At 48.1% G+C, this 71,296-nt stretch overlaps 5 protein-coding genes across 5 annotated transcripts; 1 reads left to right on the top strand and 4 right to left on the bottom strand.

The window, feature by feature from the left end:
- Positions 1 to 1,815: 1,815 nt before the first annotated feature.
- LOC149526002 (olfactory receptor 52K2-like) lies at positions 1,816 to 2,822 on the bottom strand. The gene has a single exon (XM_089776615.1). It carries the CDS (start codon positions 2,820 to 2,822, stop codon positions 1,860 to 1,862), a length of 963 nt encoding a protein of 320 aa, XP_089632741.1. The 3' UTR covers positions 1,816 to 1,859.
- Positions 2,823 to 16,762: 13,940 nt separating this feature from the next.
- Positions 16,763 to 17,788, bottom strand: LOC149526001 (olfactory receptor 52K2-like). The gene has a single exon (XM_089776613.1). It carries the CDS (start codon positions 17,767 to 17,769, stop codon positions 16,807 to 16,809), a length of 963 nt encoding a protein of 320 aa, XP_089632739.1. The 5' UTR covers positions 17,770 to 17,788; the 3' UTR covers positions 16,763 to 16,806.
- Positions 17,789 to 31,018: 13,230 nt separating this feature from the next.
- Positions 31,019 to 31,981, bottom strand: LOC142827207 (olfactory receptor 52K2-like). The gene has a single exon (XM_075921460.2). The coding sequence runs from the start codon at positions 31,979 to 31,981 to the stop codon at positions 31,019 to 31,021; it is 963 nt and encodes a 320-aa protein (XP_075777575.1).
- A 12,493-nt stretch (positions 31,982 to 44,474) lies between these two features.
- LOC142827192 (olfactory receptor 52K2-like) lies at positions 44,475 to 45,437 on the bottom strand. Its single transcript, XM_075921394.2, has one exon. The coding sequence runs from the start codon at positions 45,435 to 45,437 to the stop codon at positions 44,475 to 44,477; it is 963 nt and encodes a 320-aa protein (XP_075777509.1).
- A 23,500-nt stretch (positions 45,438 to 68,937) lies between these two features.
- LOC102462995 (olfactory receptor 52M1-like) lies at positions 68,938 to 69,888 on the top strand. Its single transcript, XM_006121654.3, has one exon. It carries the CDS (start codon positions 68,938 to 68,940, stop codon positions 69,886 to 69,888), a length of 951 nt encoding a protein of 316 aa, XP_006121716.3.
- Positions 69,889 to 71,296: the final 1,408 nt, after the last annotated feature.

Raw genomic sequence — 71,296 nt, 5'->3', positions numbered from 1 at the left:
CGTACCCTTCAGTGGTGCATTTGAAAATTCACCAGGGGCCAAATCTTAACAAGTCAAAATGGTCCCGAGTCTTTGATTTTTCAAATAATATTGAAAAAAAAAGTCCAAATTCTGGAAACCAGAAAAAATGTTGACAAGGAAATCGGGCTATTATGCAACCAGCCCCCGAGTGGGCTAAAATTTCACAAGAACATTTTCAAAAGAACCTCATCCATCTTCCCAACAGCTGCATTGAATATTTTTTAAATCATCATTTGAAAAAAAAATTCCCCAAGATCGTGTCCAAATCTGTCACTGACCTTCGAAAGCAGCCCCTCAGCGGAGCCAGCCCTGGGAGAAAGTCCCCTCAAATGTTAAAAATGTTGCAAAAATATGTCCAGACTTTTTGGACAGCTCTGCTGAGAAGCCAGATGCAGAGTGTGTTGCACCACCCCCGCTGGGGTGAGCTCACGTGCACCGTGAGTGTGATGCCACATGGGTCAGAGTGGTAACCTCTGCTGCTAAATGTCATCCTCCATGCGCCATGATCTCCCGTGCACCGTGCATGTGAGGTCACGCAGCTGGGAACGGGGACGGGCAAGGAAAATGCAGACGACTGTGGTGAGTTCAGTCGCTGAGCCCTCCTTCGGCTGAATTATCACTGGGCCCGTCTCCCCCACCCTCCTGGGCTCCCCTCGACTCTGTGCTGCTGAGCCAGGCCTGCAGGCCTCCTCCAGCACTGACAGACAGAGGGTCACAGCCCTCTGCAGTGAAATACAGACACTGGGATCCACTCAGCTCTGGGAAGGCTCGGCTACAGGGACCTGCCTCAGCACCCAAATGCACAACCTTTTAATCCACGAAAGAGACTATTTACCTCCCTCTCAAAGTTGTTCTGACAATCTTTCACACACAGGCAGCCTTTCAGTCTAGGCCCCCAGCTCAGTCTACAATGTTACCAGCAGTCCTCTTGGGTGGGTAGCCAGGGAGACCTGATCTCCTACATTACCTCACTCATAAGGAGGAAGTCCTTGGTTTTAGTCTGACACCCCACCTAGCTACACATGGAACAGTCCATGGTTGAAGATGGATTCCAGCATCCGGCGACACGGTCACATGTCTCTGCAAGAGCTCGTCTCCATACTTCATGGGCTGACCCACGTGTCCGCAGGCAGGCTAAGCTTCATTGTCTCTTTGCTAATGGGGCCTGAAGTACCATTAGTGGCTCTCACAATGTTAATAACACAGGAGTCTACTCCACATGCCCAAGCAGGGACGTAGCGAGGGCGGGCAGTTGCTTCTGGGCGCCACGCTAGGGGGGCACCAATTTAGTCCCATTCCACTCCCCCTGTCATCCCTCAGCTCACCTGCTCCTCTTCTGCCCACTGCTGCTGGCTGGAGCCTCCTCCGCCCATCTCCTCGCCCAGCCCGACTCTCCTCCATCTCCGCCAGTGGGTTAGTGCATATTTCAGATGCATATTTACATAATGCATGTGGCCTAGTCCCAAAATGGAGGGGGCAGTAGAAGACGTGGTACAAGCTCCCCCCCCCCCCCCTCGCAAGGTCGAGCTCTGCCAAACACCAAATTTGGGGCTCCGCCGCACGGTGGCGGAGGAGGGGAGGCGCAAATTTGGCCTTTGCCCCCAGGCGCATAACACCCTCACCATGCCTCTGTGTCTAAAGTGAGCTACAAAGACGATACATACGTATAAATGGGAAAATCATATTCACTAGATTACAACTTTTCCAGTGATATTTTGCATGAGGTATTTCTCATAAAGCACAGATGCAGTCATATTCAGATGCATATTTCCATAATGCATATGGGATGCCCCGACACAGGGATTTTCCTGTATCCTGGGGCTCCTTCAGTGGCCCTCCTAGATAGTGACCTCTGCAAAGAGCTTTCTTGGGCAAAAGAGCTTCAAGATCTGTTTCCGGATCTGCTTGGTCTTCATGCCGTAGATGACTGGGTTTAGCATGGGGGTCAGGACGAAGTACAGGTCGTCAAACAAGACATAGATGTGGCGAGGAATGCTGATGCCAAGCATGTGCTCGTACATTCCAATGATCCCTCCCAAATAGAAGAGCAGGATGACACCGATGTGGGAGCTGCAGGTACTGAAGGCCTTGTGACGCGCCTCGTGGGATGGAAGCCGCAAGAGGGAGTGGAGGATCATGCCGTAAGAGAAAGCGATGCAGATGGCGTCTGCCCCCACCAGGCCCGTGGCCACAACGATGCTGTACAGGCCGCTGACTGATGTGTCGGTGGTGGCCAGCTCCACCACGGTCACATGGTCACAATAGGAATGAGGGATGACATTTGTTCTACAGTAGGAAAGACTGGTTAGAAGGCAGGTTAAGGGTGGCACGACCGTCACCCCCCTCGCAAGGGACAGCAGCCCCATCAAGGCAATCTTTGGGTTGGTTAAGATGGCCCTATATCTCAGGGGCTTGCAGATAGCCACGTATCGGTCTATGGCCATGGCCAGGAGCACTCCCGACTCCATGGCGGTGAGGAAAAGGATGAAGAACATCTGGAGGAAGCAGGACTCGTAGCTGATCTCTCTGGCATCCAGCCAGAAGACGCTCAGCATTTTAGGGACAACAGCCGTGGAGAAGACCAGATCAATGACAGCCAGCATGGAGAGGAAATAGTACATGGGCTCATGGAGGGTCACATCCTGCTTTACCACGAAGAGAACAGCACCGTTTCCTAGCAGAGTAATTATGTACATGATGCAGAGCGGGATGGCGATCCAGATGTGCTGAGATTCCAGGCCAGGGACGCCGGTCAGCAGGAACTTAGAGGGGTTAGAGCAGGACTGATTGGAGAATGACATGACCTACGGCATATGCCAGTCAGTCGATTTGCAGAAGTTTTTTCCCTGCCATGCAATATTAGATATGGTGCTCCTGTCAAATAATAATATCTGATTCCTACATGAAGAAAAAGATAAATATTAGACCCACGCGGCTCTAATGTGAATATATTCTCACATCTTGTGTCAAAAAGACCAAAAGGCATAGCCATGTTTGTCTGTAACTTTAAATACGAATGGTCCTCTGGCACTTTAGAAACTAACCAAAATGTATAGAATCATGAGCTCTTGTGGGCAAAACCCACTTCATCAGATGAGCTGGAGAGGAATAACAGAAGGCTGGAATTTTATAACAGAAAAAGAAGGGTGGAGGGGGGAGGTACCTGTCAATTGTAGGACTGGTGCTAATGTTGGAAGTGTCCCATACTTGGCTTTTGATGTACAAAGAGGTGTTAAATTCAGGGAAGGCTGGATTTGTCTTTGGACACTGATTAGGTATAAAACTATTCTTACTTGTTCACTAACTCTTGAATCCCACAACTGTAGAGAAATCTATATGATTTTCTATCGCTTTTTTTGCTGTTCATCAATCATCATCATCATCATCATCATCATCAACTACAACCATAGGCTCAAAGCCCCCTGGTGTCCGATGCCTCCTTCGCTATTTCCTTCCATCATTTCCTGTCCACTGCAGAGTGCCTTAGTTTCTGTAGACTAGCTCCGCACCAATCTACTACATCATCTCCCCATTCTCTGTGGGGTCTGCCTCTCCTATTCGGACCATCCATTATATTAAATACCAAGGTCTTGACTTTTCACTCGTAGTTCAGGATCTTTCTATAACAACTCCTCTCAAATGCCAATATCCTTCTCTTCAAATCTTTCGTTAGCACCCATGTCTCACATCCGTACAACATGCTGATAAATATGCACGTTTTCAAGACACTCAGCTTCATTCCCAAGCTAATCTCTTTACTTTTCCAGATCTTATCCATCGCCTTCAAACTCACTCTTGCTTTCGCTATTCTAGTCGCTATTTCCTTCTTACATTCTAGATCATATGTCATGCTGCTCCCCAAATCCGTGAACTTCTCTACATTCTCTAGTTCCAGCCCTTCTACACTGATCTTCCTTCCTATTTCCTTATCTCCAAATACCTTTGTCTTCATTTTATCGATATTCATAATCAATCTGTACCGCTTCCCTTCCTCATTTAGCACCTACACCGTTCCCACTAGCTTCTCTTCATCTTCCTCGATGATAACTACATCACACACAACCTCAAGTTGTTAATTTTCATCCCATGCACCAATATCCCTTCTACCTATTCCTTGATCTTTTCCATCACTCTCTCTAGGTGCGCGATGAAGATGCTCTTGGGATAAATCATTTCACTTTTGGAAACATCTACATTGGGCAAGGCCCTGTGAATTTACACTGCACCTGCCTGGGCCTCTGGGGGTATTACCCCCTTACAAACAATAAACTATATAATTATATTAAACGGACATGAAACTGACACTTTCAAATCACTTTTATGGTATTGCCAACCTAAATGGTCATAGGACTGGAAGGGACTCAAGAGGTCATCGAGTCCAGACCCCCGCCCTCAAGGCAGGACCAACCTCCTTCTACACCATCCCTGACAGATGTCTATCTAACCTGTTCTTAAATATCTCCAGAGAGGGAGATTCCACCACCTCCCTTGGCAATTTATTCCAATAATTGACCACCCTGACAGTTAGGAATTTTTTCCTAATGTCCAATCTAAACCTCCCCTGCTGCACTTTAAGCCCATTACTCCTTGTCCTGTCCTCAGAAACCAAGAGGAACAAATTTTCTCCTTCCTCCTTGTGACACCCTTTTAGATATTTGAAAACCGCTATCATGTCCCCCCTTAATCTTCTTTTTTCCAAACTAAACAAGCCCAGTTCACGAAGCCTGGCTTCATAGGTCATGTTCTCTAAACCTTTAATCATTCTTGTCACTCTTCTCTGTACCCTTTCCAATTTCTCCACATCTTTCTTGAAATGTGGCGCCCAGAACTGGACACAGTACTCCAGCTGAGGCCTAACTAGTGCAGAGTAGAGCGGCAGAATGACTTCACGAGTTTTGCTTACAACACACCTGTTGATACAACCTAGAATCATATTTGCTTTTTTTGCAACAGCGTCACACTGTTGACTCATATTCAACTTGTGGTCCACTATGACCCCTAGATCCCTTTCTGCCATGCTCCTTCCTAGACAGTCGCTTCCCATCTTGTATGTATGGAACTGATTGTTCCTTCCTAAGTGGAGCACTTTGCATTTCTCTTTATTAAACCTCATCCTGTTTACCTCTGACCATTTCTCTAACTTGCTAAGGTCATTTTGAATTATGTCCCTATCCTCCAAAGAAGTCGCAACCCCATCCAGTTTGGTATCATCTGCAAACTTAATAAGCATACTCTCTAGCCCAATATCTAAGTCATTGATGAAGATATTGAACAGTACGGGTCCCAAAACAGACCCTTGCGGAACTCCACTTGTTATCCCTTTCCAGCAGGATTTAGAACCGTTATCAACAACTCTCTGACTATGGTTATCCAGCCAATTATGCACCCACCTTATCGTGGCCCTATCTAAGTTATATTTGCCTAGTTTATCAATAAGAATATCATGCGAGACCGTATCAAATGCCTTACTAAAGTCTAGTAAGTAACTCCAGACGTTAAACTGACCGGTCTGTAGTTTCCTGGGTTGTTCTTATTCCCCTTTTTATAGATGGGCACAATATTTGCCCTTTTCCAGTCTTCTGGAATCTCCCCTGTCTTCCATGATTTTTCAAAGATCATAGCTAAAGGCTCAGATACCTCCTCTATCAGCTCCTTGAGTATCCTGGGATGCATTTCATCAGGACCTGGTGACTTGCTGACATCTAACTTTCCTAAGTGATTTTTAACTTGTTCTTTGTGTATCCTATCTTCTAAACTTACCCTCTCTCTGCTTGTATTCACTACGTTAGGCACACCTCCAGACTTCTCGGTGAAGACCGAAACAAAGAAGTCATTGAGCATCTCCGCCATTTCCAAGTTTCCTGTTACTGCTTCTCCCTCCTCACTGAGCAGTGGGCCTACCCTGTCCTTGGTCTTCCTCTTGCTTTTAATGTATTTATAAAAGGTCTTCTTGTTTCCCTTTATGCCTGTAGCTAGTTTGATCTCATTTTGTGCCTTTGCCTTTCTAATCTTGCCCCTGCATTCCCGTGTTGCTTGCCTATATTCATCCTTTGTTAGTTGTCCTAGTTTCCATTTTTTATATGACTCCTTTTTTATTTTGAGATCGTGCAAGATCTCCTTGTTAAGCCAAGCTGGTCTTTTGCCATATTTTCTATCTTTCCTACACAGCGGAATTGTTTGCTTTTGGGCCCTTAACAACGTCCCTTTGAAATACTTCCAACTCTCCTCAGTTGTTTTTCCCTTCAGTCTTGCTTCCCATGGGACCTTACCTACAAGTTCTCTGAGCTTATCAAAATCTGCCTTCCTGAAATCCATTACCTCAATTGTGCTGGTCTCCCTTCTACCTTTCCTTAAGATCATGCACTCTTTTATTTCGTGATCACTGTCCCCTATACTGTCTTCCACTTTCAAGTTCTCAACTAGTTCCTCCCTATTTGTTAAAACCAAAACCAGAACAGCTTCTCCTCTGGTAGCTTTTTCAACCTTCTGAAACAGAAAGTTGTCTCCAATGCAGTCCAGAAACTTATTGGATAGCCTGTGCCTCGCTGTGTTAGTTTCCCAACATATGTCTGGATAGTTGAAGTCCCCCATCACCACCAAATCTTGGGCTTTGGATAGTTTTGTTAATTGTGGCCTGTAGTAGACTCCTAGCATGATATCACCCTCATTTTTTACCCCTTTTAGCTTAACCCAGAGACTCTCTACACAGCTATCTCCTACGTTCATCTCCACTTCAGTCCAAATGTGTACATTTTTAATATACAAGGCAACCCCTCCTCCCTTTTTTCCCTGTCTGGCCTTCCTGAGCAAGCCGTACCCTTCCATACCAACATTCCAATCATGCGTCCCATCCCACCAGGTTTCTGTAATACCAATGATATCATAGTTGTATTTATTGGTTAGCAATTCCAGTTCTTCCTGCTTATTACCCATACTTCTCGCATTTGTATATAGGCATCTAAGATACTGATTTGATCTTGCCTCCCTGTTGTGCCCTGACCCTCCTTTCTCCTTGCCATTATAGGCCGTAGTCCCCCCCATTTCCAACCCATCTCCCAGTCCCGCACATGCAGCACTTACCTGTGGGCTTTGCTCACCTGCCCCCAACAAACCTAGTTTAAAGACCTCCTCACAAGGTTAGCCAGTCTGTGTCCTAACAAGGCCTTCCCGCTCCTGGAAAAGTGAACTCCATCTCCGCCAAGCAGTCCTTCCCGGAAGAGCACCCCGTGATCAAGGAAGCCGAATCCCTCCTGGTGACACCATCGTCGCAGCCAGGCATTCACCTCCAGGATGCACCTCTCTCTGCCCAGGCCCCTACCTTTGACAGGAAGGATAGAAGAGAATACCACCTGCCTCCAAACTCCCTCACCCGTACTCCCAAAGCCCTGTAGTCACACTTGATCCGCTCAGTGTCACACCTGGCAGTATCATTTGTGCCCACGTGGATGAGTAGCATGGGGTAGTAGTCAGAGGGCCGGATAACCCTCGACAATGCCTCCGTAACATCTCGGATACGGGCCCCTGGCAGACAGCATACCTCTCGAGATGAGCTGTCAGGGCGACAGATGGGCGCCTCCGTTCCCCTCAGAAGAGAGTCTCCAACCACCACTACCCTACGTTTCCTCCTCGCAGTGGTGGCAGGAGACTGCTCAACCTTGGTGGTGCAAGGCCTGGTCTCCTCCACTGTGGGGGGTGACTCCTTGTCTCCTGCTGAAAGTAAAGTGTAACGGTTATGTAACAACACAGTGGGAGGGTTAGGAGCAGGGGTGGAACACTGCCTGCTGCCGGAAGTAACCAGCTGCCAGTGCTCACCCTACACCACTGCCTCCTCCATAAGTGGCTGGTCAACAGTCCCACATCCTAGGACAGTGACCTCAGTGGACTCCACAGGAATACTGTCCAGGAATTCCTCATGGCTTCGAATGCTCCTCAGCCTGGCCACCTCCTCCTGTAGCTCTCCCACCTGCTGCCTGAGAGATTCCACTAGCAGGCACCTTTCACAACGGTTGTCTCCCCCAGCCTGGAGATCACTCAGTGGGAATTGCAAGCCACAAATACAGCAAGACCACACCAGGACCTTTAACATGAGATGGCCTTTAACATTGCATCATGAGATTGCCTTTAACATAAAGAAATGATGTAAAAAGAAGAGTTTTGCTGAGGGTGGGTCATTTACATTATGCTTCGTTAAGATGCACTGAAGTCACGTTTTCCCCACAACCACGAGAGCTAGGAACTTCATTTATCTTTAAGAATGATGGCTGAATTCAACCCATGCCACTTGACTCCTAGCGCTGGCACTTGAAGGAAAACAGTAATTAACATGAGACTCGGCACAAAATTATGGGGGTTGGACACCTTGCTTTCACTCCTATTTAAAGGCTGGCTATTTTCCAGAAGGATCTTAAACACAACACAGCACTGATGCACTTGAATTTTCACAGGAGACTATTTTAACTCAAACACCAAGAAAATTCCATGAGGTATCTCCGGGCCACTGCACGCAGGAAAGAAAAATAAACAGGCCAAGGAGCTCTGGGCAGCTCGTCCTCTTCAAAGAAAGTTGGAGGGTCAAATTTTCTAGTGCTTAATTGAAGAAAACTTCTATTACCATCAGCCCCTCCCTTCAAAGGCACCACATCGCAGTGAACATGTGATGACCCATGTGGGAAGTAACTATACTCTTCGTACTGGAATATCTGAGCCAGTTTATCTAGAGTCACACCCCCTCTATGACTGGCTCAGGGGTTACATTTTCTGGCATCTGACACCCTTTCGACACTTTCCCATTCTTTCCTTTCCTCAAACTCGGATCAAAACAAACCGGCCCCAGTTACAATCTGAACAAGCTCAGCAGGCATTGCCGTACAACTCCACCTGGGGCCGAGCCTGCCACCCCGTAGGGTTACCTGCTCTTCTCTTACCTGCCTGAGCCTGATAAAGTAAAACCTGTGTTATACTGCACGCTTGGGGATTAGGGCATTCCGGTTATCTAAAAATTCCACTTATCTGAAGGACCCATCAACCTAGGAAATACCAATTGACAATAACAGTAAAGCTCAAGTTTCTAATATTGGTAGTTTTTAAGTGTGAAGTAGTTGGTCTCACATTTCTATTTTGAGTTAAAGATGATTAGTACTTCTGAAATAAAAAATTGTTAAGCCAATCATGGTAAACCAAGCCAGGCCTGTGAGCCTGAAGTTGTGACAGTACTGTGGCTGGGGGCAATGCTGGTTAACAAAGTTTTCTGGTTAACAGAGTGCCAAGTAACCAAGGTTTCACTGTATATATATTTTTGTTAGTTTCTAAGGTGCCACAGGACCTCTCATTTTTGTAAACTTATTTTTAAGTTACAGACTAAGACAGAAACCCCTCTGGGACTTCTAGCCTGAGCAAAATGAACCAGAGAGAATTGCAACAGTTTGAGCATTGCAAATTATAGCCAATATCTCCAGAAAGATCTGTCTATGATTCAGACTGGCCTCCTCTCTAACCGTGTTTCTCATCTTTTTTTTTTTTATAAAGTACCCCTTTTTCCAAAAAAAAATTATAAGTACCCCCAGTACCTACAGTTTTCAGACACACAAAAATTTTTTTCTGCTGTTGCAAAATATTTGTTTAAACAACACAATCGTAGCCGAGCAGGCGATGAAAATTTGGGGTGTAAAAAATGCTGTAAAATTTAAAAAACAAATTCAAGTTTCTCCATATTTCAGTTGTGTTGACGTACCCCCCCAGACTTCTCCCGAGTACACCAAGGGGGGACATACCACTGGTTGAGAAACGCTACTCTAGAACACAGGGCATACCCAAGTCGAGCTCTTTAAGATTCTCAGTTCCAGTGTCAGTCTCCCGAAGCCATTCACGGCAGTATCCCCTCCTGGACTTTATTAGGGAGCACATTTGTCCTTAAGTACACATGACCCTGTGGTCCTGAGTAATTAGCAACTCCACACACAGGGAGTAGGGGCTTTTCCGTCATGGTCCACCCACCTCCTTTACTTTCCAAACAGGTTGTTCAGTCTTCTGAACATACCTATCATGCAAACAGTCCCACCAGATTTCAGTGATGTCAGTTACATCACAAAAGACAGGACTACGTAGCACTTTAAAGATTAACAAGATGGTTTATTAGGTGACGAGTTTTCGTGGGCCAGACCCACTTCCTCAGATCAATTTGTGGAAGAAAATTGATCTGAGGAAGTGGGTCTGGCCCACGAAAGCTCATCACCTAATAAACCATCTTGTTAGTCTTTAAAGTGCTACATAGTTCTGTCTTTTATTTCAGCTAGGCCAGACTAACACGGCTGCATCTCTATCACTAGTTACATCACAGGTCTTCTCATCAATAAGAAATCCCAGGCTTTTGCCAGTTACAGAGACTCCTATCATTGGTGTGTAAGCAACAAAAGCTTCTCCATTCCTCCACCTCGCCCGGGCCTTTGTAATTAATCCAGGAATCACAGAACATGTGCATAGGTCAAATCACCTAGAGGAGTGTTTCTCAAGCAGTGGCACGAGTCCCCTTGGGGTACTCGAGAAAAGTCTGGGGAGACAACTGAATTTGGAGAAAACTGAATTTTGGTTTTAAGTTTTACAGCGCTTTATTATTTTTATAATTTTTACACACGAAAATTTCATCACCTGCCCTGCTACGATTAAGTTGTTTAAACAAATGTGTTGCAATAGTAGAAAACATTTTGTGTGTCTGAAAAGTTTAGGTCCTGGGGGATACTTTATAAAAAGAGTTTGAGAAACACTGACCTAGATAGTTAATAGCCAAAACTTCAAGGGATTAGAAACACTGATCCTCCTTCCTTTCTTTCTTTCTTTCTTTCCTTCTGTCTGGGGTTCAGAAGCTCTGTCTGAGGCAGGGATTTTATTGTGCTTTCTAACCTTACTAACCTGCTCCATTTAACTTTACAAACTGGGATCCATGCGTTAGCTTTCAGGGTGAAAGCTTTGCCATTCTTGATGTCACATCTTATATGGGTACCTTTTTTTAAATTGTATAAATTCTGGAATTCTGCCCAGTGCACAATGTTCTTTCCCGATGCACTGGGAGCAGAGCAGATCAACATTTTGGTTCCAATACTTTCTGCAGTGCAAAGTCATTTTTCAAGGCAGATGAAATTTTGGCAGAAAATTTTCATTGTGCTCTAAACTTCCCGGGTTTGGAGATGAAATCTTTGCCCTCCCCCACTCTCTCACCTAAAACAGAAACTCCCCAAAAACTTCTGTAAAAATATTTTTGGGTAAAAATCTTTGACTCTTATCTGTAATTTATTTTTACTGAACACAAAGATTATAAGTGAAAACAGATTTTAAAGGGGAATATTTCCTGCTTTGGGGGTTGATTTTTCATCAACTCAAGAGAAACATTTTCAATATAAATGTGAGGGGAGGGAAATGAAAAAACAAACTAAAAGTATCCTGCAAAAAATAATTGGTTTTGTGGGGAGGTTGTTTATTTGTTTTGTTGCCTAGCTCTAATTGTGAGATCACACGCACTGCAAACGCTGAACCACCCCCAGTTTGCAAAGCCTGTGACAAACACTGCAGTTTAACTTAGTGATAGAGATGCAGCCGTGTTAGTTTGGAGTAGCTGAAACAAAAGACAGAACTATGTAGCACTTTAAAGACTAACAAGACGGTTTATTAGGTGATGATCTCTCGTGGGCCAGACCCACTTCCTCAGATCAAGGTGTGTGAATCAACGCACACAAAACAGATATAAGACTCTCTCACAGAGAGAAAGCTGTTGCTTGCCATTTCAGCCAGACTGACCGTTCCCTCAATGACCTGAAAACATGCACATTGCATAAAGAGACTTTAACTCCAGACTTCAACGAGAAGCTTCAGAATCGTCATTCATGCTTAAATTTGACACATTATGTACGGGTTTAAACAAAGACTCTAATTTTCTCACCCATTACAAGATAGCTTCCCCAATTATCACCCCTATGTCATTACCTCACAGACACCAAACTTCCCCCCTCACTCCCACTCTGTTCTAAAATTTGATTTGTCAATTTCACACGTGTTCATTTTTTTTGATTGGATCACTTTGGTATATATGGTTCTGCCGATTTTCTTCCACATATTGCTCTGAGGAAGTGGGTCTGGCCCACGAAAGCTCATCACCTAATAAACCACCTTGTTAGTCTTTAAAGTGCTACATAGTTGCAGTTTAACTTAGCTCCCTTTCAGTCAGCCTCATGCCGAGGATTTTCCAAAGAGCAGCTCTTTCCCTGCTGCCACCCCATGCGTTCAAACAGCCCAACATGGTCACCTACCTCCTGGTAGGTCTCCAGCCTGCCCCTCCTCATCTCACGGTCTTGCTGTGCCCGTGTGTGTCTGTGTGTGTCTGAGTGCGAAATGTCCAGGCAACATTGCAGGGACTTTATAATTCATCTCAGCTAAGCCCTTTGGGAGCTGTGCACCAGAGGGCCGTCTCTGGGGACTGTGGCCTCTAATTGTGCTAGTCCAAGGCCCTGAAGGAGCAAGGAGATTGGCCCTAGATTGCTTCTCACTGGCCTGCTCTGCTTTGCCAGCCCCAGGGTATGGAGCCAGGAGGGTGTCGTGCAACCTAGCTGTGCACATTAGGGCTAGTGGGGTTGGTTCCCTCTTTCTGTGTAGCTTCCCCAGGGGAAAATCCTCTCGTCTAAGAATTTCTGTCAGGTCGGAGCCACACCCTAGAGCAGGGCCTGACGGAGCTCCCTGCCCAGCAGCCGGCTCTGAAAGGATGCCCTGCCTGTAACCACAGATGAACCTCAACCTTGGATCTCCTGGCAATGCTCTATTGTTTAAGCCAGAAAGCCACCTCCCCCGTGGCCTGGCTCCATCACACTCACACTCACACTCACACACACACACACACACACACACACACACACACTAGCTTTCTTCCCCACCATCAGTCTCTCCTGTGATGCTGGCCTTTCCAGCAGGGCTGCTCTGGCAGCACCAAGGACACAAAAAGCCAGTGGATTGGATTCCCCAGGTGCGAGCTGGTGTGGCCAGGTCCTACTCTTTGCCTCTTACCCAGTCCTTGGCAGGGCTATGTTGGGGGCCAGACAGGAGCAAAGGAGCAGGGTCAGAATGTCACTGGGCCCCACAATCCCCAGCAGGAGTCCTGGGCCTTGGGGATGTATCGTGCAAGTGTTGTTTAGAGCAGCCCTGAGGCTGCTCCGACCTTTACAGGCCATGGGTCTGAGGCGATACCACTGGCTTCCTTGCCCGGCTCTGTTCCAGTCTGTTCCATTCAGGACTTCATACCACGCGCCTCACCGCAGTGTGTGAGCTCCTTCCGGTAGCGCCTCACGTTACCGCCTGTCACGTGCTGCCTCTCCTGCCCTGTCCGGGGGAAATGTGTGGGGCAGAGCGGTGTGAGAGGAGGCCAGTGGGAGACATGCCCTGTGCCTGTGGAGCGGAGCACACAGAGGTTTGGGAGGGCTCCTGGCTCTGGGAAGTCTGTTTCACAGTCTCAGGTCAGACCACAAGTGAGCTCTGTCTCCTGCACTGACGCTCTTCGCCCTTCATGCCGAGCCTGCCCCAGGGCCTGGCATCTAAGCTGTTGACCATGGTCATCAGCCCAGACTTTCTGAAATGCTGAGTCTATTCCATTAAACAGGGACCAAGCCTTGAACTTGAAGTGCTCCCGTCCCCTCACTGTGCCCGGGCGGGCCCGGCCCATAACATTTTGGCACCTGAGGCGGGGCGCTCAAATGACGCCCCCATGTCCCCTCGCTTGGGCCAAAACTTTGAAAGGTCTCAATTCTGCCGTCTTCCTGTTCTTTTTGCTCCCCTTCCTCCAGCACAGCACTCCACCATCTCCAAGCAGGGAGAATACATCTGCACCAGCAGCAGACACAATTTTCTACACTCTGGGTCCTAGTGGCTCCCCCCTACAGTCTGGCACCTGAAGCAGCCGCCTCAATACGCCTCATGGGAAGGCCAGCCCTGTGCCCAGGGCATGTTGGGAGCTGCTCAGAATTAAGGCCAATGTCCGTAGCTTGGAAAATAGTTGAAGAAAGGAATAAATTATCTCTCCAGGGGGTGTGGCACAACTCCCTGCAGTTCACTTTGGCTACGTCTACATGGCATGCCTTTTTCGACAGAGGCTTTGTCAACAGCCGCGGGCAGGTAGTTCAAACTACCGGGCATTTAAAAATGGCAGTGCCCGGGAACATGCAAATAAAGTCCAGGATATTTTAATCCCGGGCTTCATTGGCACGTTCGAATGCCTACATTAGCCACTCAAGGGTGGTGAACCCGTGTCGAATAGAATAGAAGTCAATACAGACCAAGGATGGTGGTGCAACACAAGACTGATTTTTGGAACTCTTCGGATGGAGCTCCAGGGGGCAGGGAGAACTGATCACAAGATCCTTTTCCCACAACAATGGCCTTGTCATCAATTTTGCGCCCCAGACTTCCCGGCAAGAGGGTATTTGCAGCTTATTGTGACCCATTCAAAAGAGCACACACTGCTTACCCAGTCGTTATTTTGTGGGTGCCGTCAGTGCTCTGCATGCATTCCCGGACACAGACACAAGCCAGTCAGGTCACTCCTGTATTTTTACCTAACCCCTCTTCCGGCCAGCAGCAATAGGAGCCCTTATACCTCTCTCCTAGGGACTTGTGATACCCCCACTTTGGACCAATGGCCCTGTGTTCCCAGGCCAGGTGTGGAATCCAGTCACAACCTCTACAGCCTCGAGGCTATTCCCATTCACTGGCACCGTAAATCGAAGACACGGTGCTTTGTACCTGGAAAGGAGGGGATAAATGAAAAAAAGGGGAAAGGAACAGGCAAAGGAACAAAAGAGGTCAGATCCATGGGACCCCAGCTAATTTCACAGTGCAGTGGGGCGGCTGCTCCACTCTGGTAAGGGAGGGATTAAAAGCAGGCTGGAAAGAACCCCTTCCAATGGAAGGGACACTTATCAGCCAATCAGACGGCAGCTTGCTGGGACAGCCCTGTTTATAAGGAGCTGCTCAGCAGAGCTGTGGGCAGTTGGGTCCTGACCAAGGAGGGAGCAGGGGCAGGTTCCCAGGGAGGAACACCCTAGTTGGAGCAGTGCTGGGCAGGCTGAGAGGAGCAGAGAGAGAGAGGCTCCAGCTTGATAGCCCCCAGGCTATGGGCCTTGAAACAAGGGCCGAGAAGGTGCAGGGGGTGACGGGGAAGCAGCCCAGGGAATGTGGGCAGTTAAGGGAGAGAAGGAGGGTAGGACAAGGCTGCAGCCAGAGGGTCCCTGGGCTGGGGGACCAGGGTACTGGATGAGCCTGGGCACCCTCACCCCAAGTCCCTTGCACCGCACCTTGGTGTGTGGCCTTTACAGTATAAATACATGACTAGGAGCCACCCTTGCGCCATCTGTTAGCTCCACGACCCTGGGAGGCTTCGCTAGACCCAGCTGCCTTCTCTCCCTGGCTCAGGAGCACCAGAACAGCACAGGCCAGGTCACGCAGCTGGGGCCGGGGACAGGCAAGGAAAATGGAGACGACTGTGGTGAGTTCAGTTGCTGAGCCCTCCTTGGGCTGAATTACCACTGGGCCCATCTCCCCCACCCTCCTGGGCTCCCCTCGACTCTGTCCTGCTGTGCCAGGCCTGCAGGCCTCCTCCAGCACTGACAGACATAGGGTCACAGCTCTCTGCAGTGAAATACAGACACTGGGATCCACTCAGCTCTGGGAAGGCTCGGCTACAGGGATGTGCCTCAGCACCCAAATGCACAACCTTTTCATCCACGAAAGAGACTATTTACCTGTCCCCGCTCCCTCTCAAAGTTGTTCTGATAATCTTTCACACACAGGCGGCCTTTCAGTCTAGGCCCCCAGGTCAGTCCACAATGTTCTCAGCAGTCCTCTTGGGTGGGTAGCCAGGGAGACCTGATCTCCTACATTACCTCACTCATAAGGCGGGAGTCCTTGGTTTTAGTCTGACACCCCACCTAGCTACACATGGAACAGTCCATGGTTGAAGATAGATTCCAGCATCCGGCGACATGGTCACATGTCTCTGCAAGAGCTCGTCTCCATACTTCGTGGGCTGACCCACGTGTCCGCAGGCAGGATAAGCTTCATTGTCTCTTTGCTAATGGGGCCTGAAGTACCATTAGTGGCTCTCACAATGTTAATAACACAGGAGTCTACTCCACATGCCCAAGCAGGGACGTAGCGAGGGCGGGCATTTGCTTCTGGGCGCCACGCTAGGGGGGCACCAATTTAGTCCCATTCCACTCCCCCTGTCACCCCTCAGCTCACCTGCTCCTCTTCTGCCCACCGCTGCTGGCTGGAACCTCCTCCGCCCCTCTCCTCGCCCAGCCCGACCCTCCTCCATCTCCGCCGGTGGGTTAGTGCATATTTCAGATGCATATTTACATAATGCATATGGCCTAGTCCCAAATGGAGGGGGCAGGAGAAGACGTGGTACAAGCTCCCCCCGCCCCCTTCTCCTCGCAAGGTTGAGCTCTGCCAAACACCAAGTTTGGGGCTCCGCCGCACGGTGGCGGAGGGGGGGAGGTGCAAATTTGGCCTTTGCCCCCAGCCGCATAACACCCTCACCATGCCTCTGTGTCTAAAGTGTGCTACAAAGATGATACATACGTATAAATGGGAAAATCATATATGGTAGATTACAACTTTTCCAGTGATATTTTACATGAGGTATTTCTCATAAAGCACAGATGCAGTCATATTCAGATGCATATTTCCATAATGCATATGGGATGCCCCGACACAGGGATTTTCCTGTATCCTGGGGCTCCTTCAGTGGCCCTCCTAGATAGTGACCTCTGCAAAGAGCTTTCTTGGGCAAAAGAGCTTCAAGATCTGTTTCCGGATCTGCTTGGTCTTCATGCCGTAGATGACTGGGTTTAGCATGGGGGTCAGGACGAAGTACAGGTTGTCAAACAAGACAAAGATGTGGCGAGGAATGCTGATGCCAAGCATGTGCTCGTACATTCCAATGATCCCTCCCAAATAGAAGAGCAGGATGACACCGATGTGGGAGCTGCAGGTACTGAAGGCCTTGTGACGCGCCTCGTGGGATGGAAGCCGCAAGAGGGAGTGGAGGATCATGCCGTAAGAGAAAGCGATGCAGATGGCGTCTGCCCCCACCAGGCCCGTGGCCACAACGATGCTGTACAGGTCGCTGACTGATGTGTCAGTGGTGGCCAGCTCCACCACGGTCACATGGTCACAATAGGAATGAGGGATGACATTTGTTCTACAGTAGGAAAGACTGGTTAGAAGGCAGGTTAAGGGTGGCACGACCGTCACCCCCCTCGCAAGGGACAGCAGCCCCATCAAGGCAATCTTTGGGTTGGTTAAGATGGCCTTATATCTCAGGGGCTTGCAGATAGCCACGTATCGGTCTATAGCCATGGCCAGGAGCACCCCCGACTCCATGGCGGTGAGGAAAAGGATGAAGAACATCTGGAGGAAGCAGAACTCGTAGCTGATCTCTCTGTCATCCAGCCAGAAGACGCTCAGCATTTTGGGGACAACAGCCGTAGAGAAGACCAGATCAATGACAGCCAGCATGGAGAGGAAATAGTACATGGGTTCATGGAGGGTCACATCCTGCTTTACCACAAAGAGAACAGCACCGTTTCCCAGCAGAGTAATTATGTACATGATGCAGAGCGGGATGGCGATCCAGATGTGCTGAGATTCCAGGCCAGGGACGCCGGTCAGCAGGAACGTAGAGGGGTTAGAGCAGGACTGATTGGAGAATGACATGACCTACGGCATATGCCAGTCAGTCGATTTGCAGAAGTTTTTTCCCTGCCATGCAATATTAGATATGGTGCTCCTGTCAAATAATAATATCTGATTCCTACATAAAGAAAAAAATAAATATTAGACCCACACGGCTCTAATGTGAATATGTTCTCACATCTTGTGTCAAAAAGACCAAAAAATGTAGCCATGTTTGTTTGTACCTTTAAAAACGAATGGTCCTCTGGCACTTTAGAAACTAACCAAAATGTATAGAATCATGAGCTCTTGTGGGCAAATCCCACTTCATCAGATGAGCTGGAGAGGAATAACAGAAGCCTGGAATTTTATAACAGAAAAAGAAGGGCGGAGGAGGGAGGTATTTGTCAACTGTAGGACTGGTGCTAATGTTGGAAGTGTCCCATACTTGGCTTTTGATGTACAAAGAGGTGTTAAATTCAGGGAAGGCTTGATTTGTCTTTGGACACTGATTAGGTATAAAACTATTCTTACTTGTTCACTAACTCTTGAATCCCACAACTGTAGAGAAATCTATATGATTTTCTATCGCTTTTTTTGCTGTTCATCAATCATCATCATCATCATCATCATCATCATCAACTACAACCATAGGCTCAACGCCCTCTGATGTCCGATGCCTCCTTCGCTATTTCCTTCCATCTTTTCCTGTCCACTGCAGAGTGCCTTAGTTTCTGTAGACTAGCTCCGCACCAATCTACTACATCATCTCCCCATTCTCTGTGGGGTCTGCCTCTCCTATTCGGACCATCCATTATATTAAATACCAAGGTCTTGACTTTTCACGCGTAGTTCAGGATCTTTCTATATCAACTCCTCTCAAATGCCAATAGCCTTCTCTTCAAATCTTTCGTTAGCATTCATGTCTCACATCTGTACAACATGCTGGTAAATATGCACGTTTTCAAGACACTCAGCTTCATTCCCAAGCTAATCGCTTTACTTTTCCAGATCTTATCCATCGCCTTCAAACTCACTCTTTCTTTCGCTATTCTAGTCACTATTTCCTTCTTACATTCTAGATCATATGTCATGCTGCTCCCCAAATACGAGAACTTCTCTACATTCTCTAGTTCCAGCCCTTCTACACTGATCTTCCTTCCTATTTCCTTATCTCCAAATACCTTTGTCTTCATTTTATCGATATTCATAATCAATCTGTACCGCTTCTCTTCCTCATTTAGCACCTACACCGTTCCCACTAGCTTCTCTTCATCTTCCTCGATGATAACTATATCGCACACAAACCTCAAGTTGTTAATTTTCATCCCATGCACCAATATCCCTTCTACCTATTCCTTGATCTTTTCCATCGCTCTCTCTAGGTGCGCGATGAAGATGCTCTTGGGATAAATCATTTCACATCTGACGCCCCTTCGACACTTTCTCATTCTTTCCTTTCCTCAAACTCGGATCAAAACAAACCGGCCCCAGTTACAATCTGAACAAGCTCAGCAGGCATTGCCGTACAACTCCGCCTGGGGCCGAGCCTGTCACCCTGTAGGGTTACCAGCTCTTCTCTTACCTGCCTGAGCCTGATAAAGTAAAACCTGTGTTATACTGCACGCTTGGGGATTAGGGCATTCCGGTTATCTAAAAATTCCACTTATCTGAGGGACCCATCAACCTAGGAAAAACCAATTGACAATAACAGTAAAACTCAAGTTTCTAATATTGGTAGTTTTTTAGTGTGAAGTTGGTCTCACATTTCTATTTTGAGTTAAAGGTGATTAGTACTTCTGAAATAAAAAATTGTTAAGCCAATCATGGTAAACCAAGCCAGGCCTGTGAGCCTGAAGTTGTGACAGTATTGTGGCTGGGGGCAATGCCGGTTAACAAAGTTTTCTGGTTAACAGAGTGCCAAGTAACCAAGGTTTCACTGTATATATATTTTTGTTAGTTTCTAAGGTGCCACAGGACCACTCATTTTTTTAAAGGTATTTTTAAGTTACAGACTAAAACAGCAACCCCTCTGGGACTTCTAGCCTGAGCAAAAGGAACCAGAGAGAATTGCAACTGTTTAAGCATTGCAAATTACAGCCAATATCTCCAGAAAGATCTGTCTATGATTCAGATTGATCTCCTCTATAACAGTGTTTCTCGTCTTTTTTTTATAAAGTACCCCTTTTTCCAAAAAAAAATTATAAGTACCCCCAGTACCTACAGTTTTCAGACACACAAACATTTTTTTCTACTGTTGCAAAATATTTGTTTAAACAACACAATCGTAGCCGAGCAGGCGATGAAAATTTGGGGTGTAAAAAATGCTGTAAAATTTAAAAAACAAATTCAGGTTTCTCCATATTTCAGTTGTGTTGACGTACCCCCCCAGACTTCTCCCGAGCACACCAAGGGGGGACATACCACTGGATGAGAAACGCTACTCTAGAACACAGGGCATACCCAAGTCGAGCTCTTTAAGATTCTCAGTTCCAGTGTCAGTCTCCCGAAGCCATTCACACCAGTATCCCCTCCTGGACTTTATTAGGGAGCACATTTGTCCTTAAGGACACTTGACCCTGTGGTCCTGAGTAATTAGCAACTCCACACACAGGGAGTAGGGGCTTTTCCGTCGTAGTCCACCCACCTCTTTTACTTTCCAAACAGGTTGTTCAGTCTTCTGAACATACCTATCATGCAAACGGTCCCACCAGATTTCAGTGATGTCAGTTACATCACAAAAGACAGGACTACGTAGCACTTTAAAGATTAACAAGATGGTTTATTAGGTGACGAGTTTTCGTGGGCCAGACCCACTACCTCAGATCAATTTGTGGAAGAAAATTGATCTGAGGAAGTGGGTCTGGCCCACGAAAGCTCATCACCTAATAAACCATCTTGTTAGTCTTTAAAGTACTGCATAGTTCTGTCTTTTATTTCAGCTAGGCCAGACTAACACGTTTGCATCTCTATCACTAGTTACATCACAGGTCTTCTCATCAAAAAGAAATCCCAGTCTTTTGCCAGTTATGGAGACTCCTAACATTGGTGTGTAAGCAACAAAAACTTCTCCATCCCTCCACCTCGCCCGGCCCTTTGTAATTAATCCAGGAATCACAGAACATGTGCATAGGTCAAATCACCTAGACCAGTGTTTCTCAAGCAGTGGCACGAGTCCCCTTGGGGTACTCGAGAAAAGTCTGGGGAGACAACTGAATTTGGAGAAAAATGAATTTTGGTTTTAAGTTTTACAGTGCTTTATTATTTTTATACTTTTTACACACAAAAATTTCATCACCTGCCCTGCTACGATTAAGTTGTTTAAACAAATGTGTTGCAATAGTAGAAAACATTTTGTGTGTCTGAAAACTTTAGGTACTGGGGGATACTTTATAAAAAGAGTTTGAGAAACACTGACCTAGATAGTTAATAGCCAAAACTTCAAGGGATTAGAAACACTGATTCTCCTTCCTTCCTTTCTTTCTTTCTTTCTTTCTTTCTTTCTTTCTTTCTTTCTTTCTTTCTTTCTTTCTTTCTTTCTTTCCTTCTGTCTGGGGTTCAGAAGCTCTGTCTGAGGCAGGGATTTTATTGTGCTTTCTAACCTTACTAACCTGCTCCATTTCACTTTAAAAACTGGGATCCATGCTTTAGTTTTCAGGGTGAAAGCTTTGCCGTTCTTGATGTCACATCTTATATGGGTACCTTTTTTAAATCGTATAAATTCTGGAATTCTGCCCAGTGCACAATGTGCTTTCCCGATGCACTGGGAGCAGAGCAGATCAACATTTTGGTTCCAATACTTTCCGCAGTGCAAAGTCATTTTTCAAGGCAGATGAAATTTTGGCAGAAAATTTTCATTGTGCTCTAAACTTCCCGGGTTTGGAGATGAAATCTTTGCCCTCCCCCACTCTCTCACCTAAAACAGAAACTCCCCAAAACCTTCTGTAAAAATATTTTTGAGTAAAAATCTTTGACTCTTATCTGTAATTTATTTTTACTGAACACAAAGATTATAAGTGAAAACAGATTTTAAAGGGGAATATTTCCTGCTTTGGGGGTTGATTTTTCATCGACTCAAGAGAAACATTTTCAATATAAATGTGAGGGGAGGGAAATGAAAAAACAAACTAAAAGTATCCAGCAAAAAATAATTGGTTTTGTGGGGAGGTTGTTTATTTGTTTTGTTGCCTAGCTCTAATTGTGAGATCACACGCACTGCAAACGCTGAACCCCCTCCAGTCTGCAAAGCCTGTGACAAACACTGCAGTTTAACTGAGTGATAGAGATGCAGCCGTGTTAGTTTGGTCTAGCTGAAACAAAAGACAGAACTATGTAGCACTTTAAAGACGGTTTATTAGGAGATGATCTCTCGTGGGCCAGATCCACTTCCTCAGATCAATATGTGTGAATCAATGCACACAAAACAGATATAAGACTCTCTCACAGGGAGAAAGCTGTTGCTTGCCATTTCAGCCAGACTGACCGTTCCCTCAATGACCTGAAAACATGCACATTGCCTAAAGAGACTTTAACTCCAGACTTCAACGAGAAGCTTCAGAATTGTCATTCATGCTTAAATTTGACACTTTACGTACAGGTTTAAACAAAGACTCTAATTTTCTCACCCATTACAAGATAGCTTCCCCAATTATCACCCCTATGTCATTACCTCACAGACACCAAACTTCCCCCCTCACTCCCACTCTGTTCTAAAATTTGATTTGTCAATTTCACACGTGTTCATTTTTTTTGATTGGATCACTTTGGTATATATGCTTGTGCCGATTTTCTTCCACATATTGATCTGAGGAAGTGGGTCTGACCCACGAAAGCTCATCACCTAATAAACCACCTTGTTAGTCTTTAAAGTGCTACATAGTTGCAGTTTAACTTAGCTCCCTTTCAGTCAGCCTCATGCCGAGGATTTTCCAAAGAGCAGCTCTTTCCCTGCTGCCACCCCATGCGTTCAAACAGCCCTACATGGTCACCTACCTCCTGGTAGGTCTCCAGCCTGCCCCTCCTCATCTCACGGTCTTGCTGTGCCCGTGTGTGTCTGTGTGTGTATGAGTGCGAAATGTCCAGGCAACATTGCGGGGACTTTATAATTCATCTCAGCTAAGCCCTTTGGGAGCTGTGCACCAGAGGGCCGTCTCTGGGGACTGTGGCCTCTAATTGTGCTAGTCCAAGGCCCTGAAGGAGCAAGGAGATTGGCCCAAGATTGCTTCTCACTGGCCTGCTCTGCTTTGCCAGCCCCAGGGTATGGAGCCAGGAGGGTGTCGTGCAACCTAGCTGTGCACATTAGGGCTAGTGGGGTTGGTTCCCTCTTTCTGTGTAGCTTCCCCAGGGGAAAATCCTCTTGTCTAAGTATTTCTGTCAGGTTGGAGCCACACCCTAGAGCAGGGCCTGACGGAGCTCCCTGCCCAGCAGCCGGCTCTGAAAGGAAGCCCTGCCTGTAACCACAGATGAACCTCAACCTTGGATCTCCTGGCAACGCTCTATTGTCTAAGCCAGAAAGCCACTTCCCCCGTGGCCTGGCTCCATCACACACACACACACACACACACACACACACACACACACACACACACACACACTAGCTTTCTTCCCCACCATCAGTCTCTCCTGTGATGCTGGCCTTTCCAGCAGGGCTGCTCTGGCAGCACCAAGGACACAAAAAGCCAGTGGACTGGATTCCCCAGGTGTGAGCTGGTGTGGCCAGGTCCTACTCTTTGCCTCTTACCCAGTCTTTGGCAGGGCTATGTTGGGGGCCAGACAGGAGCAAAGGAGCAGGGTCAGAACGTGACTGGGCCCCACAATCCCCAGCAGGAGTCCTGGGCCTTGGGGATGTATCGTGCACGTGTTGTTTAGAGCAGCCCTGAGGCTGCTCCGACCTTTACAGGCCATGGGTCTGAGGCGATACCACTGGCTCCCTTGCACGGCTCTGTTCCAGTCTGTTCCATTCAGGACTTCATACCACGCGCCTCACCGCAGTGTGTGAGCTCCTTCCGGTAGCACCTCACGTTACCGCCTGTCACATGCTGCCTCCCCTGCCCTCTCCGGGGGAAATGTGTGGGGCAGAGCGGTGTAAGAGGAGGCCAGTGGGAGACATGCCCTGTGCCTGTGAAGCGGAGCACACAGAGGTTTGGGAGGGCTCCTTGCTCTGGGAAGTCTGTTTCACAGTCTCAGGTCAGACCACAAGTGAGCTCTGTCTCCTGCACTGACGCTCTTCGCCCTTCATGCTGAGCCTGCCCCGGGGCCTGGCATCTGAGCTATTGGCCATGGTCGTTAGCCCAGACTTTCTGAAATGCTGAGTCTAGTCCATTGAACAAGGACCAAGCCTTGAACTTGAAGTGCTCCCGTCCCCTCACTGTGCCCGGGCAGGGCCAGCCCACAACATTTTGGCGCTCAAATGACGCCCCCATGTCCTCTCGCTTGGGCCAAAACTTTGAAAGGTCTCAATTCTGCCGTCTTCCTGTTCTTTTTGCTCTCCTTCCTCCAGCACAGCACTCCACCATCTCCGAGCAGGGAGAATACATCTGCACCAGCAGCAGACACAATTTTCTACACTCTGGGTCCTAGTGGCTCCCCCCTACAGTCTGGCACCTGAAGCAGCCGCCTCAATACGCCTCATGGTAAGGCCAGCCCTGTGCCCAGGGCATGTTGGGAGCTGTTCAGAATTAAGGCCAATGTCCGTAGCTTGGAAAGTAGTTGAAGAAAGGAATAAATTATCTCTCCAGGGGGTGTGGCACAACTCCCTGCAGTTCACTTTGGCTACATCTACATGGCATGCCTTTTTCGACAGAGGCTTTGTCAACAGCCGCGGGCAGGTAGTTCAAACTACCGGGCATTTAAAAATGGCAGTGCCCGGGAACATGCAAATAAAGTCCAGGATATTTTAATCCCGGGCTTCATTGGCACGTTCGAATGCCTACATTAGCCACTCAAGGGTGGTGAACCCGTGTCGAATAGAATAGAAGTCAATACAGACCAAGGATGGTGGTGCAACACAAGACTGATTTTTGGAACTCTTCGGATGGAGCTCCAGGGGGCAGGGAGAACTGATCACAAGATCCTTTTCCCACAACAATGGCCTTGTCATCAATTTTGCCCCCCAGACTTCCCGGCAAGAGGGTATTTGCAGCTTATTGTGACCCATTCAAAAGAGCACACACTGCTTACCCAGTCGTTATTTTGTGGGTACCGTCAGTGCTCTGCATGCATTCCCGGACACAGACACAACCCTGTGCAGGACACTCCTGTATTTTTACCTAACCCCTCTTCCGGCCAGCAGCAATAGGAGCCCTTATACCTCTCTCCTAGGGACTTGTGATACCCCCACTTTGGACCAATGGCCTTGTGTTCCCAGGCCACGTGTGGAATCCAGTCACAACATCTACAGCCTCGAGGCTATTCCCATTCACTGGTGCCATAAATCGAAGACACGGTGCTTTGTACCTGGAAAGGAGGGGATAAATGAAAAGACGGGGAAAGGAACGGGCAAAGGAACAAAAGAGGTCAGATCCATGGGACCTCAGCTAATTTCACAGTGCAGTGTGGCGGCTGCTCCATTCCGGTAAGGGAGGAATTAAAAGCAGGCTGGAAAGAACCCCTTCCAACGGAAGGGACACTTATCAGCCAATCAGAGGGCAGCTTACTGGGACAGCCCTGTTTATAAGGAGCTGCTCAGCAGAGCTGTGGGCAGTTGGGTCCTGAGCAAGGAGGGAGCAGGGGCAGGTTCCCAGGGAGGAACACCCTAGTTGGAGCAGTGCTGGGCAGGCTGAGAGGAGCAGAGAGAGAGAGGCTCCAGCTTGATAGCCCCAGGCTGTGGGCCTTGAAACAAGGGCCGAGAAGGTGCAGGGGGGGATGGGTAGCAGCCCAGGGAATGTGGGCAGTTAAGGAAGAGAAGGAGGGTAGGACAAGGCTGCAGCCAGAGGGTCCCTGGGCTGGGGGACCAGGGTACTGGATGAGCCTGGGCACCCCCACCCCAAGTCCCTTGCACCCTTGCACTGTCTCTTAGCTCCACGACCTCTCCTTTACACTGGGAGGAATCGCTAGGCCCAGCTGCCTTCTCTTCCTGACTCAGGAGCACCAGAACAGCGCAGGCCAGGGGGCTGTGCCCCCCGCTTTTCTCCTGCCTTAGGGGCGAGCTGTGAGGGGAGGAGCCAGCAGCAGGCAGGGGTGGAACAGGGACAGGATACATTGGAGGAAGGCCAGGGAAGAAGCCCATATTTATGGAAAGGTCACAGCTCGCTGGTTAGGCTTATGCTGTTTGCCGGCATGTGTCACTGGTGTGTTTGAAGTGACGAGCATTGGCTTTCTGCGTGTATTTCATGTTTGCTTTAGGGAGACACCAACAGGAGGCTTGGCCAGCCCTACTGTGAAGGGACTATTGAAGCCAAATGGCCCATCAGGCAGCACTTGGCAGACACTGGGCCTTGGGAGATGCCCTCCGCCTCTCATGAGCCTTCCTGGGTAGCTTCAGACTGTCACGTGGGCAGTGACTTCGCCCTGCAAAGAACTGAGTCGTGCATGGACAGGTGATGTGCCCCAAGAATGGGTCATGTGATTGGACGCCATCTTGTCGCTGTACTTTTCCACAGCAGGAACAACGCGATTCCCTCCATTGGCAGAAGCTATGAAAGAGGTCCTGACGTCATCACCATTTTTCCTCTTTCCTGCTCCCACTCATCCACGGCTCAAGCCTCTGGACTGTGGATTTATGCCAATGGGAGCTATCGAACCAAGGGACCCTTCCAATCATTTGGAAGTAACCAGAGACTTCACTTAAGCCAGAAGTTTACCGGCATGAACCGAGGATTTTGCGTTTATTGTATGTATTTGCTTGTTTTAACCCACTCTAGCGCTCACCTTTATTTTGTTCTTTTATAAATAAACATTTAACGGTGTAGGCGTACCCTTCAGTGGTGCATTTGAAAATTCACCAGGGGCCAAATCTTAACAAGTCAAAATGGTCCCGAGTCTTTGATTTTTCAAATAATATTGAAAAAAAAGTCCAGATTCTGGAAACCAGTAAAAATGTTGACAAGGAAATCGGGCTATTATGCAACCAGCCCCCGAGTGGGCTAAAATGTCACAAGAACATTTTCAAAAGAACCTCATCCATCTTCCCAACAGCTGCATTGACAATTTTGTAAATCATCATTTGAAAAAAATTTGCCCCAAGATCATGTCCAAATCTGTGTCTGACCTTCGAAAGCAGCCCCTCAGCGGAGCCAGCCCTGGGAGAAAGTCCCTCAATTGTTAAAAATGGTGCAAAACTGTGTCCAGACTTTTTGGACAGCTCTGCTGAGAAGCCAAATGCAGCGTGTGTTGCACCGCCCCCGCCGGGGTGAGCTCACGTGCACCATGCGTGTGGTGCCACACGGGTCAGGGTGGTAACTTCTGCTGCAAAATGTCATCCTCCATGCGCCATGATCTCCCGTGCACCGTGCATGTGAGGTCACGCAGCTGGGGACGGGGACGGGCAAGGAAAATGCAGACGACTGGTGAGTTCAGTCGCTGAGCCCTCCTTGAGCTGAATTACCACTGGGCCCGTCTCCCCCACCCTCCTGGGCTCCCCTCGACTCTGTGCTGCTGAGCCAGGCCAGCAGGCCTCCTCCAGCACTGACAGGCATAGGGTCACAGCCCTCTGCAGTGAAATACAGACACTGGGATCCACTCAGCTCTGGGCAGGCTCAGCTACAGGGACCTGCCTCAGCACCCAAATGCACAACCTTTTCATCCACGAAAGAGACTATTTACCTGTCATATCTCCCCCTCAAAGTTGTTCTGACAATCTTTCAGACACAGGCGGCTTTTCAGTCTAGGCCCCCAGGTCAGTCTACAATGTTCCCAGCAGTCCTCTTGGGTGGGTAGCCAGGGAGACCTGATCTCCTACATTACCTCACTCATAAGGCGGAAGTCCTTGGTTTTAGTCTGACGCCCCACCTAGCTACACATGGAACGGTCCATGGCTGAAGATGGATTCCAGCATCCGGCGACACGGTCACATGTCTCTGCAAGACCTCGTCTCCATATTTCATGGGCCGACCCACGTGTTCGCAGGCAGGCTAAGCTTCATTGTCTCTTTGCTAATGGGGCCTGAAGTACCATTAGTGGCTCTCACAATGTTAATAACACAGGAGTCTACTCCACATGCCCAAGCGGTAACATAGCGAGGGAAGGCAGTTGCTTCTGGGTGCCATGCTAGGGGGGCACCAATTTAGTCCCATTCCACTCCCCCTGTCACCCCTCAGCTCACCTGCTCCTCTTCTGCCCACCACTGCTGGCTGGATCCTCCTCCGCACTTCTCCGCGCCCAGCCCGACTGTCACATTACCGAATTGGAGGGAAGCAGCCAGATCGCTGCTGCACCCCTAGGTGGGGGTGTTGGCCCCAGAAATCGGTATGAAAGGGAGCCATGTGGGGTATTGAATGGGAGCTTGTTGTTTTCTGATCCTGTGTACGCTGTTTATGTGAGTATATAATGTCTGTGTGTGTAGATCTGTAATCTGTGTGGAAACTGAAGATTTCCCTGCATGTGGTTAAGCATTGGGCAGGGCCGAGCCTGTGGAGCCTGTGGACATGCTAATTATCTGTGGAACAATGGTTCTCAATGGGCCAAAGACACACCCAAAGAATGGGGGCTGTCCTGAGAGCAGCCAGCAGGGAACACGAAGAGGCTGAGGACCAGGTGACCTGCTGCATACCAAGAAGAGGCCAGGAAGGAGGTATAAAGAGGCCATGCGGTCGATGCCATTTTGTTCTCAGTTCAGCACTTCATCCCAGAGGCAGCACTGCAGGGATTGAAGAGCCCGGAAGACCTGTGAACCCATCCTGATCGTAGGATGTGCAATAAGAACTTTTAAACCAGCAGCTGCAACATCTCTGCTAGAGCCTGCATCGAGAACTGGGAGATTCGGTGCATGTAACGTACTGTACTTTAATAACCTTACTCTCATGCTTTTCTTTCCTGTAATAATAAACCTTTAGATGTTAGATGCTAAAGGATTGGCCCAGCGTGATTTGTGGGTAAGGTCCAGAGGGTAAATTGACCAGGGATCTGTGGCTGGTTTCTTGGAACCGGACGGAACTTGTTCGGGGTAGGTGGGATTGGGTGCTAGGACCCCCCCACCTGTGTATGAGGCCCGGGACCATCTGGGGCACGGATATTGCTGGGGTGTTGGAGGGGTTTTGCTCGGGAGGCTTCAGGCAGGCTGCTGAAGCGCTCTGTGGGACTGGTTTGTGGCCTGTTTGGAGAGGTCGCCAGTCAGGGGGACTGTAAGGAGCCCCGGATTTGAGCAATTCGCCCTGAGCGGACGCCCTCAGCTGTGCCCAGACACGGCCCGGTCCGTCACACCGACACCCCTCCATCTCCGCCGGTTGGTTAGTGCATGTTTCCGATGCATATTTCCATAATGCATATGGCTTGGCCCCAAACTGGAGGCGGCAGGAGAAGTCCCCCCTCCTCCCAAGGTCAGGCTCAGCCGTGCACCAGGTTTGGGGCACCGCCGCATGGAGGCGGCGGGGTGGAGGTGCAAATATGCCCTTTGCCCCCAGGCACATAACACCCTCCCCATGCCTCTGTGTCTAAAGTGAGCTACAAAGATGATACATACCGTGACGGACCGGGCCGTGTCTGGGCACAGCTGAGGACGTCCGCTCAGGGTGAATTGCTCAAATCCCGGGCTCGTTACAGCCCCCAGACTGGTGACCTCTCCATACAGGCCACAAACCAGTCCCACAGAGCGCTTCAGCTGCCTGCCTTACACCTCCCGAGCAAAACCCCTCCGACACCCCAGCAATATCCGTGTCCCACATGACCCTGGGCCTCATACACAGGTGGGGGGTCCTAGCACCCAATCCCACCTACCCCGAACAAGGTCTGTCCGGTTCCAAGAAACCAGCCACAGATCCCTGGTCAATTTACCCTTTGGACCGTATCCACAAATCACGCTTGGCCAATCCTTTAGCATCTTACATCTAAAGGTTTATTATTATAATAAAGAAAAGCATGAGAGTAAGTTTGTTAAATAATAGTACATTACATGCATCGAATCTCCCAGTCCTCGATGCAGGCTCTAGCAGAGATGTCACAACTGCTGGTTTAAAAGTCCTTGTTGCACACCCTAGAATCAGGATGGGTTCACAGGTCTTTCCAGCTCTTCGATCCCTGCATTGCTACCTCTGGGACGAAGTGCTGTGCTGAGAACAATATGGAGACCACCACATGGCCTATTTATCCCTCCTTCCTCGTCTCTTCTTGGCTATCGCAGGTCACCTGGTCCCCGGCTTATTCCTGTGTTCACTGCTGGTAGCCGTTAGGTATGATTCACCACTCGTTCTTTAGATGTGTCCTTGGCCCATAGAGTGCCATTGTCCCACAGGGCCTTGCTGATTAGCAGGTCCATAGGCCGGGCCCTGCCCAATGCTCAACCGCATGCAGGGAAATATCCAGTATCCATACAAGTACATGCTTATAATTGCGCACACAGACATTATACGTACACATAAGCAGCATCCATAGGATTATCAGACAATAAGCTTCTATTCAATACCTCACATGGCCCCCTTCTATACCAATTTTGGGGCCAACACCCCCACCTATGGGTGCATCAGTGATCTGGCTGCTCCCCTCAAGATCCAGTAACGTGACACATACGTATAAATAAGAAAATCATATTTAGTAGATTACAACTTTTCCAGTGATATTTACATGAGGTATTTCTCATAAAGCACAGATGCAGTCATATTCAGATGCATATTTCCATAATGCATATGTAATGCCCTGACACAGGGTATGTTTACACCACCCCGCTAGTTCGAACTAGCGGGGTAATGTAGGCATACCGCAGTTGCAAATGAACCCCGGGATTTGAATTTCCCTGGCTTCATTTGCATAAGAGGAGAGCCGCCATTTTTAAAACCCCGCTGGTTCGAACCCCGTGCAGCGCGGCTACACGGGGCACGAACTAGGTAGTTCGAACTAGGCTTCCTAGTTCGAACTACTGTTACTCCTCGTGAAATAAGGAGTAACGGTAGTTCGAAGTAGGAAGCCTAGTTCGAACTACCTAGTTCGTGCCCCGTGTAGCCGCGCTGCACGGGGTTCGAACCAGCGGGGTTTTAAAAATGGCGGATCCCTGCTTATGCAAATGAAGCCCGGGAAATTCAAATCCCAGGCTTCATTTGCAAGTGCGGTATGCCTATATTACCCCGCTAGTTCGAACTAGCGGGGTAGTGTAGACATACCCACAGAGATTTTCCTGTATCCTGGGGCTGATTCAGTGGCCCTTCTAGATAGTGACCTCTGCAAAGAACCTTCTTGGGCAAAAGAGCTTCAAGATCTGTTTCCGGATCTGCTTGGTCTTCATGCCGTAGATGACTGGGTTGAGCATGGGGATCAGGACGAAGTACAGGTCGGCAAACAAGACAAAGATGTGGCGAGGAATTCGGAGGCCAAACATGTGCAGGTACATGGAAAGGATCCCTCCCACGTAGAAGAGCAGGATGACACCGATGTGGGAACTGCAGGTACTGAAGGCCTTGTGACGCGCCTCGTGGGACGGAAGCCGGAAGAGGGAGTGGAGGATCATGCCGTAAGAGAAGGCGATGCAGATGGCGTCTGCCCCCACCAGGCCCGTGGCCACAACGATGCTGTACAGGTCATTAACTGATGTGTCGGTGGTGGCCAGCTCCACCACGGTCACATGGTCACAAAAGGAATGAGGGATGACATTTGTTCTACAGTAGGAAAGACTGGTTAGAAGGCAGGTTAAGGGTGGCACGACCATCACCCCCCTCGCAAGGGACAGCAGCCCAATCAAGGCAATCTTTGGGTTGGTTAGGATGGCCTTATATCTCAGGGGCTCGCAGATAGCCACGTATCGGTCTATGGCCATGGCCAGGAGCACCCCCGACTCCATGGCGGAGAGAAAAAGGATGAAGAACATCTGGAGGAAGCAGAACTCGTAGCTGATCTCTCTGTCATCCAGCCAGAAGATGCTCAGCATTTTGGGGACAACAGTCGTAGAGAAGACCAGATCAATGACAGCCAGCATGGAGAGGAAATAGTACATGGGCTCATGGAGGGTCACGTCCTGCTTTACCACAAAGAGAACAGCACCGTTTCCCAGCAGAGTAATTATGTACGTGATGCAGAGCGGGATGGCGATCCAGATGTGCTGAGATTCCAGGCCAGGGACGCCGATCAGCAGGAACGTAGAGGGGTTAGAGCAGGACTGATTGGAGAATGACATGATCTATGGCATATGCCAGTCAGTCGATTTGCAGAAGTTTTGTCCCTGCCTTGCAATATTAGATATGGTGCTCCTGTCAAATAATAATATCTGATTCCTACATGAATAAAAAGATAAATATTAGACCCACGCGACTCTAATCTGAATATGTTCTCACATCTTGTGTCAAAAAGACCAAAAGGCATAGCCATGTTTGTCTGTAACTTTAAAAACGAATGGTCCTCTGGCACTTTAGAAACTAACCAAAATGTACAGAATCATGAGCTCTTGTGGGCAAAACCCACTTCATCAGATGAGCTGGAGAGGAATAACAGAAGCCCGGAATTTTATAACAGAAAAAGAAGGGCGGAGGGGGGAGGTACCTGTCAATTGTAGGACTGGTGCTAATGTTGGAAGTGTCCCATACTTGGCTTTTGATGTACAAAGAGGTGTTAAATTCAGGGAAGTATGGATTTGTCTTTTGACACTGATTAGGTATAAAACTTTCAATGTATATATTCTTACTTGTTCACTAACACTTGAATCCCACAACTGTAGAGAAATCTATATGACTTTCTATCACTTTTTTTGCTTTTCATCAATCATCATCAGCATCAACAACAACAACAACAACAACAACAATGGGTTCAACACCCCCTGGTGTCCAATACCTCCTTCGCTATTTCCTTCCATCTTTTCCTGTCCACTGCAGAGTGCTTTAGTTTCTGTAGACTAGCTCCGCACCAATCTACTACATCATCTCCCCATTCTCTGTAGGGTCTGCTCTCCTATTCGGACCATCCATTATATTAAATACCAAGGTCTTGACTTTTCACTCGTAGTTCATTCTGCAGATATGCCCGAATAGCTGTAACTTCCCTTGTATAACCTTCTGCAGTAGGTTCTTGTTTGGCTGTATCTTCCAATATAATTCCTCGTTGGTGATCTTCTGTATCCATCCTATTCTCAGGATCTTTCTATAACAACTCCTCTCAAATGCCAATATCCTTCTCTTCAAATCTTTCCTTCTTCAATCTATGCACGTTTTCAAGACACTCAGCTTCATTCCCAAGCTAATCGCTTTACTTTTCCAGATCTTATCCATCCCCTTCAAACTCACTCTTGCTTTCTCTATTCTAGTCGCTATTTCCTTCTTACATTCTAGATCATATGTCATGCTGCTCCCCAAAGATGTGAACTTCTCTACATTCTCTAGTTCCAGCCCTTCTACACTGATCTTCCTTCCTATTTCCTTATCTCCAGATACCTTTGTCTTCATTTTATTGATATTCATAATCAATCTGTACCGCTTCCCTTCCTCATTTAGCACCTACACCATTCTCACTAGCTTCTCTTCATCTTTCTCGATGATAACTATATCACACACAAACCTCAAGTTGTTAATTTTTATCCCATGCACCAATATCCCTTCTACCTATTCCTTGACCGTTTCCATCGTTCTCTCTAGGCGCGTGATGATGACGTTCTTGGGATAAATCATTTCACTTTTGGAAACATCTACTTTCGGCAAGGCCCTGTGAATTGCACTTGCCTGGGCCTCTGGGGGTATTACCCCCTTACAAACAATAAACTATGTAATTATTTTAAACAGTCATGAAACTGACACTTTTAAATCACTTTCATAGTATTGCCAACCTAAATGGTCATAGATGAAGAATCAGGCTCACCAAAAATCATGAGATTTTAACATAAAGAAATGATGTAAAAAGAAGAGTTTTGCTGAGGGTGAGTCATTTACATTATGCGTCGTTACGATGCACTGAAGTCACGTTTTCTCCACAACCACGAGAGCTAGGAACTTCATGTGTCTTTAAGAATGATGGCTGAATTCAACCCATGCTACTTGACTCCTTGCACTGGCACTTGAAAGAAAACAGTAATTATCATGAGACTCGGGACAATATTATTGGGGTTGGACACCTTGCTTTCACTCCTCTTTAAAGGCTGGTTATTTTCCAGAAGGATCTTAAACACCACACTGCACTGACGGATTTGAATTTTCACAGGAGACTATTATAACTCAAACACCAAGAAAATTCCATGAGGTATCTCCGGGCCTCTGCAGGCAGGAAAGGAAAATAAACAGACCCAGAAGCTTTGGCCAGCTCAACACAAACTGTCCCGCTTGGGTTTGTTCCCATTTGCCAGAGGCCTCTTTGTTTGCGGCCTGCATCAGAGGGAAAAGCTGGGGATAGGGAGCTAGCCCAGCCAGGGCTGCGTTCTCCTCCTCCCCTCTCCCACACCTAAGGGACTCCCAGTGTGACTTTAGGCCAGTGCCTTAGGGACAGAGCTGCAAAGGTTTTAGGCACCCACAGGTGCAGGCAGGCACCTAGTGGAGTTTACAGAGCACCTGACCTTGTAGCCCAGGGGTGGGACACCTAAGGCCCAGGGATCAGGCCCCTGAGTCTCAGGGCTCCCCCCAACATTGGCCCATGCTCCAGACCACCACCAACATCGCTCCACAGGGCTCCTAGCCTAGGCCCCCCTATACTCCGGTGAGTCCGGGGTGTGACGGACCGGGCCGTGTCTGGGCACAGCTGAGGGCATCCGCTCAGGGCGAACTGCTCGAATCCGGGGCTACTTACAGCCCCCGATTGGTGACCTCTCCACACAGGCCACAAACCAGTCCCACAGAGCACTTCAGCAACTTGCCTGAAGCCTCCCGAGCAAAACCCCTCCGACACCCCAGCAATATCCGTGCCCCAGATGGCCCCGGGCCTCATACACAGGTGGGGGGTCCTAGCACCCAATCCCACCTACCCCGAACAAGTTCTGTCCGGTTCCAAGAAACCAGCCACAGATCCCTGGTCAATTTACCCTCTGGACCTTACCCACAAATCACGCTGGGCCAATCCTTTAGAATCTATATCTAAAGGTTTATTATTACAGGAAAGAAAAGCCTGAGAGTAAGGTTATTAAAGTACAGTACGTTACATGCACCGAATCTCAGAGTTCTCGATGCAGGCTCTAGCAGAGATGTTGCAGCTGCTGGTTTAAAAATCCTTATTGCACATCCTACGATCAGGATGGGTTCACAGGTCTTCCGGGCTCTTCAATCCCTGCAGTGCTGCCTCTGGGATGAAGTGCTGAGCTGAGAACAAAATGGCATCGACCACATGGCCTCTTTATACCTCCTTCCTGGCCTCTTCTGGTATGTAGCAGGTCACCTGGTCCTCAGCCTCTCTCTGCTGGCCACTCTTAGGTGTCCGCCCTCATGCTTTAGGTGTGTCTTTGGGCCATCAAGTGCCATTGTTCTACAGGGCTTCGCTACTCAGCCTGTCCATAGCAATGCTTAACCACATTCAGAGAAATATTCAGCTTCCACACAGATTACAGATTCCTACCTACACACACAGACATTATATACTCACATAAACAGCGTACACAGGATCAGAAAACAACAAGCTCCCATTCAATACCCCACATGGCTCCCTTTCATACCAATTTCTGGGGCCAACACCCCCACCTAGGGGTGCAGCAGCGATCTGGCTGCTTTCCTCCATTTCGGTAATGTGACACGGGGAATGTGGGAAGAGTCGTTCTCCTTCTCAGTTGGCCACGTCAGTGAGAGTTTGAGAGCTGCGGGGCGGGGGGGGGGGGGGGGGTTTGGTTGGTTTTTGCTTCTCGCTTTGTGCCAAAAAAGGTTCCTCACCTCAGCTCTAGGCGGTATTAAACATCCCAGTAAGTGTCTAAGTGCCTGTGTGTGCCTCAGTGCCCCCTCCGCACACTGGAGAGAACTCTGCTGATGGGGCTACATAAGTACCACAGGTAGAGGGCAAATTTCTCTATCCACTGCAGGCCCAACCTGGGGGTTAACCCATTTTTTCACCTGTGCCCCTCGCCTCGCCTTCTTTTCTGAATGGCAGCTTGGCCCAGAAGACTTGGCTGAGTTTCTTCGGAGCGCCCTGCGTTCTCTCACCAACCTAGGAGCTGCTTACGGGGATCCTGCCCCATGCTCAGTGATAAGAGGAGAAAGACCAGGGCTGCGGTCACATTACAATAACTTGGAGACAGCAGACACCCCTGGCTACTGCCTGATCAGCCCAAGCTCTTGTACAGCTATTACAGTGGGTTGTACCAGCCCTGAGTCTGATAAAGTAAGACCTGTGTATATCCGCATGCTCGGGGATTAGAGCATTCCGGTTATCTAAAAAATCTGCTTATCTGAGGGTCCCATCAACCTAGGAAAAACCAACTGACAATAACAGTAAAGCTCAAGTTTTTAATATTGATAGTTTTGTAGGGTGAGGCAGTTGCTCTCACATTTCTATTTTGAGTTAAAGGTGATTAGTACTTCTGAAATAAAAAATTGTTAAGCCAATCATGGTAAACCAAGCCAGGCCTGTGAGCCTGAAGTTGTGACAGTATTGTGGCTGGGGGCAATGCCGGTTAACAAAGTTTTCTGGTTAACAGAGTGCCAAATAACAAAGGTTTCACTGTATATGTATTTTTGTTAGTTTATAAGGTACCACAGGACCACTCATTTTTGTAAAGTTATTTTTAAGTTACAGACTAAGACAGCAACCCCTCTGGGACTTCTAGCCTGAGCAAAATGAACCAGAGAGAATTGCAACTGTTTGAGCATTGCAAATGACAGCCAATATCTCCAGAAAGATCTGTCTATGATTCAGACTGGCCTCCTCTCTAACCGTGTTTCTCATCTTTTTTTTTTATAAAGTACCCCTTTTTCCAAATAAAATTATAAGTACCCCCAGTACCTACAGTTTTCAGACACACAAAAATTTTTTTCTGCTGTTGCAAAATATTTGTTTAAACAACACAATCGTAGCCGAGCAGGAGATGAAAATTTGCGGTGTAAAAAATGCTGTAAGATTTAAAAAACAAATTCAGGTTTCTCCATATTTCAGTTGTGTTGATGTACCCTCCCCTCCCAGACTTCTCCCGAGTACTCCAAGTTTTACAGCGCTTTATTATTTTCATACTTTTTACACACAAAAATTAAATCACCTGCCCTGCTACGATTAACTTGTTTAAACAAATGTGTTGCAATAGTAGAAAACATTTTGTGTTTCTGAAAACTGTAGGTCCTGGGGGATACTTTATAAAAAGAGGTTGAGAAACACTGACCTAGATAGTTAATAGCCAAAACTTCAAGGGATTAGAAACACGGATCGTCCTTTCTTTCTTTCTTTCTTTCTTTCTTTCTTTCTTTCTTTCTTTCTTTCTTTCTTCCTTCCTTCCTTCCTTCCTTCCTTCCTTCCTTCCTTCCTTCCTTCTGTCTGGGGTTCAGAAGCTCTGTCTGGGGCAGGGATTTTATTGTGCTTTCTAACCTTACTAACCTGCTCCGTTTAACTTTAAAAACTGGGATCCATGCTTTAGTTTTCAGGGTGAAAGCTTTGCCATTCTTGATGTCACATCTTATCTGGGTACCTTTTTTAAATCGTATAAATTCTGGAATTCTACCCAGTGCACAATGTGCTTTCCCGATGCACTGGGAGCAGAACAGATCAACATTTTGGTTCCAATACTTTCTGCAGTGAAAAGTCATTTTTCAAGGCAGATGAAATTTTGGCAGAAAATTTTCATTGTGCTCTAAACTTCCTGGGTTTGGAGATGAAATCTTTGCCCTCCCCCACTCTCTCACCTAAAACAGAAACTCCCCAAAAATTTCTGTAAAAATATTTTTGGGTAAAAATCTTTGACTCTTATCTGTAATTTATTTTTACTGAACAAAAAGATTATAAGTGAAAACAGATTTTAAAGGGGAATATTTCCTGCTTTGGTGGTTGATTTTTCATCAACTCAAGAGAAACAATTTCAATATAAATGTGAGGGGAGGGAAATGAAAAAACAAACTAAAAGTATCCAGCAAAAAATAATTGGTTTTGGGGGGAGGTTGTTTATTTGTTTTGTTGCCTAGCTCTAATTGTGAGATCACACACACTGCAAACGCTGAACCACCCCCAGTCTGCAAAGCCTGTGACAAACACTGCAGTTTAACTTAGTGATAGAGATGCAGCCGTGTTAGTTTGGTCTAGCTGAAACAAAAGACAGAACTATGTAGCACTTTAAAAACTAACAAGATGGTTTATTAGGTGATGATCTCTCGTGGGCCAGACCCACTTCCTCAGATCAAGATGTGTGAATCAATGCACACAAAACAGATATAAGACTCTCTGACAGGGAGAAAGCTGTTGCTTGCCATTTCAGCCAGACTGACCGTTCCCTCAATGACCTGAAAACATGCACATTGCCTAAAGAGACTTTAACTCCAGACTTCAACGAGAAGCTTCAGAATTGTCATTCATGCTTAAATTTGACACTTTATGTACGGGTTTAAACAAAGACTCTAATTTTCTCACCCATTACAAGATAGCTTCCCCAATTATCACCCCTATGTCATTACCTCACAGACACCAAACTTCCCCCCTCACTCCCACTCTGTTCTAAAATTTGATTTGTCAATTTCACACGTGTTCATTTTTTTTGATTGTATCACTTTGGTATATATGGTTGTGCCGATTTTCTTCCACATATTGATCTGAGGAAGTGGGTCTGACCCACGAAAGCTCATCACCTAATAAACCACCTTGTTAGTCTTTAAAGTGCTACATAGTTGCAGTTAACTTAGCTCCCTTTCAGTCAGCCTCATGCCGAGGATTTTCCAAAGAGCAGCTCTTTCCCTGCTGCCACCCCATGCGTTCAAACAACCCAACATGGTCACCTACCTCCTGGTAGGTCTCCAGCCTGCCCTTCTTCATCTCACGGTCTTGCTGTGCCCGTGTGTGTCTGTGTGTGTATGAGTGCGAAATGTCCAGGCAACATTGCAGGGACTTTATAACTCATCTCAGCTAAACCCTATGGGAGCTGTGCACCAGAGGGCCGTCTCTGGGGACTCTGGCCTCTAATTGTGCTAGTCTAAGGCTCTGAAAGAGCAAGGAGATTGGCCCTAGATTGCTTCTCACTGGCCTGCTCTGCTTTGCCAGCCCCAGGGTATGGAGCCAGGAGGGTGTCGTGCAACCTAGCTGTGCAGATTATGGCTAGTAGGGTTGGTTCCCTCTTTCTGTGAAGCTTCCCCAGGGGAAAATCCTCTCGTCTAAAAACTTCTGTCAGGTTGGAGCCACACCCTAGAACAGGGCCTGACTGAGCTCCCTGCCCAGCAGCCAGCTCTGAAAGGATGCCCTGCCAGTAACCACAGATGAACCTCAACCTTGGATCTCCCGGCAATGCTCTATTGTCAAAGCCAGAAAGCCACTTCCCCCGTGGCCTGGCTCCATCACACACACTCACACACACACACACACACACACACACACACTCAAGCTTTCTTCCCCACCATCAGTCTCTCCTGTGATGCTGGCCTTTCCAGCAGGGCTGCTCTGGCAGCACCAAGGACACAAAAAGCCAGTGGATTGGATTCCCCAGGTGTGAGCTGGTGTGGCCAGGTCCTACTCTTTGCCTCTTACCCAGTCTTTGGCAGGGCTATGTTGGGGGCCAGACAGGAGCAAAGGAGCAGGGTCAGAACGTGACTGGGCCCCACAATCCCCAGCAGGAGTCCTGGGCCTTGGGGATGTATTGTGCACGTGTTGTTTAGAGCAGCCCTGAGGCTGCTCCGACCTTTACAGGCCATGGGTCTGAGGCGATACCACTGGCTTCCTTGCACGGCTCTGTTCCAGTCTGTTCCATTCAGGACTTCATACCACGCGCCTCACTGCAGTGTGTGAGCTCCTTCCAGTAGCACCTCACGTTACCGCCTGTCACGTGCTGCCTCCCCTGCCCTGTCCGGGGCAAATGTGTGGGGCAGAGCGGTGTGAGAGGAGGCCAGTGGGAGACATGCCCTGTGCCTGTGGAGCGGAGCACACAGAGGTTTGGGAGGGCTCCTTGCTCTGGGAAGTCTGTTTCACAGTCTCAGGTCAGACCACAAGTGAGCTCTGTCTCCTGCACTGACGCTCTTCGCCCTTCATGCCGAGCCTGCCCCGGGGCCTGGAATCTGAGCTGTTGACCATGGTCGTCAGCCCAGACTTTCTGAAATGCTGAGTCTAGTCCATTAAACAGGGACCAAGCCTTGAACTTGAAGTGCTCCCGTCCCCTCACTGTGCCCGGGCAGGGCCGGCCCATAACATTTTGGCACCTGAGGCGGGGCGCTCAAATGATGCCCCCATGTCCCCTCGCTTGGGCCAAAACTTTGAAAGGTCTCAATTCTGCCTTCTTCCTGTTCTTTTTGCTCCCCTTCCTCCAGCACAGCACTCCACCATCTCCGAGCAGGGAGAATACATCTGCACCAGCAGCAGACACAATTTTCTACACTCTGGGTCCTAGTGGTTCCCCCCTACAGTCTGGCACCTCAAGCAGCCGCCTCAATACGCCTCATGGTAAAGCCAGCCCTGTGCCCAGGGCATGTTGGGAGCTGTTCAGAATTAAGGCCAATGTCCGTAGCTTTGAAAATAGTTGAAGAAAGCAATAAATTATCTCTCCAGGGGGTGTGGCACAACTCCCTGCAGTTCACTTTGGCTACGTCTACATGGCATGCCTTTTTCGACAGAGGCTTTGTCAACAGCCGCGGGCAGGTAGTTCAAACTACCGGGCATTTAAAAATGGCAGTGCCCGGGAACATGCAAATAAAGTCCAGGATATTTTAATCCCGGGCTTCATTGGCACGTTCGAATGCCTACATTAGCCACTCAAGGGTGGTGAACCCGTGTCGAATAGAATAGAAGTCAATACAGACCAAGGATGGTGGTGCAACACAAGACTGATTTTTGGAACTCTTCGGATGGAGCTCCAGGGGGCAGGGAGAACTGATCACAAGATCCTTTTCCCACAACAATGGCCTTGTCATCAATTTTGCCCCCCAGACTTCCCGGCAAGAGGGTATTTGCAGCTTATTGTGACCCATTCAAAAGAGCACACACTGCTTACCCAGTCGTTATTTTACGGGTACCGTCAGTGCTCTGCATGCATTCCCAGACACAGACACAACCCAGTGCAGGACACTACTGTATTTTTTCCTAACCCCTCTTCCGGCCAGCAGCAATAGGAGCCCTTATACCTCTCTCCTAGGGACTTGTGATACCCCCACTTTGGACCAATGGCCCTGTGTTCCCAGGCCAGGTGTGGAAACCAATCACAACCTCTACAGCCTCGAGGCTATTCCCATTCACTGGCACCGTAAATCGAAGACACGGTGCTTTGTACCTGGAAAGGAGGGGATAAATGAAAAGACAGGGAAAGGAACAGGCAAAGGAACAAAAGAGGTCAGATCCATGGGACCCCAGCTAATTTCACAGTGCAGTGGGGCGGCTGCTCCATTCTGGTAAGGGAGGGATTAAAAGCAGGCTGGAAAGAACCCCTTCCAATGGAAGGGACACTTATCAGCCAATCAGAGGGCAGCTTGCTGGGACAGCCCTGTTTATAAGGAGCTGCTCAGCAGAGCTGTGGGCAGTTGGGTCCTGACCAAGGAGGGAGCAGGGGCAGGTTCCCAGGGAGGAACACCCTAGTTGGAGCAGTGCTGGGCAGGCTGAGAGGAGCAGAGAGAGAGAGGTTATGGGCCTTGAAACAAGGGCCGAGAAGGTGCAGGGGGGATGGGAAGCAGCCCAGGGAATGTGGGCAGTTAAGGGAGAGAAGGAGGGTAGGACAAGGCTGCAGCCAGAGGGTCCCTGGGCTGGGGGACCAGGGTACTGGATGAGCCTGGGCACCCCCACGCCAAGTCCCTTGCACCGCACCTTGGTGTGTGGCCTTTACAGTATAAATACATGACTAGGAGCCACCCTTGCACCGTCTGTTAGCTCCACGACCCTGGGAGGAATCGCTAGGCCCAGCTGCCTTCTCTCCCTGGCTCAGGAGCACCAGAACAGCGCAGGCCAGGGGGCTGTGCCCCCCGCTTTTCTCCTGCCTTAGGGGCGAGCTGTGGGGGGAGGAACCAGCAGCAGGCAGGGGTGGAACAGGGACAGGATACGTTGGAGGAAGGCCAGGGAAGAAGCCCATATTTATGGAAAGGTCACAGCACGCTGGTTAGGCTTATGCTGTTTGCCGGCATGTGTCACTGGTGTGTCTAAAGTGACGAGCATTGGCTTTCTGCGTGTATTTCACGTTTGCTTTAGGGAGACACCAACAGGAGGCTTGAACAGCCCTACTGTGAAGGGACTATTGAAGCCAAATGGCCCATCAGTCAGCACTTGGCAGACACTGGGCCTTGGGAGATGCCCTCCGCCTCTCATGAGCCTTCCTGGGTAGCTTCAGACTGTCACGTGGGCAGTGACTTCCCCCTGCAAAGAACTGAGTCGTGCATGGACAGGTGATGTGCCCCAAGGATGGGTCATGTGACTGGACGCCATCTTGTCGCTGTACTTTTCCACAACAGGAACGACGCGATTCCCTCCATTGGCAGAAGCTGTGAAAGAGGTCCTGACGTCATCACCATTTTTCCTCTTTCCTGCTCCCATTCGTCCACGGCTCAAGCCTCTGGACTGTGGATTTATGCCAATGGGAGCTATCGAACCAAGGGACCCTTCCAATCATTTGGAAGTAACCAGAGACTTGACTTAAGCCAGAAGATTATTCCATCCATGCTACCGGCATGAACCGAGGATTTTGCGTTTATTGTATGTATTTGCTTGTTTTAACCCACTCTAGCGCTCACCTTTATTTTGTTCCTTTATAAATAAACATTTAACGGTGTAGGCGTACCCTTCAGTGGTGCATTTGAAAATTCACCAGGGTCCAAATCCTGACAAGTCTTTAATTTTTCAAATAATATTGAAAAAAAAGTCCAGATTCTGAAAACCAGTAAAAATGTTGACAAGGAAATCGGGCTATTATGCTACCAGCCCCAGAGTGGGCTAAAATGTCACAAGAACATTTTCAAAAGAACCTCATCCATCTTCCCAACAGCTGCATTGACAATTTTTTAAATCATCATTTGAAAAAAAATTTCCCCAAGATCATGTCCAAATCTGTCACTGACCTTCGAAAGCAGCCCCTCAGCGGAGCCAGCCCTGGGAGAAAGTCCCTCAAATGTTAAAAATGGTGCAAAACTGTGTCCCGACTTTTTGGACAGCTCTGCCGAGAAGCCAGATGCAGCGTGTGTTGCACCTCCCCCCCTGGGGTGAGCTCACGTGCACCGTGCGTGTGATGCCACATGGGTCAGGGTGGTAACTTCTGCTGCAAAATGTCATCCTCCATGCACCATGATCTCCCGTGCACCGTGCATGTGAGGTCACGCAGCTGGGGACGGGGACGGGCAAGGAAAATGGAGACGACTGGTGAGTTCAGTCGCTGAGCCCTCCTTGGGCTGAATTACCACTGGGCCCGTCTCCCCCACCCTCCTGGGCTCCCCTCGACTCTGTGCTGCTGAGCCAGGCAGCAGGCCTCCTCCAGCACTGACAGGCATAGGGTCACAGCCCTCTGCAGTGAAATACAGACACTGGGATCCACTCAGCTCTGGGCAGGCTCAGCTACAGGGACCTGCCTCAGCACCCAAATGCACAACCTTTTAATCCATGAAAGAGACTATTTACCTGTCATATCTCCCCCTCAAAGTTGTTCTGACAATCTTTCACACACAGGCGGCCTTTCAGTCTAGGCCCCCAGGTCAGTCTACAATGTTCCCAGCAGTCCTCTTGGGTGGGTAGCCAGGGAGACCTGATCTCCTACATTACCTCACTCATAAGGCAGGAGTCCTTGGTTTTAGTCTGACGCCCCACCTAGCTACACATGGAACAGTCCATGGCTGAAGATGGATTCCAGCATCCGGCGACATGGTCACATGTCTCTGCAAGACCTCGTCTCCATACTTCATGGGCTGACCCACGTGTTCGCAGGCAGGCTAAGCTTCATTGTCTCTTTGCTAATGGGGCCTGAAGTACCATTAGTGGCTCTCACAATGTTAATAACACAGGAGTCTACTCCACATGCCCAAGCAGGGACGTAGCGAGGGAGGGCAGTTGCTTCTGGGTGCCATGCTAGGGGGGCACCAATTTAGTCCCATTCCACTCCCCCTGTCATCCCTCAGCTCACCTGCTCCTCTTCTGCCCACCACTGCTGGCTGGAGCCTCCTCCGCACTTCTCCGCGCCCAGCCCGACCCTCCTCAATCTCCGCCGGTGGGCTAGTGCATATTTCAGATGTATATTTACATAATGCATATGGCCTAGTCCCAAAATGGAGGGGGCAGGAGAAGACGTGGTACAACCTCCCCCCCCTCCCCGCTCCTCGCAAGGTCGAGCTCTGCCAAACATCAAGTTTGGGGCTCCGCCGCACGGTGGCGGAGGGGGGGAGGCGCAAATTTGGCCTTTGCCCCCAGCCGCATAACACCCTCACCATGCCTCTGTGTCTAAAGTGAGCTACAAAGATGATACATACGTATAAATGGGAAAACCATATTCAGTAAATTACAACTTTTCCAGTGATATTTTACATGGGGTATTTCTCATAAAGCACAGATGCAATCATATTCAGATGCATATTTCCATAATGCATATGGGATGCCCCGACACAGGGATTTTCCTGGATCCTGGGGCTCCTTCAGTGGCCCTCCTAGATAGTGACCTCTGCAAAGAGCTTTCTTGGGCAAAAGAGCTTCAAGATCTGTTTCCGGATCTGCTTGGTCTTCATGCCGTAGATGACTGGGTTTAGCATGGGGGTCAGGACGAAGTACAGGTCGTCAAACAAGACAAAGATGTGGCGAGGAACGCTGATGCGAATCATGTGCACGTACATGGGAAGGATCCCTCCCACATAGAAGAGCAGGATGACACCGATGTGGGAACTGCAGGTACTGAAGGCCTTGTGACGCGCCTCGTGGGATGGAAGCCGCAAGAGGGAGTGGAGGATCATGCCATAAGAGAAGGCGATGCAGATGGCGTCTGCCCCCACCAGGCCCGTGGCCACAACGATGCTGTACAGGTCGCTGACTGATGTGTCGGTGGTGGCCAGCTCCACCACGGTCACATGGTCACAATAGGAATGAGGGATGACATTTGTTCTACAGTAGGAAAGACTGGTTAGAAGGCAGGTTAAGGGTGGCACGACCGTCACCCCCCTCGCAAGGGACAGCAGCCCCATCAAGGCAATCTTTGGGTTGGTTAAGATGGCCTTATATCTCAGGGGCTTGCAGATAGCCACGTATCGGTCTATGGCCATGGCCAGGAGCACTCCCGACTCCATGGCGGTGAGAAAAAGGATGAAGAACATCTGGAGGAAGCAGAACTCGTAGCTGATCTCTCTGTCATCCAGCCAGAAGACACTCAGCATTTTGGGGACAACAGCCGTAGAGAAGACCAGATCAATGACAGCCAACATGGAGAGGAAATAGTACATGGGCTCATGGAGGGTCACATCCAGCTTTACCACAAAGAGAACAGCACCGTTTCCCAGCAGAGTAATTATGTACATGATGTAGAGCGGGATGGCGATCCAGATGTGCTGAGATTCCAGGCCAGGGACGCCGGTCAGCAGGAACGTAGAGGGGTTAGAGCAGGACTGATTGGAGAATGACATGACCTACGGCATATGCCAGTCAGTCGATTCGCAATATTAGATATGGTGCTCCTGTCAAATAATAATATCTGATTCCTATATGAAGAAAAAAATTAATATTAGACCCACGCGGCTCTAATGTGAATATGTTCTCACATCTTGTGTCAAAATACCAAAAGATGTAGCCATGTTTGTCTGTACCTTTAAAAACGAATGGTCCTCTGGCACTTTAGAAACTAACCAAAATGTACAGAATCATGAGCTCTTGTGGGCAAATCCCACTTCATCAGATGAGCTGGAGAGGAATAACAGAAGCCTGGAATTTTATAACAGAAAAAGAAGGGCAGAGGAGGGAGGTACCTGTCAATTGTAGGACTGGTGCTAATGTTGGAAGTGTCCCATACTTGGCCTTTGATGTACAAAGAGGTGTTAAATTCAGGGAAGGCTGGATTTGTCTTTGGACACTGATTAGGTATAAAACTTTCAATGTATATTCTTACTTGTCTTGAATCCCACAACTGTAGAGAAATCTATATTACTTTCTATCATTTTTTTTGCTTTTCATCAATCATCATCATCAACAACAACCCTGGACTCAACGCCCCCTGGTGTCCGATGGCTCCTTCACTATTTCCTTCCATCTTTTCCTGTCCACTGCAGAGTGCTTTAGTTTCTGTAAACTAGCTCCGCACCAATCTACTACATCATCTCCCCATTCTCTGTAGGGTCTGCTCTCCTATTCGGACTATCCATTATATTAAATACCAAGGTCTTGACTTTTCACTCGTAGTTCATTCTGCAGATATGCCCGAATAGCTGTAACTTCCCTTGTATAACCTTCTGCAGTAGGTTCTCGTTCGGCTGTATCTTCCAATATAATTCCTCGTTGGTGATCTTCTGTATCCATCCTATTCTCAGGATCTTTCTATAACAACTCCTCTTGAATGCCAATATCCTTCTCTTCAAATCTTTCGTTATCACCCATGTCTCACATCCGTACAACATGCTGGTAAATATTCACGTCTTCAAGACACTCAGCTTCATTCCCAAGCTAATCGCTTTACTTTTCCAGATCTTATCCATCGCCTTCAAACTCACTCTTGCTTTCGCTATTCTAGTCTCTATTTCCTTCTTACATTCTAGATCATATGTCATGCTGCTCCCCAAATATGTGAACTTCTCTACATTCTCTAGTTCCAGCCCTTCTACACTGACCTTCCTTTCTATTTCCATATCTCCAAATAACTTTGTCTTCATTTTATCGATATTCATAATCAATCTGTACCGCTTCCCTTCCTCATTTAGCACCTACACCATTCTCACTAGCTTCTCTTCATCTTCCTCGATGATAACTATATCACACACAAACCTCAAGTTGTTAATTTTCATCCCATGCACCAATATCCCTTCTACCTATTCCTTGATCTTTTCCATCGTTCTCTCTAGGCACGTGATGATGATGTTCTTGAGATAAATCATTTCACTTTTGGAAACATCTACTTTGGGCAAGACTCTGTGAATTTACACTGCACCTGCCTGGGCCTCTGGGGGTATTACCCCCTTACAAACAATAAACTATGTAATTATTTTAAACAGTCATGAAACTGACACTTTTAAATCACTATTGCCAACCTAAATGGTCATAGATAAAGAATCAGGCTCACCAAAAATCATGAGATTGCCTTTAACATAAAGAAATGATGTAAAAAGAAGAGTTTTGCTGAGGGTGGGTCATTTACATTACACTTCGTTAAGATGCACTGAAGTCACGTTTTCTCCACAACCACGAGAGCTAGGAACTTCATTTATCTTTAAGAATGATGGCTGAATTCAACCCATGCCACTTGACTCCTAGCGCTGGCACTTGAAAGAAAACAGTAATTAACATGAGACTCAGGACAAAATTATGGGGGTTGGACACCTTGCTTTCACTCCTTTTTAAAGGCTGGTTATTTTCCAGAAGGATCTTAAACACCACACTGCACTGATGGACTTGAATTTTCACAGGAGACTATTTTAACTCAAACACCAAGAAAATTCCATGAGGTATCTCCGGGCCACTGCAGGCAGGAAAGGAAAATAAACAGGCCAAGGAGCTCTGGGCAGCTTGTCCTCTTCAAAGAAAGTTGGAGGGTCAAATTTTCTAGTGCTTAATTGAATAAAACTTCTATTGCCATCAGCCCCTCCCTTCAAAGGCACCACATCGCAGTGAACATGTGATGACCCATATGGGAAGTAACTATACTCTTTGTACTGGAATATCTGAGCCAGTTTACCTAGAGTTACACACCCCCTATGACTGGCTCAGGGGTTACATTTTCTGGCATGTTAGGACAGAGCTCGGCATGCAGATGGAGCCCAGGGAATAAAACAAATCATGACAATAATCATCGACTTCACGGACTCTCTGGATCCAATTTCTGGTTTAGTCTGGAACTGGCTTGGCCATGGCTGAACCCTAAGACTTGGTGGCAGATTCACATCTGACACCCTTTCGACACTTTCTCATTCTTTCCTTTCCTCAAACTCGGATCAAAACAAACCGGCCCCAGTTACAATCTGAACAAGCTCAGCAGGCATTGCCGTACAACTCCACCTGGGGCCGAGCCTGCCACCCCGTAGGGTTACCTGCTCTTCTCTCCTCTCACCTCATCCTGACTTCGGCCTGCCTGCCCTCTGTGCTGCTTTGCACACGGCATGGGCCGCTTTGCCCATCCCCGGGGGCCAAAGGCTGCACTCTCTGGGTATGTCTACACTAGAAAGTTAGTTCGAACTAACGGACGTTAGTTCGAACTAACTTTCCTATGCGCTACACTAGCGCTCCGCTAGTTCGAATTTGAATCGAACTAGCGGAGCGCTTAGTTCGAACTAGGTAAACCTCATTTTACGAGGACTAACGCCTAGTTCGAACTAGCTAGTTCGAACTAAGGGCTGTGTAGCCCTTTAGTTCGAACTAGTGGGAGGCTAGCCCTCCCCAGGTTTCCCTGGTGGCCACTCTGGCCAACACCAGGGAAACTCTATGCCCCCCTCCCGGCCCCGGACCCCTTAAAGGGGCACGGGCTGGCTACGGTGCCCGTGCCAGGTGCAAGCCTGCCAGCACCCAGCTAGCAGACCCTGCACCTGGCACGGCACAGAGCCACCCACCCGATGCCCCCCAGCCCACCCCCTCTTGCCGGGACCAGGCTGGCGGCTCCCGGGAGCTTGCCCTGGACCGCAAGAGGCGGGCACCTTCCTGGGCTAGTGCGGACATCGTGGACCTCGTCCACGATCTCCGCACTAGGCACAGGAAAGTGGCCGGCTAGGGCAGGAGAGCTGCCAGCCTGGCCACCCAGGAGCAGGTGTGCATGAAAATCAAGGGGGTCCACTGAGACCCCCGACACTGAGCCCTGAGCTTACAATGGCCGTACTGGGTCAGACCAAAGGTCCATCTAGCCCAGTAGCCTGTCTGCCAACAGCGGCCAACCCTAGGGACCCTGGAGGGGATGGACCGAAGACAATGACCAAGCCATTTGTCTCGTGCCATCCCTCTCCAGCCTTCCACAAACTTTGGGCAGGGACACCACTCCTACCCTCTGGCTAATAGGACTCCATGGACCCAACCTCCATGACTTGATCTCACTTCCCTTTAAACTCTGTTCTAGTTCTAGCCTTCACAGCCTCCTGCAGCAAGGAGTTCCACAGGTTAACTATTTGCTTTGTGAAGAAGAACAACTTTCTCTTACTAGTTTCAAGCCTGCTACCCATTCCTTTCCTTTGGTGTCCTCTAGTCCTTCTTTATGGGAACTCGGGAAGAACTTTTCTGTATGCACCCTCTCCACCCAACCCCTTCTTTTAGAGACCTCTATCCTGTCCCCCCTCCGTCTCCTCTTTTCTAAGCTGAACAGTCCCAGTCTCTGTAGCCTCTCTTCATCTGGGACCTGTTCCCAACCCCTGATCATGTTAGTTGCCCTCCCCTCTCCCAGCCTTTCTCTTCCCCTCTCCCACCTCCTTTTCCCAGTCTCCCCCAGTTTTTTTCAATAAAGACAGAGTCAATGTTGGAAGAAACGTTATCTTTATTTTGTACATCAATAAGAAGGGGGGCTAGGGAAGGGCAAGTGGAAGGAGGTGAGGGAGGAATGGGGTACGAGCCCCCGATGGGGAGGACTGGGCTGGCTCTGCGGGCTTCTGGGGGTGGAAGCTCTCCTGCAGCCCCCCAATTACTCCCTCTCCCCAGATGGCAGCCTGCGGCAAGTGCAGCCAGGCTGATGGCCGAGTGGTGTGATGTGCCCAGTGTGGGCACTCAGGGCACTCCAAGCCAGAACTTCTTTGCAAGCGGGGCACCCCTTAGAACTGTGTGTCCGGGGTGGGGGTCGGGACCCTTTAAGCGCAGCCCTCGGCTAGCCTGAGACAGTATCTCCATGCTCTAAGTCCTCCTTTTATGCCCTGCCGGCACTGCTTCCGGCCATCATTAAGCCCTGTTCAGAGTCCACTCAATGTGGACTTACTAGTTCGAACTAGCAAAACGCTAGTTCGAACTAGTTTTTAGTTCTAGATGCGTTAGTTCGAACTAGCTTAGTTCGAATTAACTAATTCGAACTAAGTTAGTTCGAACTAGCGCTGTAGTGTAGACGTACCCTCTGGGTACTTCTAAACTACATGCCTCCGTCGACGGAGGCATGTAGATTAGCCAGATCGGCAGAGGGAAATGAAGCCGCAATTAAAATAATCGCAGCTTCATTTAAATTTAAATGGCTGCCCCGCTCTGCCGATCAGCTGTTTGTCGGCAGATCGGGGCAGTCTGGACGCGCCGCGCCGACAAAGAAGCCTTTCTTGATCGGCAGAGGTATGCCTCGTGAAACCAGGTTTACCTGTGCCGATCAAGAAAGGCTTCTTTGTCGGCGCGGCGCGTCCAGACTGCCCCGATCTGCCGACAAACAGCTGATCAGCAGAGCGGGGCAGCCATTTAAATTTAAATGAAGCCCCGATTATTTTAATCGCGGCTTCATTTCCCTCTGCCGATCTGGCTAATCTACATGCCTCTGTCGACGGAGGCATGTAGTCTAGACACACCCTCCGGTAACTGTCCTGCTTGGGTTTGTTCCCATTTGCCAGAGGCCTCTTTGTTTGCGGCCTGCAGCAGAGAGAAAAGCTGGGGATAGGGAGCTAGCCCAGCCAGGCCTGCGTTCTCCTCCTCCGCTCCCCCACACCTAAGGGACTCCCAGTGTGACTTTAGGCCAGCGCCTTAGGGACAGAGCTGCAAAGGTTTTAGGCACCCACAGGTGCAGGCAGGCACCTAGTGGAGTTTACAGAGCACCTGACCTTGTAGTCCAGGGGTGGGACACCTAAGGCCCAGGGATCAGGCCCCTGAGTCTCAGGACTCCCCCCAACATTGGCCCATGCTCCAGACCACCACCACCATCGCTCCACAGGGCTCCTAGCCTAGGCCCCCCCCATACTCCGGTGAGTGCAGGGAATGTGGGAAGAGTCATTCTCCTTCTCAGTTGGCCACGTCAGTGAGAATTTGAGAGCTGGTGGGGGGGTGGGTTGGTTGGTTTTTGCTTCTCACTTTGTGCCAAAAAAGGTTCCTCACCTCTGCTCTAGGCGGTATTAAACATCCCACTAAGTGCCTGTGTGTGCCTCAGTGCCCCCTCCGCACACTGGGGAGAACAGCACGGCTCTGCCCGACCGAGGGGCTGTCAGGAGAGATAGATTTCATCGTGTGAGGTGTTCGGATACTCTGTCGATGGGGCCACGTAAGTACCACAGGTAGAGGGGAAATTTCTCTATCCACTGCTGGCCCAACCTGGGGGTTAACCCATTTTTTCACCTGTGCCCCTCGCCTCGCCTTCTTTTCTGAATGGCAGCTTGGCCCAGAAGACTTGGCTGAGTTTCTTCGGAGCGCCCTGCGTTCTCTCCCCAACCTCCCCACCCCCACAGGGGGATTCCTATCTTACAGGTCATCTAAGGACTTCCAGCTCCTTAATTTAATGACCAGCCTTTTCCACCTTCATCACCCTGCCTCTGTTTGTAAACAAAGCCCCAACTCCCTGCCCCGGGTCACAAGCCGGGAGAAGCACCTCACTGCAGGGCTCTCATGCCACACTAATGCTGTGCCATTAAGTGCACCCCCTGACAGCCCATCCGCTGTACGAAACTGGGGGTGGGGGAGTAGTCCACACACAGACCTAACTGGCACCCTAGAGGTGCTGGACAGTGAGTCAGGAGACATAAGTGCTATCCTGGGCTCTGCCACTGACCTGCTGGGTCACCTTGAACCCGTAACGTCCCCGCTTTGTGCCTCAGTTTCCCCTCCCTCTCTTTCTATTTTCCTCTGTAAGCACTTCAGGGCTTGGACTCTCACGCATGGACATGTGTCTTTACAACTCTTAGCACTGTGAGACCATGATGTCAGATGGGCCCACAGTGTCTATTGTCGTGACAAAGGGGGCATGTAGGCTTCAGCTACTTCCCTGCCCTGCCCCCTTTCCCCAGCCACCTCCACAAACCAAATGCAATCGGGAGACCTAGGAGCTGCTTACGGGTATCCTGCCCCATGCTCAGAGATAAGAGGAGGAAGACCAGGGCTGCGGTCACATTACAATAACTTGGAGACAGCAGACACCCCTGGGTACTGCCTGATCAGCCCAAGCTCTTGTACAGCTACTACAGTGGGTTGTGGCAGGCCTGAGCCTGATAAAGTAAAACCTGTGTAATCCCGCCCACTCGGGGATTAGGGCATTCCGGATATCTAAAAATTCCGGTTATCTGAGAGTCCCATCAACCTAGGAAAAACCAACTGACAATAACAGTAAAACTCAAGTTTTTAATACTGGTAGTTTTGTAGGGTGAGGCAGTTGGTCTCACATTTCTATTTTGAGTTAAAGGTGATTAGTACTTCTTAGATAAAAAATTGTTAAGCCAATCATGGTAAACCAAGCCAGGTCTGTGAGCCTGAAGCTGTGACAGTATTGTCGTTGGGGGCAATGCCAGTTAACAAAGTTTTCTGGTTAACAGAGTGCCAAATAACAAAGGTTTCACTGTATATGTATTTTTGTTAGTTTCTAAGGTGCCACAGGACCACTCATTTTTTTAAAGTTATTTTTAAGTTACAGCCTAAGACAGCAACCCCTCTGGGACTTCTAGCCTGAGCAAAAGAAACCAGAGAGGATTGCAGCTGTTTAATCATTACAAATTACAGCCAATATCTCCAGAAAGATCTATCAATTATTCAGACTGGCCTCTTCTATAACAGTGTTTCTCATCTTTTTTTTATCTCATCATTTTTTCTTTCCCAAAAAAAATAAGAAGTACCCCCATACCTACAGTTTTCAGACACACAAACATTTTTTCTACTGTTGCAAAATATTTATTTAAACAACACAATCGTAGCCGAGCGGGCGATGAAAATTTGGAGTCTAAAAAGCACAAAAATAATAAAACGCTGTAAAACTTAAAAAAAAATTTCAGGTTTCTCCATATTTCAGTTGAGTTGACGTACCCCCCAGAATTCTCCCAAGTACCCCTAAGGGGTGACATACCACTGGTTGAGAAACACTACTCTAGAACACATGGCAAACCTGAGTCAAGCTCTTTAAGTTTCTCATTTTCAGGCATTTTCCAGGCCCTCACATCATTTTCTGATTTTTTTTTCTGCACCCTCTCTGATTTTTCAGCCTTGCTTTGCAATGTGGACCCCAGAACGGGCTGGCCGAGTTCCAGTGTCACTCTCCCAAAGCCATTCACGGCAGTATACCCTTCTGGACTTTATTAGGGAGCACATTTGTCCTTAAGCACACATGACCCTGCGGTCCTGAGTAATTAGCAACTCCACACACAGGGAGTAGGGGCTTTCCCGTCATGGTCCACCCACCTCTTTTACTTTCCAAACAGGTTGTCACCAGTCTTCCGAACATACTTATCATGCAAATGGTCCCACCAGATTTCAGTGATGTCAGTTACATCACAAAAGAAAGGCCTACGTAGCACTTTAAAGACTAACAAGATGGTTTATGAGGTGATGAGCTTTCGTGGACCAGACCCACTTCCTCAGATCAATTTGTGGAAGAAAATTGATCTGAGGAAGTGGGTCTGACCCATGAAAGCTCATCACCTAATAAACCATCTTGTTAGTCTTTAAAGTACTGCATAGTCCTTTCTTTTGTTTCAGCTAGGCCAGACTAACACGGCTGCATCTCTATCACTAGTTACATCACAGGTCTTCTCATCAATAAGAAATCCCAGTCTTTTGCCAGTTACGGAGACTCCTAGCATTGGTGTGTAAGCAACAAAAACTCCTCCATCCCCCCACCTCGCCCAGGCTGTTGTAATTAATCCAGGAATCACAGAACATGTGCGTAGGTCACATCACCTAGACCAGTGTTTCTCAAGCAGAGGCACGAGTCCCCTTGGGGTACTCGAGAAAAGTCTGGGGAGACAACTGAATTTGGAGAAAACTGAATTTTGGTTTTAAGTTTTACAGCGCTTTATTATTTTTATACTTTTTACACACGAAAATTTCATCACCTGCCCTGCTACGATTAAGTTGTTTAAACAAATGTGTTGCAATAGTAGAAAAACATTTTGTGTGTCTGAAAACTGTAGGTGCTGTGGGATACTTTATAAAAATAGTTTGAGAAACACTGACTGAGATAGTTGTTAGCCAAAACTTCAAGGGATTAAAAACACTGATCCTCCTTCCTTTCTTTCTTTCCTTCTGTCTGGGGTTCAGAAGCTCTGTCTGGGGCAGGAATTTTATTGTGGTTTCTAACCTTACTAACCTGCTCCATTTAACTTTAAAAACAAGGATCCATGCTTTAGTTTTCAGGGTGAAAGCTTTGCCGTTCTTGATGTCACATCTTATCTGGGGACCTTTTTTTAAATCGTATAAATTCTGGAATTCCGCTCAGTGCTTTCCTGATGCCCTGGGAGCAAAGCAGATCAACATTTTGGTTCCAATACTTTCTGCAGTGAAAAGTCATTTTTCAAGGCAGATGAAATTTTGGCAGAAAATTTTCATTGTGCTCTAAACTTCCCGGGTTTGGAGATGAAATCTTTGCCCTCCCCCACTCTCTCACCTAAAACAGAAACTCCCCAAAAACTTCTGTAAAAATATTTTTGGGTAAAAATCCTTGACTCTTATCTGTAATTTATTTTTACTGAACAAAAAGATTATGAGTGAAAACAGATTTTAAAGGGGAATATTTCCTGCTTTGGGGGTTGATTTTTCATCAACTCAAGAGAAACATTTTCCATATAAATGTGAGGGGAGGGAAATGAAAAAACAAACTAAAAGTATCCAGCAAAAAATAATTGGTTTTGGGGGGAGGTTGTTTATTTGTTTTGTTGACTAACTCTAATTGTGAGAGAACACCCACTGCAAACGCTGAATCACCCCCAGTCTGCAAAGCCAGTGACAAACACTGCAGTTTAACTTACTGATAGAGATGCAGCCGTGTTAGTTTGGTCTAGCTGAAATAGAAGACAGAACTATGTAGCACTTTAAAGACTAACAGGACGGTTTATTAGGTGATGATCTCTCGTGGGCCAGACCCACTTCCTCAGATCAAGATGTGTGAATCAATGCACACAAAACAGATATAAGACTCTCTCACAGGGAGAAAGCTGTTGCTTGCCATTTCAACCAGACTGACCGTTCCCTCAATGACCTGAAAACATGCACATTGCATAAAGAGACTTTAACTCCAGACTTCAACGCGAAGCTTCAGAATTGTCATTCATGCTTAAATTTGACACTTTATGTACGGGTTTAAACAAAGACTCTAATTTTCTCACCCATTACAAGATCGCTTCCCCAATTATCACCCCTATGTCATTACCTCACAGACAGCAAACTTCTCCCCTCACTCCCACTCTGTTCTAAAATTTGATTTGTCAATTTCACACGTGTTCATTTTTTTTGATGGTATCACTTTGGTATATATGGTTCTGCCGATTTTCTTCCACATATTGATCTGAGGAAGTGGGTCTGGCCCACGAAAGCTCATCACCTCATAAACCACCTTGTTAGTCTTTAAAGTCCTACATAGTTGCAGTTTAACTTAGCTCCCTTTCAGTCAGCCTCATGCCGAGGATTTTCCAAAGAGCAGCTCTTTCCCTGCTGCCACCCCATGCGTTCAAACAACCCAACATGGTCACCTACCTCCTGGTAGGTCTCCAGCCTGCCCCTCCTCATCTCAGGGTCTTGCTGTGCCCGTGTGTGTCTGTGTGTGTCTGAGTGCGAAATGTCCAGGCAACACTGCAGGGACTTTATAATTCATCTCAGCTAAGCCCTTTGGGAGCTGTGCACCAGAGGGCCTTCTCTGGGGACTGTGGCCTCTAATTGTGCTAGTCCAAGGCCCTGAAGGAGCAAGGAGATTGGCCCTAGATTGCTTCTCACTGGCCTGCTCTGCTTTGCCAGCCCCAGGGTATGGAGCCAGGAGGGTGTCGTGCAACCTAGCTGTGCACATTAGGGCTAGTGGGGTTGGTTCCCTCTTTCTGTGTAGCTTCCCCAGGGGAAAATCCTCTCGTCTAAGAATTTCTGTCAGGTCGGAGCCACACCCTAGAGCAGGGCCTGACGGAGCTCCCTGCCCAGCAGCCGGCTCTGAAAGGATGCCCTGCCTGTAACCACAGATGAACCTCAACCTGGGATCTCCTGGCAATGCTCTATTGTCTAAGCCAGAAAGCCACTTCCCCCGTGGCCTGGCTCCATCACACTCACACTCACACACACACACACACACACACAGACTGACATTATTCGCAAACGACAAGCGACACACAATCTTAGCCGCGCTGAACACCATGCCATCCAGAGTCTCAAAAACAACCTGGACATTGTAATCAAACCAGCTGACAAAGGGGGTGCTGTGGTCATTATGAATAAGGCCGACTATAACCAGGAGGCAACCAGACAACTCTCGAACACCGCATTTTACAAACCTCTCCCCTCTGATCCCACCTTGGAATACCAAAAGAAACTACACTGTCTCCTTAAAAGCCTCCCCACAGCTACTCGGGAACAAATCCACACAGAATCACCTTCTGACCCCCGACCAGGATTGTTCTATCTACTTCCCAAGATCCATAAACCTGGGCATCCCAGACGTCTCATCATCTCTGGTATTGGCACACTCACTACTGGTCTATCCAGCTATGTAGACACTCTTCTCAAACCCTTCGTAACCAATACCCCCAGCTATCTCCGAGACACTACTGACTTCCTAAGGAAACTACAAAACATCGATAACCTCCCCAATAATACCATCCTTGCCACCATGGATGTAGAAGCTCTATATACCAACATCCCACATGAAGACGGATTACAAGCAATTAGAAACACTATCCCAGAGGACACTACTGCCAACCTGATAGCAGACCTATGTAACTTTGTTCTCACCCACAATTATTTCCAGTTTGAGAACAACTTATACCTCCAGATCAGCGGCACAGCCATGGGTACATGCATGGCCCCACAGTATGCTAACATCTTTATGGCTGACCTAGAACAACGTTTCCTCAACTCCCGTCCCCTTTCACCCCTCCTCTACCTACGGTACATCGATGACATCTTTATGATCTGGACGCATGGCCAAGAAACACTGGAGATATTCCACAGAGATTTCAACAACCTACACCCCACCATCAACCTCAGCCTGGACCATTCTACACGAGAGATCCACTTCCTGGACGCCACCGTACAAATCAACAATGGAAAATTAGACACCACTCTCTACAGAAAACCCACCGACTCATACAGTTACCTACATGCTTCCAGCTCCCATCCAAAACACACCACACGATCCATCGTCTACAGCCAAGCCCTTCGATACAACCGCATCTGCTATAATCCCACTGACAGAGACCAGAAGCTTCAGGATCTCTACCAAGCATTTATAAACCTCAACTACCCACCCAGAGAAATAAAAAAGCAAATTGAAAGAGCCAGACGAATACCTAGAAACCATCTACTTCAAGACAGACCCAAGAAAACCAACAATAGAACACCACTTGTCATCACCTACAACCCCCAACTTAAACCTGTCCAACACATTATCAATAAACTACAGCCTATATTGGAACAGGATACCATACTCAAAGAGGCTCTGGGAGACAGACCCATAGTCTCCTATAGACAACCACCTAACCTCAAGATGATTCTTACCAACCACCACAGGACATACCACACTAATACCAACCCTGGTACCTTCCCTTGCAACAAACCCCGTTGCCAGCTTTGTCCACATATTCATTCTGCTGATACCATTATTGGACCTAACCAAGTGAGTTATAAGATCAAGAACACATATTCCTGCGCATCCAGAAATATAATCTATGCTATCATGTGCCGAAAGTGTCTGTCTGCTATGTACATTGGACAAACATCTCAGACACTTCGCCAAAGGATTAATGCCCACAAAACAGATATCAGACAAGATCACAAAGAGAAAACAGTTTCTTGCCATTTTAACCAGAAAGGACACTCTCTAAATGGCTTAGCCACCTGCATTCTGCTACAAAGACCTTTTACATCTGCACTTGAACTTTACCTCTGAACTGTCATTCATGTTAAAATTCGACACTTTCCAAAAAGGACTCAACAAACATTTGAACTATCTCACCCATTACCAAGATAGTTTCCCCAATTATCACCTCTAATACCATTAACTCAGAAACATCCCACTCTCCCTACCTCTAATATCATCAATTCAAAGACACTTACCTTCCTTCCTCCCCCCCCCCACCCGCATCCCCCTCCTGTTCTGCAATGTGATTTGTCCTTTTCATATTTGTTCATTTTTTTTAATTGTATCCTTTGGTATATATGGTTGTGACTATTTTCTTCCACTATCTGATCTGAGGAAGTGGGTCTGGCCCACGAAAGCTCATCACCTAATAAACCATCTTGTTAGTCTTTAAAGTGCTACATTGTTCTGCATTTTGCTTCAGCTACCCCAGACTAACACGGCTACATCTCTATCACTACACACACACAAGCTTTCTTCCCCACCATCAGTTTCTCCTGTGATGCTGGCCTTTCCAGCAGGGCTGCTCTGGCAGCACCAAGGACACAAAAAGCCAGTGGATTGGATTCCCCAGGTGTGAGCTGGTGTGGCCAGGTCCTACTCTTTGCCTCTTACCCAGTCCTTGGCAGGGCTATGTTGGGGGCCAGACAGGAGCAAAGGAGCAGGGTCAGAATGTCACTGGGCCCCACAATCCCCAGCAGGAGTCCTGGGCCTTGGGGATGTATCGTGCACGTGTTGTTTAGAGCAGCCCTGAGGCTGCTCCGACCTTTACAGGCCATGGGTCTGAGGCGATACCACTGGCTCCCTTGCACGGCTCTGTTCCAGTCTGTTCCATTCAGGACTTCATACCACGCGCCTCACCGCAGTGTGTGAGCTCCTTCTGGTAGCGCCTCACGTTACCGCCTGTCACGTGCTGCCTCCCCTGCCCTGTCCGGGGGAAATGTGTGGGGCAGAGCGGTGTGAGAGGAGGCCAGTGGGAGACATGCCCTGTGCCTGTGGAGCGGAGCACACAGAGGTTTGGGAGGGCTCCTTGCTCTGGGAAGTCTGTTTCACAGTCTCAGGTCAGACCACAAGTGAGCTCTGTCTCCTGCACTGACGCCCTTCGCCCTTCATGCCGAGCCTGCCCCGCGGCCTGGCATCTGAGCTGTTGACCATGGTCGTCAGCCCAGACTTTCTGAAATGCTGAGTCTAGTCCATTAAACAGGGACCAAGCCTTGAATTTGAAGTGCTCCCATCCCCTCACTGTGCCCGGGCAGGGCCGGCCCATAACATTTTGGCACCTGAGGCGGGGCGCTCAAATGATGCTCCCATGTTTCCTCGCTTGGGCCAAAACTTTGAAAGGTCTCAATTCTGCCGTCTTCCTGTTCTTTTTGCTCCCCTTCCTCCAGCACAGCACTCCACCATCTCTGAGCAGGGAGAATACATCTGCACCAGCAGCAGACACAATTTTCTACACTCTGGGTCCTAATGGCTCCCCCCTACAGTCTGGCACCTGAAGCAGCCGCCTCAATACGCCTCATGGTAAGGCCAGCCCTGTGCCCAGGGCATGTTGGGAGCTGCTCAGAATTAAGGCCAATGTCCGTAGCTTGGAAAGTAGTTGAAGAAAGGAATAAATTATCTCTCCAGGGGGTGTGGCACAACTCCCTGCAGTTCACTTTGGCTACGTCTAGACGGCATTCCTTTTTTGACAGAGGCTTCGTCAACAGATACTGTCGACAAAGTCTCTCTCAAAAAAGAGCATCTAGACTACAACCAGTTCTGTCGAAAAAGCAAGCCCCTTTCAAAAGAGAGTGTGAAAAAGCACAGTTTGCATGCAATAGTGCCTTTGGCCTCCTGCATTGAGGAGTAATGGTAGTTCGAATTAGGAGCTTTAATTCAAACTATGTAGCCCATGCCGCGTGTAGCCGCGGGCAGGTAGTTCGAACTACGGGGCATTTAAAAGTGGCAGCACCCGGGAACATGCAAATAAATTTGGGATATTTTAATCCCGGGCTTCATTTGCAAGCTCGAATGCCTACATTAGCCACTCTAGTTCGAACTAGGGTGGCTAGTGTAGACATACCCTAAGCTATAAAGCCACTGATCCCAGGTTCAAATCTGTCTGCAGGTGGGGGCTTGTCCTGTATCTCAACTGTGTCTCCGAAGCTCAGGATGTGGCACCACGTTGGAGACCACGGACTTAAGCTGTAGGGCTCCTATACTAAGCTCTAGAGGTCCCAGATTGAAATCCATCGCAGGTGGTTACAAATGCATCCTCAAATCATGTCTTTTACAACAATGTCACATGGCTAAGTCCTGGCTTGACAAAGCCCTGGCTGGGTTGATTGAGTTGGGGTTGGTGCTGCCTTGAGCAGGGAGCAGGACTTGATGACTCCTGAGGTCTCTTCCAGCCCTAGGATTCTAGGATTCTATAACTGGATCCTTCAGGGGTCCAAATCCTAGCACTGCATCCTGCACCTGCTTTGCCCTCGTGCTGTAAGGGGGCCAGATTTAGCCGAGGGGGGAAGGGTGCTGTAGAGATTGCCCATCAGAACCTGAATTTGGCCCGCCACCCCCTGGTGAAAGCTCTGGGTGCATGTGAAAGCCATCCCTGAAGCATAATAGAGCAGCATCACACAGAGGGGGGATCCGCAGGTGCTGAATTATTAAGAAAGGGATAGAAAATAAGACCCAGAATATCTTACTGCCCCTGTATAAAACTATGGTACGCCCACAGCTTGAGTACTGTGTACAGATGTGGTCTCCTCACCTCCAAAAAGATATTTTGGCCTTGGAAAGGGTTCAGAAAAGGGCAACTAAAATGATGAGGGGTTTGGAACGGGTCCCATATGAGGAGAGGTTAAAGCGACTGGGACTTTTCAGTTTAGAAAAGAGGAGACTGAGGAGGGATATGATAGAGGTCTATAAAATCATGAGTGGTGTGGAGAGGGCCGATAAAGAGAAATTATTTATTAGTTCCCTAAATAGAAGAACTAGAGGACACCAAATGAAATTAATGGGTTGCAGGTTTAAAACTAATAAAAGAAAGTTCTTCACACAGCACATAGTCAACCTGTGGAACTCCTTGCCAGAGGAGGCTGTGAAGGCTAGGACTATAACAGAGTTTAAAGAGAAGCTAGATAATTTCATGGAGGTTAGGTCCATAAAAGGCTATTAGCCAGGGGATAGAAATGGTGTCCCTGGCCTCTGTTTGTCAGAGGCTGGAGAAGGATGGCAGGAGACAAATCACTTGGTCATTGTCTTCGGTTCACCCTCTCTGGGGCACCTGATGCTGGCCACTGTCGGCAGACAGGATACTGGGCTAGATGGACCTTTGGTCCTTTGGGCATTCTTATGTTCTTATGAAGACTTTGAGGCGCCCGTCCTACTCAGCAAGCCACAAGACGGCTTAAAGACTCATTCCGTTAGACACAGTGAGGAAGACTCTGTCGCTCCCTACTATGAACCTGGGCACTGCCATGCAATACTGACTGTGGATTCAGGGATCTGCCCAGGCCAACTGCACCGCAGCCATGTGCTCACAGTACGAATGGGCGAGCAGGTTGGAACCGCAGTAGGGGAAGCGCTTTGCCCTACAGGTGACAGGAGTCAAGCCCAAGGGCATCTGTGAGCTGCCTGGCCAGGCCGAGCGGTGTCATCTTTTGGCATGTTAGGATGACCTGGTACCCCAGAAGGTCCGAGATGGCAACATATCTGTCAAAGGCCAGATCCACGAACATCCTGGATTGCACCGCTGTAACAGAGTGAATGAAGAGCGTCTACATGAAACAGGCATCCAAAGCAATCGGCACCGAAATTGATGACCGGTAGCACGCATAGGAAATGCACATGGATTCATGGAAGGTTTGATCTGACCTGAGAATAAGCAGAATTACACACTTGCCCAGCAGCACGATGAAGTTCATTGAAGAGAAGGGGATTCCTAACTGGGCATGAGAAGCTTCCAACCCTGGGATGTCCATGAGGTTGAAAGATGATGAGTGGATGGGGTTGGAAGGACCCAAGGTCATTCAAGAGATGCTGTTATCTATGAATTAAATAAAGAAAAGATACTTCGTTGTACTCTAGATGTCATGAAATGTTTCTAACAGAACTGGTGGGGAAACGGGCTTCACATCCCACCTTGAATTTTGAGATGTAAAAAATTCGTTGGCCCCCAATCAAGACAAAAAGCCAAAGCTTTGACTTTTTCTTTTCAAGTGAAATTTTAAAAATACATTCATTGCAGGCTGATCAAAATGTTTCATCTCTATAACTTTGAAAACTGGCCTTTAGATTTTTTTTTTTTGTACCCTTTTAATTATTAAAATGTTTTTATACAAATAAAATTAGATTTTGGAAAGAAAAATTCTGAAATGAGAAATTGAACATAGCTGCAGTAGGCTTTTACCCTCTCCTGTGGACCAGACATTAAAAGGAGACAAATACACACAGCTGCTTTTGCGGAAAAACTTGCCAGCTGTCTACACTGGCCATTTGAATTTCTGCAAGAGCACTGACTTCCTACTGTCTGAAATCAGTGCTTCTTGCGGAAATACTATGCTGCTCCCGTTCGGGCAAAAGTCCTTTTGCCCAAAGCTTTTGCGCAAAAGGGCCAGTGGAGACAGCTCAGATTTGTTTTGCACAAAAAAGCCCCAATCACGAAAATGGCGATCGGGACTTTTTTGTGGAAAAGCGCGCATAGATTGGCATGGACGCTTTTCCGCAAAAAGTGCTTTTGCGCAAAAGCGTCTGTGCCAATCTAGATGCTCTTTTCCACAAATGCTTTTAACGGAAAACTTTTCCGTTAAAAGCATTTCCGGAAAATCATGCCAGTCTAGACGTAGACACACTGTGCTAGCATGCAGGGGGGCTAAAAGATTTGCCAGGCCTCTGGGCAAGGTGGGAGGGGCCAGCTCCGTGCTCCCAGAAGGGGTGGGACCCCTGGAAGAAGGGGCAGAGCTGGGGCAGCCAGCCCTCAAGACCACCCAGAACAACCCGAAGGAGGCTCCAACAGCAATTTAAAGGGCTCAGGGTTTCAGCCACTGCTGATCCTATGGTAGTGGTGGTCACAGCTAGGAGCTTTGGACTAGCAACATGAAGAGTTTCTCAGCACCGAGCGATCAACTAGTGCATGTAGCATTTCAGAAAGAGAAAACTAGAACCAAAGGAAACAAAATAACCCCCCAAAAAACAATAGTTTTCCGATGGCCACTGTGTGTGTAGGTCCATCCAGGCTAGTGTGTTGTCAGCTATGCCACAAATGCAACATGAAATGCCCTGTTCGAATGTAGGAAGGATCTCAGATCGCTTGCTTTACTTTGATACATGCCTCTGAATGACAAAGGCAGGGATCTGGTTTTTGAATGGGATACTGGTGTGCAATACAACATTATTCCAAAGCTGTATGATGCTGTCATTAAGAAAACCTCTAAGAAATCCAAAGGGCTGTTTCCTAGGCAGGACTGAAAATAACTAGAAGTTTGGTTTTATGAACATCCATCTTACGAATGGAAAATTTAAAAAATCACCCAGCAAAAGGGATGCTGATGAAGAATACGTTGACATCTTAAAAGAGATGCACTGGAAATCCCTTTGCAGTGGCTTGGAAGGCCAAGAAGAAAGCAACGAACTTCATCGTACTACAACGCCTGCTCTATGCCTCCTGCAATGTCGAGATGTTCAAATGTATGACCTGATCAATCTTCAATGAACCTGTCAAATAGGGTCTCTACTGTACAAGAGTAAAGAACACCACAACTTGTTTTAAGACCCAGTATCACTCAACAACTGTCCTAAGAGTAAATGCAGATTTACTGTCCCATTAGGAGTGAAAATCTGATAGCTGTAAGTTAGAAGTTAAACAAGTATTTGCTTTGAAATGTGGGTTATCTATCTAATCTATCTATTCCCATACACCCTATACCCATACACCCTGTCTATCTATCGATCTATCTCCATACATCCTATCTGTCTATTCCCATACACTCTATCTATCTTTCTACCTATCTATCCCCATAAAGCCTGTCTGTCTGTCTATCTATCTATCCCCATACACCCTATCTATCTGTCTATCTACCCCCATAAACCTTATCTATCTATCTCCATACACATGCATCTTTCTCTCTCCCCCCCACCATATTAGCCTAGCTAGCTAGCCAGTCATCCTCAACTGTTGTAAACTGGTGTAACTCCAGTGTTTTCAGTGGCGCTCCACTAATTTACTCCATCCTGGGAGCCAGGCCGTTCTGTGTGTTTGCACACAGAGTGCAGCTCGGAGACTGGCCAGGCCTATGGAGAGTTACTACTCAGTGGGGGATTTTAGAAGCTTGTTGCTGTGTGGAAAGGGACAGAGCTGCAAATTCTCCCCGTTGGCTGAGGTTCCCCAATGGGTCCATCATTGGAGGAGCTATAAATACCAGCCTGCTCTGGCCTTGGCATCCCTGCGATGTTACAGGAAAGCCATTGCCAAGCTATGCTGCCAGGAGACCGAGCATGCTGCGGATTGCCAGTGCCATACGGCCTCAGCATGGAGCCTGCTGTCGTGCCTGAGAAGCAAGTGCGCTCCACGCTGTAGCAATGTGCTCCCTGCAGCTCAGGTAGGTGATAAATGTTCACCGTAGCCTGGTTCCGCTGAACAGAAAACGTCTCTCCCCATCTCTGATCTTTATATGGCCCCAGCGCCACAAAAGCTGGGAGCCTCACAGCCTTTAACAGATGGCTCCACTGGGAACAGACAGTGCTGTTATCCCCATTGTACAGCTGGGAGGACTGAGGCACAAGGAAACCAATGATCAAATGACCTGCTCACAGTCACAAAGAGAGCATGTAGCCGAGCTGACCATTCAACAAGCTTTTTCAAAATGTAGCTTAGTGCCCTAAATGATCAACCAGCCTTTTTATTAGCAAAGATGAGGAACTGGTGCCGTCCTTGCCACTGTCACCTTGCTTTAACCAGCAGGTGGACAAGCACAGAATAAAAATTAAATCCCACCTTATTAACCAAGATAGAGCTGGTCCAGAAAGATCAAGTTTGATTATTTAATTGTGCTTGATATATGTTCCAAAAGTACCTTATTTTGATTGAACAAACCCCGTTGCCAGCTCTGTCCACATATTCATTCTGCTGATACCATTATTGGACCTAACCAAGTGAGTTATAAGATCAAGAACACATATTCCTGCGCATCCAGAAATATAATCTATGCTATCCTGTGCCGAAAGTGTCCGTCTGCTATGTACATTGGACAAACATCTCAGACACTTCGCCAAAGGATTAATGCCCACAAAACAGATATCAGACAAGATCACAAAGAGAAAACAGTTTCTTGCCATTTTAACCAAAAAGGACACTCTCTCAATGACTTAACCACCTGCATTCTGCTACAAAGACCTTTTACATCTGCACTTGAAAGGGAATCCTCTGAACTGTCATTCATGTTAAAATTCGACACTCTCCAAAAGGAATGAACAAACACTCGAACTATCTTACCCATTACCAAGATAGCTTCCCCAATTATCACCTCTAATACCATTAACTCACAAACATCCCACTCTCCCCACCTCTATCATCATCAATTCACAGATACTTACCTTCCTTCCTTCCCCGCCCCCCTGCATTCCCCTCCTGTTCTGCAATGTGATTTGTCCTTTTCATATGTGTTCATTTTTTTTAATTGTATTCTTTGGTATATATGGTTGTGACTATTTTCTTCCACTATTTGATCTGAGGAAGTGGGTCTGGCCCACGAAAGCTCATCATCTAATAAACCATCTTGTTAGTCTTTAAAGTGCTACATTGTCCTGCATTTTGCTTATTTTGATTGGCCACAGTTTGTACCTGTGTCTATGTCTGTAGATAGATAGATAGATAGATAGATAGATAGATAGATAGATAGATAGATAGATAGATAGATAGATAGATAGATAGATAGATAGATAGATAGATAGATAGATAGATAGATAGATAGATAATCTCAAGTTTTGTTCAGTGGTTCACTCTCTCACCAAATGAGAATAACTATATATACTCTATTCTATATTTGAGATAGTTTGTCTGTATGGGTATGTCTAAACTACATGGCTCCGTCATTGGAGCCATGTAGATTAGGCTGATTGGCAGAGGGAAATGAAGCCGTGATTTAAATAATCGCAGCTTCATTTAAATTTAAATGGCTGCCGCGCTCTGCCGATCAGCTGATGATTAGCTGTTTGTCGGCAGATCGGGCCAATCTGGACGTGCCGCTGTCGACAAGGAAGCCTTTGTCGACAGGCACAGGTAAACCTCGTTTCACGAGGCATACCTGCGCCAGTTGACAAAGGCTTCCTTGTTGACAGCGGTGCATCCAGACTGCCCTGATCTGCCGACAAACAGCTGATCATCAGCTGATCGGCAGAGCGCGGCAGCCATTTAAATTTAAATGAAGCCGCGATTATTTAAATCGCGGCTTCATTTCCCTCTGCCGATCAGCCTCATCTACATGGCTCCATCGACGGAGCCATGTAGTTTAGACACACCCTATGTGAGTCTGTCTGTCTGTCTGTTCAGTAACTCCTAAACGGTAAGAGCTAGGATCACAAACATACAGACCGAAAATCCCTCTTAATATAATTTAAAGCAGCATAAGGGTTTAGCTGTTCTAGAAAAATGGGATTGTGCCTGGAATGGGATTGCTTCTTATAAAACCAAACAGAAAAGAGAACATCACCAAATCAAGTACAGTCCTCGAAACTGACATACCTGAGAGAATGCTAAAAGAGTTACAACAGAGACATTTGGAGTAGTGCTCTGTTCTAGCATAGCTAAATCAATGCTTAAGGTTTAAAAACTAGAAGAAATTATTATTGGAAGCCAAATTGACTGAAGCCCTTTTTTGTTAAAACATAGTGAATGATAAGCATTTATAGGGATGAAGAAAATACACTTGATGGAATTCCCATTTTAAAAAATGTACTAAAAAACTTAATGGAAAATCCCTTAAGAAATCCCAAATAAAAATTAACTTCATAAAAATAACGTATTTTTAGAAAAATACAATCACTTAAAGAAAGCATGTGCATTTTCATTTTATTTAAAAAAAATATGTAATTGAGTTAAGGTTCAAATCAATGCCAGGTAAATCTGCTATTATATGGTTTGTTTTTTTTCTTAGAAAGTCTGCTATTTTTAATTGTCTCTTTCTTAGTATCTCATTTGAGTCCCTCTGCCAAGAGGCCTGTGAAGGTGTGGTCCCTTGATAACATGCTTTGCTGTCATTCATGCCCTAAAAAAGATCGTTCTTTCTCTGTTTAATTATGTCTAGCAAATACAGGAAGCAGCACTGGGAGAGGAGGAAAAGCTAAGACAGATAGCAAGGCAGAGATAGATGTCCCCTGTATGAAGGCGTTTACAGCAGGGCTACTCAATATGCGGCCGCATGCAGTCCACGGCCTGTTTGTTTGTGGCCTGCGGTGCGGTTTGGGTTTATGCAGGGCTACACACACAGCCCGCAGGTGGGATCTTTTGAACATGGCTCCACAACAGTGAAGCATCTCCCAGGCAGGGTGAGCATTGAAAGATGCATGTGAGTGGACTGGCTGGAACAGTTAGTCAGGATGTCGGCGTTTCTAGCCCCCAGGGTGGAGGTGCTGGGAGCACTGGGGCATTGTGGGAAGTGCTTTGTATTCAAGCCTGTCAGTGTAAAAGAAGCTATTTGCATACATTTGCATATATATTTGCATATATATGCAACCACACTTAAGTTGCAGCCCTTGGCATGTGCTGTGAGTATCATTGTGGCCCCGGGGCTTCCAAAGTTGAGTAGCCCTGATCTAGAGCATGGCTTGCCACATACAAAAATGACAAGAAATGCAAAGTTTGGGTTCTCACAGAGACAGTAACTCGACCACCTCACTCTGCAGGTTGACAGCACTAGTCCTGTTTACCCAGACTAGTGCAGCAGCTCTTAGTCGTCATATTCATAGGCCTTGTCTCCACTGCCATATTCTGTCACCAAAAACTGCCTTTTTTGACAAAACTGAGAGTGTACACCCTACAATGCAACACCCAGTTTTGGTGACAAAAAACTTCCACCCCTGCAAGATACTTTTGTCTTTTCCCTTCCTTTTATTATTGACAAAAAGCCAGTTTATTTTGTTGAGAGAACTGGCTTCTGCCTATAACCTGCAATGATGGCTTTGCTCAGTGTTTTGTGATCTCTGCTGCCCTGCATGTATCCATACCCCCCCCCCCACCACCACCCCCTTCCTCTCTCTCCTTTCAAAGCTCCGGGAAGTAGCTGGCAGCTGAGTGAGCTACTCCATTTGGGGAACAAACAAAATGAGCAAATAATTGGAATGCTCCCATTCTGCCCTGTTAGAAACACAGCTGCTGCAGAAGGAGGGCTGGCGAGATTCCTCAGCACGGAGAGCTCACAGAGCTACTCGGGATGCTGCTCCCAGCAGCGGAGACTGCTGGGGGAGAATTCAGAGAGAATCCCAGGAAACGCAGGGATTAGCTCTGCCTTCCTATAACACTACACTGCTCTCCCACATTGCTTTGCTTCATCTGTCAACAGGGGAGCTAGCCATGTGGCCATGAAATGTCGACAGTGGGAGGCAGAAAAACCACTCTGACCAGTTTTCACTTTTGCTGATTTTTTTCCTGTCGACAACACTTTTGTCACCAAAGCTTCCCAGTGTAGACATAGCCTTAGAGATGCCTAAGAGGAAAATGTACAGACTCAGTTCTGCTGACATCAATGGAAAAACTCCCTTTGCGTTCAGTAGGAGATGGATCAGGCCCTAATTGAATCAGTGTCTCATAGTTTTAAAGGCCAAAAGGTCCCATTTGGATCAACTCCTTCCCATAGCATTGGCCACAGAACTTCAACTGTCAACTGTTCATTATTGGTTAGGTGTGGTCAGGCTGATAGATCAGTTTCTTCCCAGCACTACATGCCCGAGGGTTAGTTAGAAGCTATCATCACTAACTAGCACACACTGCCTCTTATTACAGGGCCAAAAGCATCTACTGACATCTCCTCTGGCAAAGGAAATGCATCATGTTACCTTTCAATGGCTCCTGCTTCAGTCCCCCATCCTTCCTGCTGATCGGTATCCCTGGGCTGGAAACCCTGCACATCTGGATCTCCATCCCCTTCTGCTCCATGTACATCATCACCATCCTGGGGAACGGCTCCATCCTCTTCGTCATCAAGACAGAGCCAAGCCTGCACGAGCCCATGTTCTACTTCCTCGCCATGCTGGCCACCATCGACCTGGTCCTCTCCACTTCTACCATGCCCAAACTTCTGAGCATCTTCTGGTTCAGGTACAGAGAGATCGGCTTCCACGCCTGCCTCCTCCAGATGTTTGTCGTACATTTCTTCTCAACCATAGAGTCTGGGATCTTCCTGGCTATGGCTCTCGACCGTTACATCGCCATCTGCCACCCACTGAGACACAAGACCATCTTGACCAATGCGATCGTAGCCAAGATCGGGCTGGCAGCCACGGTCCGGGGCGTGTTGTACATCTCCCCGCTGATCCTCCTTGTCCAACAGTATGGGTACTACAGGACCCACGTCATCCCACACTCCTACTGTGAGCACATGGCGGTTGTGTTGCTGGTGTGTGGGGATCTCACCGTCAGCAGCCTCTATGGCCTGACCGTTGGCTTCCTTGTGCTGCTCGTGGATTCGCTGTTCATTGTCTTGTCCTACATCATGATCCTGCGGGCTGTGCTCAAGCTGGCTTCAGCTGATGCCCGTCTCAAGACCTTCAGCACCTGCATCTCCCATGTCTGTGCCATCCTGGCCTTCTATGTCCCCATTGCTGCCTCATCGCTGACGCACCGGTTTGGCCACAATGTATCTCCTTACATCCACATCCTAATGGCCAACTTCTACCTCCTGGTCCCACCCATGCTGAACCCCATTGTGTACGGGGTGAGGACCAAAAGGATACGGTACAGAGTGCTTAAGATGTTCTTATTGAGTAAGCCTGGCCACTGACCCCTAATCCTGAGCATAAGAGCAGTGACTAGCAAGCGGCAGGAATGGTGGTGTCGTGGCTAAAGTCTCCTCTGAGGATTCCACCCAGACCCATCAGCAGTGATCCCTGAAAGCTGAGCGCTTGGGCAGCCACCCAGGAGAGAGTCAGGTGCCGCCCAGCTGGTGAGTTGAGCACCCACAGCCGGCAGCATGTGTTTCTACTGGTGGTGCGCATCCACACATGCCTCAGTGCACAGAACAAAATGTATTCTGCACATAGATGGACAAAATTTAGAAACCTTGTGCATACATTGTGTAAAGCTGCTGCTAGCACCAGAGATGAAGGAGCATTTGTGCCAATTATTCCATGCCTGGAACTGGAAATCCTGTGGAGAGGTGGACTCAGGTGGGGAGCCAGACGGACTTGGGATGCTCCCTTTACCCTACTCATGTGATTGTGATCAAGCGCAGCTGAATGAAACCTCCTTATCTCAGGAAGGCCAGGGGTTATGTTCCTGACTTGCTCTGGGCTCTTTTGATGGACTCAGTGACCCCAAACGCAAGGGGTAGGTGAATGATGGGGAGGGACGGCGTGGTCCGAGTCAGTCATGTGAGGCTGGTGAGGGACAGTGCAAAGGGCTGCTGTGTGCATAGAAGTGGGGGGCTGATGCTGCTGACTGGCTCCCCACAGGGGAGTGTGGGAGCCACGTGGGATGGAAGAGAAGGGAAGAGAAGGGACAGAATCACCTGCTCACCCACGGCTACCGCAGTCCCAAGCTGCCATGGGAGGCTGGTCGACACCAGCCCCAGCCCGCTAAGCCTGCTGGGCACAGAGACATGATGCGCACCCTTCTGGCCTGAGGCTTGGGATCCTCAAATCACTTCACTTAAGTTGCCAGGCATCCGGTTTCGACCGAAACAAAATGGACCCTGGTGGCTCCGGTCAACACCACCAACCAGGCCATTCAAATTCTTGCCAGCGGCACAGTGGGGGCCCAGGGCTCCTGGAAGTGGCCACCGAGTCCCAGCCGCCTAGGTGTATGGGTGGCCAGGGAGTCTCCACACACTGCCCCTGCCCCATGTGCCGGCTCCACAGCACTCACTGGCCGGGAACGAAGACCAATAGACGTTGTGAGGGGTGGCACCTGTGGGTGTGAGTGAAATGTGAGGCGCCTCCCTAGCCATCCATGCATCTGCTGCTTCCTGGAAGCCTCATTACATGCCACGAGGACCTCCCACACAGCCTCCCACATCCCAACCACCTGTCGCAGCCCAAAGCCCTCTCCTGCACCCTGAACCCCTTATTTATGGCTCCACCCAGTGCCCACACTCCCAGCCAGAGCCCTCACCCCCCCACCCACACACACACTAACCCTCTGCTACAGGCCAGTGAAGGGGGGGGGTCAATGGCAAGAGAGAGAGGGGATGA

Source organism: Pelodiscus sinensis, chromosome 1 (assembly GCF_052426305.1).
Source record: "Pelodiscus sinensis isolate ZL-2025 chromosome 1, ASM5242630v1, whole genome shotgun sequence".
NCBI classification, from domain to species: Eukaryota; Metazoa; Chordata; order Testudines; family Trionychidae; genus Pelodiscus; species Pelodiscus sinensis.
This window is presented reverse-complemented; position numbering and strand designations above follow the sequence as displayed.

Bases quoted from the DNA above. Each gene is read 5' to 3' on its own strand.
- LOC149526002 (XM_089776615.1), bottom strand. From the start codon at position 2,822: ATGTCATTCTCCAATCAGTCCTGCTCTAACCCCTCTAAGTTCCTGCTG.
- LOC142827192 (XM_075921394.2), bottom strand. From the start codon at position 45,437: ATGTCATTCTCCAATCAGTCCTGCTCTAACCCCTCTACGTTCCTGCTG.
- LOC149526001 (XM_089776613.1), bottom strand. From the start codon at position 17,769: ATGTCATTCTCCAATCAGTCCTGCTCTAACCCCTCTACGTTCCTGCTG.
- LOC102462995 (XM_006121654.3), top strand. From the start codon at position 68,938: ATGTTACCTTTCAATGGCTCCTGCTTCAGTCCCCCATCCTTCCTGCTG.
- LOC142827207 (XM_075921460.2), bottom strand. From the start codon at position 31,981: ATGTCATTCTCCAATCAGTCCTGCTCTAACCCCTCTACGTTCCTGCTG.